A 60948-nucleotide genomic window follows, 5' to 3' on the forward strand; every position below is an offset into this window, starting at 1 on the left:
TTGATATTATCAATAAAATGGAATTTGTAGGGGAAAAATGTTCCTATAGAGACCATTCAAGGTTCAGGTAGTTTCAGCAGTGAATCCTACCACTTAAGGAATAAATAACACCAAGTCAACACAAACTCGTCTAGATAAAGAGGAGGGAAGATCACAAAACAATGAGAAAACAAATAACAAAATGGCAGGAGTAAGTCCTTATCAATAATAACTTTGAATGTAAATAGGCCGGGCACAGTGGTTCATCCCTATAATCCCAGTACTTTGGGAGGCTGAGGAGGGGGTGGATCACTTGAGGTCAGGAGTTCGAGACCAGCCTGGCCAACATGGCAAAACCCTATCTCTACTAAAAATACAAAGATTAGCTGGGCGTGGTGGCATGTGCCTGGAATCTCAGCTACTCAGGTGGCTGAGGCATGAGAATTGCTTGAACCCAGGAGATGGAGGTTGCATTGAGCCAAGATTGTGCCACTGCACTCCAGCCTGGGCATCAAAGTGAGACCTTGTCTCAAAAAAAAAAAAAAAAAAAAAAAAATTACAGCACCGTCAAATTGATGAATGATGGTGTGTGAGTTTGGTCAAAAACAGGCTTGGCACGGTGGCTCACACCTGTAATCCCAGCACTTTGGGAGGCTGAGGTGGGCGGATCACGAGGTCAGCAGATTGAGACCATCCTGGCTAACATGGTGAAACCCCGTCTCTACTAAAAAATATAAAAAATTAGCCGGGCGCGATGGCGGCACCTGCAGTCCCAGCTACTCGGGAGGCTGAGGCAGGAGAATGGCGGGAACCCGGGAGGCGGAGCTTGCAGTGAGCTGAGATCGCGGCCACTGCACTCCAGCCTGGGGGACAGAGCGAGACTCTGTCTGGGGGAAAAAAAAAAAACAAGAAACTGTGAATGTAAATAGACTAAACTCTCCAATCGAAAGACGCAGGAGTGGCTGAATGGATAAAAAAAAGACCCAACCATCTATTGCCTACAGGAAACACACTTTGCCTATAAAGACACACATAATAAAGGGACAGAAAAAGATATTCCATGCAAATGAGAACCAAAAAAGAGCAGTAGTAGCCATACTTCATCCAAGCGGATTTCAAGACAAAAACTATAAAAAGAGACAAAAAATGTCAAAATGATAAAGGGGTCAATTCAGCAAGTGGATATAACAGTTGTAAATATATATGCACCCAACACTGGAGCACCCAGATATGTAAAGCAAATATTACTAGAGCTAAAGCGAGAGACAGACCCCAATACAATAGTAACCAGAAACTTCAAGACCCATTTTCACCCTTGGCAGATCTTTAAGACAGAAAATCAAAGGAATATCAGACTTAATTGATACTATAGACCAAATGAACATAATAGATATTTACAGAACATTTCATCCAACAGGTGCAGAATACACATGCTTCTCGTAAGCACATGGATCATTCTCAAGGATAGACCATATGTTAGGCTACAAAACAAGTCTTTAAAAATCAAACAATTGGCTGGGCGCGGTGGCTCAAGCCTGTAATCCCAGCACTTTGGGAAGCCGAGATGGGCGGATCACGAGGTCAGGAGATCGAGACCATCCTGGCTAACATGGTAAAACCCCGTCTCTACTAAAAAATACAAAAAAACTAGCCGGGCGAGGTGGCGGACGCCTGTAGTCTCAGCTACTCAGGAGGCTGAGGCAGGAGAATGGTGTAAACCTGGGAGGCAGAGCTTGCAGTGAGCCGAGATCCGGCCACTGCACTCCAGCCTGGGCGACAGAGCGAGACTCCCTCTCAAAAAAAAAAAAAAAAAATCAAACAATTGAAATTATATCAAGCATCTTCTCTGACCACAATGGAATAAAATGAAATCAATAGCAAAAGGAATTCTGGAAACTATACCAACACATAGAAATTAAACAATACGGCCAGGCGCGGTGGCTCAAGCCTGTAATCCCAGCACTTTGGGAGGCCGAGACGGGTGGATCACGAGGTCAGGAGATCAAGACCATCCTGGCTAACACGGTGAAACCCCATCTCTACTAAAAAATACAAAAAAACTAGCCGGGCGAGGTGGCGGACGCCTGTAGTCTCAGCTACTCAGGAGGCTGAGGCAGGAGAATGGTGTAAACCTGGGAGGCAGAGCTTGCAGTGAGCCGAGATCCGGCCACTGCACTCCAGCCTGGGCGACAGAGCGAGACTCCCTCTCAAAAAAAAAAAAAAAAAAATCAAACAATTGAAATTATATCAAGCATCTTCTCTGACCACAATGGAATAAAATGAAATCAATAGCAAAAGGAATTCTGGAAACTATACCAACACATAGAAATTAAACAATACGGCCAGGCGCGGTGGCTCAAGCTGTAATCCCAGCACTTTGGGAGGCCGAGACGGGTGGATCACGAGGTCAGGAGATCAAGACCATCCTGGCTAACACGGTGAAACCCCATCTCTACTAAAAAATACAAAAAACTAGCTGGGCGAGGTGGCGGGCGCCTGTAGTCCCAGCTACTCGGGAGGCTGAGGCAGGAGAATGGCGTGAACCTGGGAGGCGGAGCTTGCAGTGAGCTGAGATCCGGCCACTGCACTCCAGCCTGGGTGGCAGAGCGAGACTCCGTCTCAAAAAAAAAAAAAAAAAAATCAAACAATTGAAATTATATCAAGCATCTTCTCTGACCACAATGGAATAAAATGAAATCAATAGCAAAAGGAATTCTGGAAACTATACCAACACATAGAAATTAAACAATACGGCCAGGCGCGGTGGCTCAAGCTGTAATCCCAGCACTTTGGGAGGCCGAGACGGGTGGATCACGAGGTCAGGAGATCAAGACCATCCTGGCTAACACGGTGAAACCCCATCTCTACTAAAAAATACAAAAAACTAGCTGGGCGAGGTGGCGGGCGCCTGTAGTCCCAGCTACTCGGGAGGCTGAGGCAGGAGAATGGCGTGAACCTGGGAGGCGGAGCTTGCAGTGAGCTGAGATCCGGCCACTGCACTCCAGCCTGGGTGGCAGAGCGAGACTCCGTCTCAAAAAAAAAAAAAAAAAAAAAAAAAGAAATTAAACAATACGCTCCTGAATGGCCAGTGCATCAATGAAGAAATTAAGAAGGAAATTTTAAAATGTCTTGAAACAAATGATAATGGAAACACAGCATAGCAAAACCTAGCATGTACTAGACACAGCAAAAGCCATACTGAGAGCTATCGCGATAAGTATTAAGAGTTTACAGCGATTAGTGCCTACATCAAAAAGTAGAAAAACTTCAAATAAACAAGCTAATGATTCATCTCACAGAGCTAGAAAAGCATGAGCAAACCAAATCCAAAATTAGAAGAAAAATAATTAAGATCAGAGCAGAAATAAATGAAATTTAAATGAAGAAAACAATACAAAAGATCAATGTAACAAAAAATCGGTTATTTGAAAAGATAAATAAAATTGACAGGCCAGGCATGATGGCTCATGCCTGTAATCCCAGCACTTTGGGAGGCTGAGGCAGGCGAATTACTTCACTCCAGGAGTTCAAGACCAGCCTAGGCATCGGAGCAAAATCCCATCTCTACAATAACAAAAACACAAAAAAGCAAAAAATTAGCCAGGCCTGGTGACATATACCTGTAGTCTCAGACACCGGGGAGGCTGAGGTGGGGGGTTAGCCTGAGCCTCAGGTGGATATCTACATGCAAACCTCACATGATATATGAAAATTATCTTGGAATTGATCAGAGACCTACACGTAAAACCTAAACTATAAAAGTTCTAGAACAACACATAGGAGAGAATCTGTGTGACCTTGGGCTTGGCAAAGGTTTCTTAAACTGAACATAAAAAGCATAAAATACAAAAGAAAAATCAATAAATTGGACATCATCAAATTAAACAGTTTTGCTCATCAAAAAACATTATTATGAAAGTGAAAAACCTTGGAGTGGGAGACCATATCTGCAAAACATACACCCAAAAAAGGACTCACATCCAGACACGTAAAGAACTCTTCCCAAGAAGACAAGCAATGCATTTTTTCTTGGCAAAAGACTAGGACAGACACAGCCTTGGACCCCAGCCTCCCAGCCTGGCTCTCCTCCCTCCACTCTGTGTGACGCGATGGAGAAACGGCCCTGCCTGACCATCCAGATGTGCCCTCCGCACAGCTACCAGCTGCACTGGGGGCCCACCCAGGCATCCCCGCACCTGGCCATACCGTTGAGGTAGTAGCTTCTCCTGGTCCTGTCCCCGGTGGGCAGGCTGCTCTCTGAGAAGCCCACCTTCTTAGGCCGGACCATCTCCCTGGGCTCCAGCAGGGTCTTGTCCACCAGTGAGTCTTGCAAGGGGCTCAGGAGCGGGGACAGCTTCCTGTCGGTGCCTCGGTGGCTGTGCAGCTCCGGGGAACTGAGGAAGGCCTTGAAGGGTGACTGGGAGGGGGCTGCACAGCCCGGGGAGGTGTCGTCCTCGCTGGACAGGGGGGCATGTGAGCACAGCAGGTCCTCCAGGGAGGATGTCTGCAGTTGGGAGGGCGTGTCGGCAACACTCGTGAACCTTCCGAAATCTGGCACTGAGGTGGGGAGGAAAGGGATGAGAAGTCAGGCGGATGCTCCTAAGACATTCCTGAGAAGTACAGAGAACATGGTAACAAACTGTATGCACCCCACCCCGAGCTTCCACACCTGCTGGGGTTTCCCTGGCTTCAGAGCATCCTCCTTCTCCTCAGGCCTCAGGTGTAAAAGGAGGAGTTGGATGTGGTGAAGTGGCCACAGGTGCCCATCCTGCCCGTGGGAGCACTGCGTCTATGGGCACAGCAAGTGGGCAGGCCTCCATGTGCCTCCTGCCTGTCTGTGCACCCATACACACTGGAGAATGACTTCTATATGCTTCTTAAATTGTACATAAATGGTACCACCCTACACATTTTATTCTGCAACAGAACTTTTTGCTGTTGCATTATCTCTGAGATGTATCCACGCTGAGCCGTCTGGTAGCTCCCTGGTTCATTTAACTGTTTCCTGGCACCTCTGTACACATGAGCACACACACATACACACACAGTGAATTTGTATCCCTTGCCCTATTGATGGACAGGGCCTGTTTCCATGTTTCCTTGCAAACACACAGCGGTAATCGGCCTCTCAGGAGGAGCTTCCCTGCTCTGTGAGCATCCTCTGTGGTCCAAGGCTGGGCTCAGGTGTGTGCATTTTCTTTGCTTTCCACACCAAGGGGGAGGGTCCATGCCCACCAACAGCTCCTGGCCCCACACCCTCATGAGGACTGAGTATTCCCCAACCAGGCTGATGAGGTCATGTGGCATTTCCCTAATCCCTGGTCAAATTTAGCTTATCTATGCCTTTATGGCTTATAAAATTCTATTCTACCTCCATGTCATGAGTACTCTCCTAGCCATAAAGCAAATACATATTAGAGAAAGTGTTCAGAGCCATATAAAAAAATTATACCTTAAAATGTGTCTACCGGAGCTTGCAGTGAGCCGAGATCACGCCACTGCAATCCAGCCTGGCCAACAGAGCAAGACTCCGTCTCAAAAAAAAAACCAAACAAACAAAAAAAAGTGCCTACAAAGGAACCAACTAATCTTCCATCTGAAATGTTTTCCAAGGAAAAAAAGTGTTCAAAAGAAGCAAAGTCATTAACGTGTGCCTGGCCTCCTGCCACATGGGAGGCCTGGAGTCCTCGGGCTTCATAGGCTCCCACCCCAGATACTTTTCAAATTATAAAAGAATATTATGGGCCGGGCGCGGTGGCTCAAGCCTGTAATCCCAGCACTTTGGGAGGCCGAGGCGGGCGGATCACGAGGTCAGGAGATCGAGACCATCCTGGCTAACACGGTGAAACCCCGTCTCTACTAAAAAATACAAAAAACTAGCCGGGCGAGGTGGCGGGCGCCTGTAGTCCCAGCTACTCGGGAGGCTGAGGCAGGAGAATGGCGTGAACCCGGGAGGCGGGGCTTGCAGTGAGCTGAGATCCGGCCACTGCACTCCAGCCTGGGCGACAGAGCGAGACTCCGTCTCAAAAAAAAAAAAAAAAAAAAAAAAAAGAATATTATGTACAATTGTGTATTAATTAAAGTTTCAATAAGAGGAGATAGCTTCTGGAAAATTACTTTCAAGTGACTCAATAAGAAGTATAAAACCTAAATGAACCAATACACAAGGAAAATCTAGAAGTTATGAAATGATTATTCCCCAAAGAGCTGCAGGCCTCGATGGTCTGTGGGTGAGTCTGCCAACTTCCCAAACAAGTCATAATCCCGACATCATACAAATGAGGCTGGAACCATAGAACAGGTTAAAAGATGCTCAATTAGCTTTCAAAATTTGTCACAACTCTGATGTCAAATTCCTACAAAGATAACCCCCAGAAAAAAAAAAAAAAGCCATGGCCAAGCCAAAAATTATTGCACAAAGTCTCATCCAAACATGATCAAGAACAGATAGCACGAGGCACAAGTGTACACAGACACGAGGTGGAGGTGCAGAGCGTGAGGCAGGAGATGCACAGAGCACGAGGCAGGGTGTGCAGAGCACGAGGCAGGAGTGTGCACAGAGCACAAGGCAGGGGTGTGCAGAGCATGAGGCAGGGGATACACAGAGCACGAGTCGGGAGGTGCACAGAGCACGAGGCGGGAGGTGCACAGAGCACGAGGTGGGAGGTGCGCAGAGCACGAGGCAGGGGTGTGCAGAGCATGAGGCGTGGGTACGCAAAGCACGAGGTGGGAGATGCACAGAGCACGAGGCGTGGGTATGCAAAGCACGAGGTGGGAGATGCACAGAGCACGAGGCGGGGGTATGCAGAGCACGAGGCGGGAGGTGCGCAGAGCACAAGGTGGGGGTGCGCAGAGCATGAGGTGGGGGTGTGCAGAGCACAAGGTGGGACGTGCACAGAGCACAAGGCAGGGGTGTGCGGCGCACAAGGCGGGGGATGCACAGAGCATGAGGTGGGGGTTGTGCAGAGCACAAAGCAGGGAGGTATGCAGAGAACAAGACGGGGTGGAAAGCAAGAGGCAGGGTGTGCAGAGCCCAGTGGCTGTGCAGCGTAGCAAGATCCCACATACAGTCCCTGGCAAGAAGCTGAGTTACCTCCACTGGTTCAGAGACAGGCTCATAAACACTGAACAAGATGAGCCATTTCTCAAATTTTCTGTTTTTCAAAAATAAGAACTGGAAGGACTCTTCCCCAGCATCCAGCCTGTGCAAACCTCCCTCCTCTGGGCAGAGGGGACCATTGGTCCCTCCCACAGCTGGTCAGGAGGACCAGGATGCAGCTGAACCCTCTCTCACCTTCCCTGGAGGAGACCCCATGAAAGTCGAGGCCAAGGCCAGAGTTCTGAGTAATAAGGACAAAAACAGAAATAAGAAGTTCATGTGGACTGGAGGGGCAGGATGGCCGGCCAGATGCAGCCAGGTGATACAGCCCCCACGGAGGGCCTGAGATGATTGGTGAGCTTTTAACACATCTTCAGAGGGAAGGTGCTGAGGGCAGATGGAGGGAGCACACCGAAGCTGGGCTGAAGGGGAGAAAGCTGGGAACCCTGCCTGAGACTACTGAGCACTGATACTCATTTTTGGACCCACAACAGCTCTGGGAAAATGGGGTAAACGGGCAAGGAGCAGCAACCCACTGTTGCCATGGCCCCCTGGACCCCCAGCTGGGAGAGACCCCTCGCCCACCATGGACCCTCCAGTTGGCAGGGAGAGCTGCTTAGAGAAGTGCTGGGGGCAGTAGTTAGCTGAAGCGGAGCCCAGAGGGTCTGGTACGGGAACACAGCCAGGAATGGCCACTTCCTCAGGCTTGACTTGCTCCCATAGGAGACTTTGGGCCTAGGGGAAGTGTCAGACCTGATCTCTGCAGGGTGGTCTTGCCCATCAGATGGGACCAGTCCGACTTGAGCACCCCTTGGTCTTCTGGCTTCTCCTGGGGCCCCAGCCTGGCCATGCCTGCTTACAGGGCAGTCTTGGGTGCCCTGGGGGCCTTCACCATAGCTTCTGTGCTGGCAAACTGTGTCTGACCAGTGGAGAGCTCCAGTGAGACAGCCCTAATGGCCACGCACCAGCCCGCCCACTCCCTCCTCCTACTGCAGCTTCCCCTGGGCCCAGGCAACTCACCACATCACTCAGCTGGTGTCTGCACAGGTGGGTTTTGATTTCCTTCCCCCACCAGCACACAGGAGTCCAGTCGGCCTCCCCTTTCCCCACAGACTTCCATTGCAGATGAAGCCTTGGCAGACACAGAGCCAGCAAACCCCATACCCGCCAGCACCCTGCCCTTGACCTAACACTGAGCAGAGAATGGTGGATCCTCCTGGACCCTGAGCGATGACTCCTGCTTGCAGGACACAGAAAAGGCACCTAGACCTGTGCCCACCAGCACCCCGCCCCATGCCTACAGTACCTCCAGAGTGACTGCACACAGTCTCCAGCCGGAGCCCCCCATGCCCACCCCAGCTGCTTTGCCACCACCACTGTGGTGAACCCCCACAGGAAGGCAGGCACCCTGCATCTGGCAGCCATTCTGCTGTAGCTGCAGTACCTCAGTCCCCCAGTGCAGTGGATTCCAAACCTCAAGGAGCCAGAGAACAAAGTTAGGGCCCAAAACAAGTGCCCCAGAGCTAAAGCATGCAGTCTAGGAGTTGGGAGCTGGGCAATGGCCCCTTAAATATTCTATAAATGAAGCCAGTTGGCTGAATCCACCTTATACCACAATCAAAACCTCAAGGTCATCAAACAGACCAGGTACAGTGACTCACGTCTGTAATCCCAGCACTTCGGGAGGCTAAAGCAGGCAAATCACTTGAGGCCAGGAGTTCACGACCAGCCTGGCCAACATGATGAAACCTCATCTCTCCTAAAAAATAACAAAAATGGCCGGGCGCGGTGGCTGAAGCCTGTAATCCCAGCACTTTGGGAGGCTGAGACGGGTGGATTACGAGGTCAGGAGATCGAGACCATCCTGGCCTACACGGTGAAACCCTGTCTCTACTAAAAAATACAAAAAACTAGCCGGGCGAGATGGCGGGCGCCTGTAGTCCCAGCTACTCAGGAGGCTGAGGCAGGAGAATGGCGTGAACCCAGGAGGCGGAGCTTGCAGTGAGCCGGGATTGCGCCACTGCACTCCAGCCTGGGCGACAGAGCGAGACTCCGTCTCAAAAAAAAAAAAAACAAAAACAAAAACAAAAATTAGCCAGGCATGGTGGGGGGTGCCTGTAATTCTACCTACTTGGGAGGCTGAGGCAGGAGAATCATTTGAACCCAGGCGGCGGAGGTTGCAGTGAGCCGAGTTTGCGCTACCATACTCCAGCCTAGGAGACAGAGCAAGACTCTGTCTCAAAAAAAAGACACAGGATGGCAAGTTAGATAAAGAACCAACACTCATTGGTATGCTGTCTTCAAGACACCCATCTCACATGCAATAACACAAATAGGCTCAAAATAAAGGCATGGAGAAAAATCTACCAAGCAAATGGAAAACTGCAGTTGCAGGGTTGCAGTCATAGTTTCTGACAAAACAGATTTTAAATCAATGAATATAAAAAAAGACAAAGAAGAGCATTACACAATGGTGAACTGTTCCATTTAACAAGCAGACCTAACTACACTAAATATATATGCACCCAACACAAGAGCACCAAGATTTATAAAGCAAGTTCTTAGAGATCTTCAAGGAGGCTTAGATTCCCTCATAATAATAGTGACACCACACTGACAGTATTAGACAGATAATTGAGACAGAAAATTAACAAAGATATTCAGGACATGAACTCAGCACTGGATCAAATGTACCTGATAGATATCTACAGAACTCTCCACCCCAAAACAATAGAATATACATTCTTCTCATTGCCACATGGCACACACTCTAAATTCAGTCACATAATTGGAGGTAAAATACTCCTCAGCAAATGCAAAAGAACTGGAATTATAACAATCTCTCAGACCACAATGGACCCAATTAGAAATCAAGCCTAAAAAATTCACTCAGAACCACACAATTACATGGAAATTGAATAACCTGCCCCTGAATGACTTTTGCATAAATAGTGAAATTAAAGCAGAAATCAAGCAGTTCCTTGAGGCTAATCAGAACAAAAATACAACATACCAGAACCTCTAGGACACAGCTAAGGCAGTGTTAAGAGGGAAATTATAGCATTAAATGTCCACATCAAAAAGTTGGAAAGATCTCAATCAATCAACCTAACATCACAGCTAAAAGAACTAGAGAATCAAGAGCCAACAAATCCCAAAGCTAGCAGAAAACAAGAAATAACCAAAATCAAAGCTGAACTGAAGGAGGCTGAGACACAAAAAGCCATTGGAAACATCAACAAATCCAGGAGCTGTTTTTTTTTGAAAAAAATAATAAAATACATATACCACCAGCTAGACTAATGAAGAAAAAAAGAGAGAAGATTCAAATAAACACAATCAGAAATAAGGGGTATATGACCACTGACCCCACAAAAATACAACCAACCATCAGAGAATATTATGAAAACCTCTATACACATAAACTAGAAAATCTAGAAAAAAATGGATAAGTTCCTGGACACATACACCCTCCCAAGACTGAACTAGGAATAAATGGAATCCCTGAACAGACCAATAACAAGCTCTAAAATTGAGTTAATAATAAATAGCCTACCAACCAAAAAAAGCCAGGACCAGATGGATTCACAGCTGAATTGTACCAGATGTACAAAGAAGAGCTGGTACCATTCCTGCTGAAACTATTCCAAAAAGTTGAGGAGAGTCTCCTCCCTAACTCATTCTATGAGGCCAGCATCATCCTGATACCAAAACATGGCAGAGATGCAACAAAAAAAGGTAACTTCAGGCCAATATCCTTGATGAACACTGATGCAAAAATTCTCAACAAAATACTGGCAAACCAAATCCAGCAGCACATCAAAAAGCTTATCCACCACTATCAAATAGGTTTTATCCCTGGGATGCAAGGTAGGTTCAACATAAACCAATAAATGTGATTCATTACATAAACAGAACTAAAGACAAAAACCACGATTATCTTAATAGAGCAGAAAAGGCTTTCAATAAAATTCAACACCCCTTCATGTCAAAAATGTTCAATAAACTAGGAATTGAAGGAACATACCTCAAAATAGTAAGAGCTATCTATGACAAACTTACAACCAACATCATACTGAATGGGAAAAAGCTGGAAGCATTCCCCTTGAAAACTGGCACAAGACAAGAATGCTCTCTCTCACCACTCCTATTCAGCATAGTACTGGAAGTCTTGATCAGAGCCATCAGGCAAAAGAAAGAAATAAAGCCCATCCAAATAGGAAGAGAGGAAGTCAAACTATCCCTGTTTGCAGACGACATGATCTTATATCAAGAAAACGCCATAGTCTCAAGCCAGCTTCTTAGCTGATAAACAACTTCAGCAAAGTCTCAGGATACAAAATCAATGTGCAAAAATCACTAACATTCCTGTATACCAACAATTAAGCCAAGAGCCAAATCAAATGGAATGAACTCCCATTCACAACTGCCACAGAAAGAATAAAATACCTAGGAATACAGCTAACTAGGGAGGTAGAGGATGTCTACAAGGAGAACTACAAAACACTGCTCAAAGAAATCAGAGACGACACAAATGGAAAAACATTCCACATTCATGTATAGGAAGAATCAATATCAAAAAATGGTCATACTGACCAAAGTAATTTATAGAGTCAATGGTGTTCTTATTAAAATACCATGAGATTAATCACAGAACTAGAAAAAAACTGTTTAAGAATTCATATGGAACCAAAAAAGAGACTGAATAGCCAAGGCAATCCTAAGCAAAAATAACAAAGCTTTAGGCATCACACTACCCAACTTCAAACTATACTACAGGGCTATGATAATCAAAACAGCATGGTACATAGATCAACAGAACAGAATACAGAACTCAGAAATAAGTTTGCACACCTATAACCATCTGATCTTCAACAAACCTGACAAAAACAAGCAATGAGGAAAGGATTCCCTATTCAATAAATGGTGCTGGGATAACTAGCTAGCCATATGCAGAAGATTGAAATTGGACCCTTTCCTTACACCATATACAAAAATCAACTCAAGACGGATTGTAAACTTAGATGTAAAACTCAAAACTATAAAAACCCTGGAAGACAACCTAGGCAATGCCATTCAGAACACAGGGATGGGCAAAGATTTCATGACAAAGATGCTAAAAGCAATTGCAACAAAAGCAAAAATTGACTAATGGCATCTAATTAAAGAGCTTCTGCACAGCAAAATAAACTATCAACAGAGTAAACAGCAAACCTACAGAATGGGAGAAAAATTTTGCAAACTCATGTATCTAACAAAGGTCTAATATTCAGCATCTATAAGGAACTTAAATAAATCTACAAGAAAAAAACAAACAACCCCATTCAAAAGTGGGCAAAGGACATGAACTGTTTTCTAAAGAGATACATACAGCCAATGAACTATGAAAAAAAGCTCAACATCACTGCTTATTAAATAAATGTAAATAAAAACCACAATGAGACACCATCTCACACCAGTCAGAATGGCTATAATTAAAAAGTCAAAAAACAACAGATATTGGCAACGTTGTAGAGAAAAAGAAATGCCTATACACTGTTAGTGGGAGTATAAATTAGTTCAGCCATTGTGGAAGACAGTGTGGCGATTCCTCGAACACCTAAAAACAGAAATACCATCCAACCCAGCAATTCCGTTACTGGGTACATACCCAAAGGAATATAAATCACTGTATTACAGAGACACATGCACGCATGTGTTCACTGCAGACTATTCACAATAGCAAAGACATGGAATCGACTTAAATGTCCATCAGTGGTAGACTGGATAAAGAAAATGTGGTACATAGACACCACGGAATATTATTCAGCCACAAAAAATAACGAGGTCAGCAGGGAGCAGTGGCTCACGCCTGTAATCCCAGCACTTTGGGAGGCCAAGGCAGGTGGATCACCTGAGGTCAGGAGTTCGAGACCAGCCTGACCAACATGGTGAAAACCCGTCTCTACTGAAAATACAAAATTAGCTGGGCATGGTGGTGAGTGCCTGTAATCCCAGCTACTTGGGAGGCTGAGACAGGAGAATCACTTGAATCCAGGAAGTGGAGGTTGCAGTGAGCCGAGATCGCACCGTTGCACTACAGCCTGAGCAACAAGAGTGAAACTCCATCTCAAAAAAAAAAAATGAGATCATGTCCTTTGCATGAACATGGATAGAGCTGGAGGCCATTATCCTTAGCAAACTAACAGAAAACCAAATGCCGCATGTTCTTACTTGTAAGTGGGAGCTAAACAATGAGAACGCGTAGACACATAGAGCGGAACAACAGATACTGAGGCCTACCAGATGGTGAAGGGTGAGAGGAGGGAGAGGATCAGGAAGAATAACTAATGTACTAGGCTTAATACTTGGGTGACAAAATAATGTGTACAACAAACCCCCATGACACAAGTTCACCTATGTAACAAGCCTGCACTAGTACCCCTGAACTTAAAAGTTTTTTAAAAAAGAAATACATGGTCAGGCACTGTGGTTCATGCCTGTAATCCCAGCACTTTGGGAGGCCGAGGTGGGTGGATCACTGAGGTCAGGAGTTCAAGATCAGCCTGGCCAACATGGCAAAAACCCGTCTCTACGAAAAATACAAAAAGTAGCCAGGCATGGTGGTGTGTGCCTTTAATTCCAACTACTGGGGAGGGTGAGGCAGGAGAATTGCTTGAACCCAGGAGGCAGAGGTTGCAGTGATCCAAGATGACACCACTGCACTCCAGCCTGGGCGACAGAGCCAGACTCTGTCTCAAAAACAAACAAACAAACAAACAAAAAACCATTTACTCCTGCCTTCTGAACCAATGATTCTATTTTTAAAAACATAAATCCTGCTGGACAGTGGCTGATACCTGTAATCCCAACGGTTTGGGAGGCCAAGATGGGAGGATCGCTTGAGCCCAGGAGTTTGGGACTGGCCTGGGAAACACAGGGAGAACCTCTCTCTACAAAAAAAAAAAAAAAAAAAAAAAAAAAAAAATTTAATTAGCCGCTCATGGTGGTAAGCACCTGTAGTCCCAGCTACTCAGTAGGCTGAGGTAGGAGGACGCTTGAGCCCCAGAGGAGGTCAAGGCTGCAGTGAGCCATGATCATGCCACTGCACTCCAGCCTGGGGAACAGAGACCCTGTCTCAAAAAGAAAATAAAAAATAACAGGCCAGGCACAGTGGCTCACACCTGTAATCCCAGCATTTTAGGAAGTCAAGACAGAAGGATCCCTTAAGCCCAGGAGTTCAAGACCAGCCTGAGCCACACAGAAGATCCCGTCTCCATAAAAGTAAAAAAATCACACGCACACCAAAAAAAGAAATCCAATGGAAATAACCCTAAATATAACAACTCTTAAAACCTTTTTTGTGGTGTTATTTACCTCAAGGGGAAGAAAAACTTTAATTTCAAACCGAAGGAGAATTCATTACATTGTGGTTCATCTGAATCTGCAATATTGCATGGCCATTTAAAAACACATCGAACAACACAGGAATGATCTTCTAGAGTCAGAGGGAAGGAGGGACCAGCAGTTGCACATAGAGAATCCTCACCACCGTTGGAAATCATCTGACAATCCACCACCAACAACCAGGGAGCGAGTGGGCAATCTGGGGGGGCCTGGCTGTCCTCAGGGGACACCTCTCCAGTGGAGACATGGCAAGTGGCATCGTGGCAGTGCTGGAGGGACCAGGACGATCCCGAGGGAAACGAGATGGGGCAGCCGGGAGGGGAGGCAGAGGACTGCTGCTTCCACTGGCACTTCGCGTCACTCACTTGGAAACCTGGGTGAGAAGACCTGGAGGCCTTGCTGCCCAGCTGACGGGGACAGATGAGCACTCCTGTGACGTTGGAACGATGCCGGCGTAGCGCTCTCCTCCTCCATTAGTGGGGTGTAGGGGCTTTCGGAGAGCGTTTGACCGTGTCTATTTCAACATTTCAAATGCACACAGCCTTTGACCCGAGGACCCCCGAGTGGGATATCCTACACAAAGAGACAGGGTGCCTGCACAGGCCACCCACGGCAGCAACGTCTGTGGTCACAAAGAACTGGGAATAGTGCTGCCTGCCTGGGGCCCCCACAGGAGGAGCCCAGTGTTCAAGTGTGCCAGGGAGATCTGCAGATGAGGACTGATGGGGAATGACAGTGAAATGGATGGTTAAGGGGCAAAAGTCAAGTTGCAGAACAGCACAAGCCTGTGTAGATGGACCAAAAATATACACAGACAAACACACGGATCTCCATCAAAGTTCCAGAGAAAACCCAAGGAAACGTTGATTGTGGCTGCCTTTGGGGAGGGGGCCAGAGGTGTGACCCTTAAACCTTGCATCCTCCATGGCGTTTGTAAGTTTACCATGAGCAATATTGTTGAATCCATAGGAAAAGCGGGTTTTTACTCATCCTGTTTTGAATACAGACACTGAAGAAGTCTTGGCAACATGCAAACATTGCTGGTGGTGGTTCCCTTGTTTATAAACTTCTCCTTTTATGCAGGAGCTCAGTGCTGGTTTTCCCAACCCCAGTCCCGCTGAGGGCTGGTCCTGAATGCAGTGTCCCACAGCCCCAGGTACATTCCCAAGCACATGCTGAGGCCCAGAGCATCAAGGGTGCACCACACGCTGCCACTGAAGTGGCAGAGTTTAGAGGGTGGCCTTGCCCTGGCCCCTCCCCACTGCCAGCCTGGGCCACACTGAGCCTGCCCCACACCCTGTGACGGGGGCTTCAAGGCCCTCTGTGGAAAGCCTGCTGGCCTCGGGTTGAGGCTCCTCCCAAGACCTGTATCCAGCAAGACCTGGGTTTGCCAAGGTGACCCAAGGGCAGGGGCACTAGCCATGGTCATGGAGACCCTGCCCTGACTCAGCCCCTGACAAGGGTCCCTCTGGGGACTGCACAGCCTGGGCAAGGGTCGAGGGTCTGCCCCTCTCCTGCCAGGGGAGGCCCCAGCACTCTGTCCAGCCCTGAGGTCTGGCCCAGGGTGATTCCTTCTTGGGGAGGAGGACGGCAACGCAGCCCGGGGCACGCAGCCTATGGTGGTCTGCACGCACCAAACAGATTAAGGGCCCTTTTGCAGCCACAGTGCCTGGGCCTCACAAGTGCTGGGAACGGGACCCTGCACGTGGCCCAGTGCCATAAGCGCAGGTCTGCCCAGCTAACGCCCTGTGGTGAGCGTGGGGCTCAGTGGCTGCTGATGGAGACGCAGAACCCAGGGCCTCCCACAGCATGGCCCCCAGGCGCCAGGTTCCCCAGCCACACTGTCCCTGCGCCTTCCGGTGAGGTGCTCTCCTCCCAGCTCCCTGCGAGGAGCCCCTGCCTGTTGCGGGAGACTGAAGGTGTGGGGATGCTGCCATGGATTCCCCCCTTTGCTTCCAGACACGCTCGCTCTCAGGCTTGTCCACGGAGCTCTGAGCAGGGCCTGGGACCTGGTTGCAGAGAGCACCTCCTGCACGCTGCGCCTGCTCAGAGTGCACATCTGAGGGTGGTGGCCCGCGTTTGGGAAGGACTCAGGGAGCGACCCGCCCAGCGCAGGTGCTGGAGCGTCCCCTTGGTGAGTGGCAGAGCTGGCCTCCCGGGCATGGCTCATGCTTGCAGACAGCAGCGTTCACAGGCACTGGTGAGGCTGCCTGCTCCATCGTCCAGGACCAGGCAGGCTGACTACGTCCTTTCCCGGCCCAGCTGGGTGGGAAGCTGAGGTTGGCCATGGGAGTCCCAGGAAATGCTGGGTCCTCTGTCTTCTGCCCACCATCCCAATGAAGAGTCAAGGGTACAACTGTCAGCCACACCCCAAATCACATGCAGGAACGGGGAATGTTTTTCCCAAAACTTTTAGAATAAAGCCTACTGCTTTGCAGAAAGTGATCAAACTCTATATATTTTTTTCAATAAAAAGCCACAGAAGGTTGGAGTCACTACTGTGTGGTGGGATCATGGCCCCACACTCCCACCCCAGGGACAAGTGCCCACTGGTCCCCACCCGCTCCGCTGGCCCGCTCTGGGGCCTCCCTGGGGTGGGACCTTCCTACCATGGGGCTGGCCTAGCTAGCTCTGGCCAGGGATGTGAGTGCACGGGACACAGCACCCATGGGACTCGTGTGGCTGGTCTGACACTCCCCTCGCCCCTGACCCAGGAGGAGAAGAGACACACGCAGCAGAGCAAACTGCCAGCCAGGCCCAGCCTGGAAGAGCTGCCTGGGGCCCTGGAGGCCCACAAGCCTACACGCCACCTGCTCTCCCCCGATGGCGGCACTTCCATGACTGCAGCTGACCACTCGCACTTCACTGGAGTGGGCCTGGAGGGGAGGGGCCTCACCTGAGCGCAACAGCAGAACCCACCACCTGGTCTTGCTTTACTCAGACCTGAGGGTGTGAAAGGTGCCTGTGACCTCCCACATCAGGGAGCTGCCCGCCCCCCTCAACTCCCGGGGAGCAGATGTCCGACGACCCCCCATCCACCAGGCTGGACCCTTGGGCCATGTGAGCCAGGTGGTGCCTCACCTCCATTCCCGGGGGAGCCGGCCTCGGGGTAGGCGGGCGCCCTGGGTGGGAGCAGGTCGTGGCCGCCGCCCTCCTGGCAGCTCTGGCTGAGCAGCCGCCGCAGCATCTGATTCTCCTTCAGGAGGCGCACCTGCTTCTTCAGGTCTGCGTTCTCACTCAGAAGCCGGCTCATCAGCTCGCCACCCTCAGCCATGGCAGGCGCGTCCCTCCTCGTCCCTCACAGCTCCTGCAGCCCCATGGAGGTGGGAGCCCAGAGCCTGCAGGCACCACAGAAACAGCCCGGGCACGGAGTTCCGTAGCCACCGCCGCCTTCTGCGCCTTGTGATGTCACTGCCCTAGTGATGAGGTGCCCGGCACCCCCGCCTGACCCGGCGATGGCTCATAGCCCCGTTGAGGCCGTGAAGCTGGAGGCCCGTGGTGTGCACAGGCAGCCACTCCCACACCACGACCGGGGCCCGAGAATGCCAAGGACATGAGGCAGGTACGGGATGTCGGGACTGCACTCCAAGGAGGCATCCAAGCCTCTCCCCAGTGAGCGGCCCAGCCAGGGTCGGGCGTCCACCCTGTGTGGAGTCCTCAGGCTGGGTGGGGATGCTGCCTTCACCTGAGTAACATGTGGGCTGCACTTCCCACAGGACCTGCCCAGGACACAGGGATCCCAGTGCAGTTTCCTGTGGGCCCCGGCACCCAGGGCGCCATCTGGTGTACAGGTGTTCATCAGGGCCCATCCTTGGCACCCACTTTTGAGAAAGGAGGGGCTGGTGAGGGCAGCTGGAGGAGACCAGTCTGGGGAGGAGACCAGCCTGGCAGGGGAGACCAGAGTGTGGTGGGGACCAGCCTGGTGCAGGGGACCAGCCTAGCGGGGAGACCAGCCTGTGGAGGAGACCAGTCTGCGGGGAGACCAGTCTTGGGGGGAGACCAGCCTGGAGGGGAGACCAGCCTGGGGAGGAGACCAGCCTGTGGGGGAGACCAGCCTGTGGAGGAGACCAGTCTTGGGGGGAGACCAGCCTGGAGGGGAGACCAGCCTGGAGAGGAGACCGGCCTGTGGGGGAGACCAGCCTGGGGGAGACCAGTCTTGTGGGGAGACCAGCCTCGGGGAGGAGACCAGCCTTAGGGGGAGACTGGCCTGGGAAGGAGACTGGCCTGGCGGGGCGACCAGTCTTGTGGGGAGACCACCCTGGGGAGGAGACCAGCCTGAGGGGAGACCAGCCTGGGGCAGCCCCACCATGAGCCCCACGATTGGCCCCACATGCTGAGGGGCGCTGGGTGGCCCTGAGGGCTGGGCTGGAGGCCACCTGCTGACCTCACTCCCCAATGAGAAGGGTCCAGCAGTGCCTGTCCACCCCTCGGACCACGAGCGCCCATGTCTAAGACACCAATTGTTCCTGACTGCACTGCTCCTGCCTGCACCTGAGGACGGCCCGAACCCATGGCCATGGCCCCTCGGGCCATCACGCAGGGCTGTGGCTCACAGGGTCCTACTAGAGCAGGCGTCTGTCCTCGGTCAGTGTGACCATCTTGAAACCCACCCTGACTCCCCGCTTCTCCAATTACTTGGGAAAGTAAATCACCTCAGTGTTGTTTCTTGGCTCCGAGGGTCTTGTTTTATCAGCAGCCGGGATGCAACAGAAGGGTCATCTCATCCTCGTGGGAGGGGACGTAGTCCAGAAAACATGACCCACTGGGCTGGCCACACCTCCAGCCCTGTGGCGGGCACCCACCACCACCAACCCAGTGGGCCGGCCACACCTCCAGCCCTGTGACGGGCACTCAGGACCACCAAGGGCACTCACGTGCAGACGCCCCCAAGGGGAACACCACCTTCATTCAGCCCGGGCGGCCACATTATGGGAACGTTGCTTCCAGGAGAGAGTCTCGAGTCAGACTTTGTGGGGAATGGAGGTTGCTATACCCCAAGCGTTCCTGACACAACCCAACCCGCCTGGCTGCACCACAGGGCTCACACCTCAGATCAAGACAACAAGGGCCCAGACACAGCCCACTGACGGGGGCATGCCCCTGCACGTCCAGGATGCAGGGCAGAGAGAGAAGTGAGGGGTGAGTCACAGATGCGCCCCCTACTCTGAGCCCGACGGGGCTCTGAATGGCTTTTCCTGCCCTGGCTCCTCCCATCGTATTTTAAATGCCATCTTCTTCCCGCTCCAAGGAAGCCTTCTCCTGACATCACATACTCTCCAGCCACGGACCTATCAACACTCTGACAGTTCTCTGATCTTGACACATTATCCTTTTAATATAGCACTGGATTCAATTTATTAATATCTAAAGTGTTTTTATGCTCACAGGGGAAATCGATCTGAATCTCCTTTTCTGGTGATGTCTTGGTCTGGCTTTGGAACACTGGCCTTTTAACATCAGCCGCAGGAGTTCCATGCCATTTTCTGGGTGTTCCTTCTTTTTGTTTTTTTTTTTTTTTTGAGACGGAGTCTCGCTCTGTTGCCAAGGCTGGAGTGCAGTGGCCGGATCTCAGCTCACTGCAAGCTCTGCCTCTCAGGTTTACACCATTCTCCTGCCTCAGCCTCCTGAGTAGCTGGAACTACAGGCGCCCGCCACCTCGCCCGGCTAGTTTTTTTTTTTTGCATTTTTTAGTAGAGACGGAGTTTCACCGTGTTAGCCAGGAGGGTCTCGATCTGCTTACCTCGTGATCCACCTGTCTCAGCCTCCCAAAGTGCTGGGATTACAGGCTTGAGCCACCGCACCCGGCCGGGTGTTCCTTCTTAAACATCAGATATAATTCACCTGTGAAGCTATCTAGAATTAGATTTCTTCTGGGAAGGCTCTAAATTTCTAAATCAATTTATTAAATAGACACAACGCTACTGACAGTTGCTATGTTTCCCTCATGTGCGTTTTGCTGACAATTGTGGCTGTCAGGTAGTTTGTCCGTTTCCTGTGGTTGTGGAGCCCGGGCATCAAGCTTTACACCCCACAAATTCTAATGTCATGTTTTTATTCTCATTCAACTTGAAATATTCTTTGGTTTCCTTTGTGCTTTTGTCTTTTTCAAGACTTTTTAGAGGAGTTTTAGGTTCTCAGCAACATTGAGAGGAAGGTACAGAGATTTCCCCACTCTCTGCCCCAACAAACGCACAGCCTCCCCTATTATCAACGTCCTGCACCACAGTGGTACCTTTTTGAGACAAGGTCTCGCTCTGCTGCCCAGGCTGAAGGGCAAGTGGTGTGATCACAGCTCACTGTAGCCTCGAATTCCTGGGCTCAAGAGATCCTCCTGCCTCAGCCTCCCAAGCAGCTGGGCCTACAGGCGCGCACACCCACACTCCGTCCCAGAGTCCATTTGTTACGGCTGATGAACCTACATGGACACATCACCACCACCCAAAGCCCACAGTTTACAGTGGGGCTCACTCTCCAGGCTGCACATTCTCTGGCTTTGGACAAACGTATGATGACCATATCCACCGTCGGTGTCAGGCTGGAGCAGTTTCACGGCCCTAAAAATCCTCTGTTCTCTGCCCGTTCACCCCTCCCCCAGCCCTGACCTCTGGCAACAGCTGACTTTTTACTGTTTCCACAGTTTTACCTTTGAGTGTGATCTAGTTGGAATCACAGTATGCAGCCTTTTCAAACTGCCTTTTCCACTTACTAATATGCACTTAAGGGTCCTCTGTGTCTCTTCATGGCTTGATAGCTCACTTCCTCTTAGTGCTGAGTAATATTCCACGGTCTGGCTGCACTGAAGTTTACTCACTCATTCACCTACGGAAGCACATTTTGGTTGCTTTCACATTTGGGCAGCTATGAATAAACAGCTATCAGCCTCTGCGTGCAGGTGCTTGTGTGGACATAATGCTTCCACTCCTTTGGGTAAACACCAAGCAGTGCAATTGCTGGATAGATGGCGAGAGTATGTTTAGTTTTGTCAGAAACCAAGCTGTCTTCCACCGCGGGCTGTGCCTACCAAAGTTATCAAAAGAGAAGGAAAAAAACGAAATTAAAACAAAACAAAGTGGCTGCACCATTTTGCATTCCCACCAACAATGAGTTCCTGTTACTCCACGTCCTCACCAGCATTTGGTGGTGGCAGTGTTCTGGATTGTGGCCACTGTAATAGGTATATTGGTCGTTTTAATTTGCATTCCCCTGATGACATATGATGTGGAACATCTGTTCATATGCTTATTTAACAACTGCGTATCTTCTTTGGTACGGCGACTGTTAGGGTCTCTGGCCCATTTTTTAACCAGGTTGTTTTATTGTTGGGTTTGAAGAGCTCTTTTGGATACTGATCCTTTGTGTTTTTCAAATATATTCTCTCAGTCTCTGACTTGTCTTTTCATTTTCTTGACATTCTTTGCAGAACAGAAACTTTAATTAATGTATTTTATTGAGACAGGGTCTCACTGTCACGCAAGTTAGAGTACAGCGGCGCAATCACAGTTCACTGCAGCCTCAACCTCCCAGGCTCAAGCAATCCTCCCACCTCAGTGTTCCAAGCAGCTAGGACAACAAAGAAAGTTCCTCCTATGTGGACATTGTATCATGTTTATTTATCTTCCTGGATATGCTTATGGCCTTTAAAAGATATTAAAATAGGCTGTGCTATTATCTCTTAAAATATCTATTTTCCCTTAGGTAACTGGAGATGCACCCTGCTACTACTCACATCACTCCTGTTCCCTGAACCAGGCTGGGCCTCCAACTCGCCCCACAGGCAGGTGAGGTACGACAGCCAGAAACCCCAGATCTGCAGTTCTCCCCAGCATGAAATGAAACACTGTGACAGGCTTCTGAAAAGGGAATCAATGTCTGTTTATTAAGGTAGTTGCTCATAAAAGTGACTTTCAATAACATTTTCACTATGAAAATGGATTTACATTTAATTTCTGGAAAACTGTTTTGTACAATGATCTGACCACGGCTAGGAGTCCCAGGGACAGCAGCCTCTGCTCAGGGCAGACTCTGTGATTCACTTCACTCTCTGTCCTGCTGCTGCCCCACGTGGGCTGAGGAAAAAAACGGCATGTGCAAACCTGACAGATGTCAAGGGTCCCACCACAGTTTCTTCGGCGAAAATAAACCCGAGTTTTAAGATGTGCAGAGAAGTGTTGACACTCAACAGGCAGCTGAACAGGCCCTGCAGGGCTCTGAGCAGGCAGGTGAGTCCCAAGGAGAGTCAGTGACAGCAGGTGGGGCAAGGGAGCTGGACAGGAGACCCCAGAGGGTGCAGCGCCTGGGTGAGAGCCCTGGACCCTGCACCAAGGCAGAGGGGTGGCCCTGAAGAACTCTGGGCGGGAAATGACAGGTTCCGAGGGTGTCCAGACGCAGACCTCCACTGCCCAAGGGAGGGCAATCAGCCAGGAGGCAGCAGGGAGGGGAGGGAGAGCAGATAAGGAGGCGTAGGGTGTGTTCTGGGCAAGGCAGCAAGGGTAACAAAGCTCTCAGTGACTCCTCCCAATAGCCAGGGGAGAAGAGTGACAGTCTCGGGTGGCCCTGAACACGTGAGCTGCTCATCCACATCACTCAAAGGCAAAGCCAGGACCTGAACTTCCTATCCCAAGCCCTACATCCATGCAAGCCAGACCAGACTGGGTCAGAGGCTAGAAGGGAGCTCATAGGATTGCCTGGGGAAGCCTCGACCCAAAACCTGGCCCTCGCTCCAGCCCAGAGCACCTGCCTGGGCGTGAGACTGGCAGCAGCTATAGGGGTGCCCTGGGCATATGCTGGGCTCCCAGGGTGCCATACCTGCCCAGTCAGCCCAGGGAGTGGTGATGGGCTGGGCGCTGGCTGTCCCTGCATATAGTAGTGCCTCGCGGCAGAGACCACGACTGCTGCCTGCCCCTCACCCCTGGTTAACCTCGGCCTCCCCTGTGCATTTCTGTGACCTTAAGACTACTATAAGCCCTGTAGGCACCTCACAAACCACATTCCACACAGGTGGGCTCACGTCTCAGGGGCATGGGACTCCCTGCTGCACAGACTTGGGACATTCCATGACAGCCCCCGCATACGCGGGTGAGCTCATGACTCAGGGATGTGGGGCTCCATGACACCCCCCACATATACAGGCGAGCTCAGGACCCGGGGCATGGGACTCCCTGCCGCACAGCCTCAGGATGCTCCATGAGCACCCCCACACTGGGCTGTTCACGGATGCACACCGTACATGCCATTGTCACAGGGCTGCCCTCGTGTCCCTCAGCGCAGCAGACAGAAGGTGCAGGAAAGCAGCCTGCCCAGGGCCGACCCCAGCCCAAAGCCCACTCGACACTCAGGAATCGCACAGGCACAGCTGCTCCTCTCCCAGGAACTCAGCGATTGGTCAGAAAAAACCCTCCTAGCCTCACTACCTCAAGGAGGCCCTGCCCAGAGGTGGCAAAAGGCGCTGTGCCCCCTTCCTCACCCAAGCCCGACAAGCGACTCTCAGAAATGAACCTACAGTGAAAATTAAGAGTCTAAGCCACCCACCCTGTCCCCATCCCTGCCTCCGGCCTGGTCCCCAGATTCACATCTGTGAGGCAGAGGTGAAGGGGCTGGAGCCCGAGACAGGGTTATGGGAGGGCTCCCCTACCCGGCCAGGACCCCTCAGCCTCACTGGAACACACAGATGGCACCCAGCAGGCAGGCATGTTCTCAGGGGTGGCCGGCAAGGGCTCTCTCAGGGTACAGCTGGGAGAAGCGGCCGAGGGCCCAGATGGGGAAGACGTTCCTGTAGCTCGTGTAGGAGATGGCACAGGACTTGTTGAAGACCCCAGAGATGTTTTCCTAAAAGAACACGGAGAAATAAACACAAAGGCTCCACCAGTCAGCTGAGGGCTGGTCCCTGAACTGGAGCCCTGGCTGTTGGCTTGGCTGACTTGTCGGTGAGTCAGCCTGGAAAGGGCTAATTAAGCAAGCGCACAGGAAAGCAGGCGTCCATCTCGCACCAGTCACGGCACCGTCAGTCCAGCTCAGACTCCCCACCCTGCAGCAAACCCTGAGCCGGGGACACCAGCCCCTCACGACCACATCAGCTTCCACCAACTCAGCCTCATCCCAGGGGAGGGCGGTCGGCCTCACATGACCTCATGACGCCCACAACACAGGGACTTCCAGCTTAGTGAGGGGCCACTAGGTCGTCTGGAGCCGGAGGGTCTGTCCTGGAGCAAAAGGGCTTCCCGCCCACTGGCTTCTCCCATCCAGCTCCTCCCCCAGCCACAGCATCACTTGAAAAAGCAGCAAGATCTGGACTTTAGGACCCAACCACCTGCCACAGACCTGCCACCAACTCTGGCATTCACTGGCAGAGTTGACGCCTCCCAAGTGTCCAAAATACCCCAAAAAGGACACAGAGCAGGGGGACGTGGAAACAGCTGCACACACTGGAGGTCGGTGCTGGGCCTTGTGCGCTCAGGTCCCTGGCGGCGTACCTGCGGCCAGTCGCCATTGGGGAGCTGTTTCTCAAGCAGACATCGGATTCCTCTCTCCTGTGCCTCGATGTCAGGATGCCTGGAGGAAGAGGAGGCTGAAACACACCCATTGTGCATGCCGTCCAAGCATCATCCTCACCCTCACACAGCTGATCATAAGGGCAAACCCCAGAACGCTGCAGTGAGAATGGATGCATCTAAATTGATGCCCACAGGCCCTGCCAGGTGCAATCAACACCTCGGGCTCTTGCCACACCTTCTTCCTAGGCTCCCTGAGAAGCGGAACCACAGTGATGACAGGCTGGGGACACAGGCCTCCTCGGGCCTGCCCTGGTGTTCCCCCAAGAAGAGGAGGCCAAGCCTTGTTCCCACCTGGGCCACTGGTCCTCATAGGCCTCTGGAGACCCACAAGAGCTCACGCTTGCTTGCTGACCAGGATAAGACACCAAGAAGGATCCAGGGCTCAGTAGGTCCAGCTCAACTGTGGGTCCATGACTGTCCTGCCCTCAGGGGTCCCCCAGACCCCACTGCTCCTGCTCAAGCAGACCTGCCCTAGCTTTCAGGGCTTTAGGAAGATTCCCCAAATGATCAAACCTAATAGGGCAGCATAGACAGGACGCTATGGGTGCATCTGTATGTACGTGTGCACAGGTGCCTGTGCATGCGTATGTAAGTGTATGCATACATACATGTCTGTGTGTGACCCAGATGGGACACTGCGGGTCCATCTGTATGCAGGTGGCTGGGCATGCGTACGTGTGTGCATAGACCTGTGTGTATGGCATCTGTCTCCATGTACCTATGTCTGTGTGTGGCACAGATGGGATACTGTGGGTGCATGTGTGTGTGTGTGGACACAGGTGCCTGTGTGCGCATGCGTACGTGTGTGTACAGACCTGTATGTGCATCTGTTTCCATGTACCTATGTCTGTGTGCGGCACAGACAGGATGCTGCAGGCACATCTGTACGTGTGTGCACACAGGTGCCTGTGCATGCATACGTGTGTGCATAGATCTGTGTGTGCATCTGTCTCCACGTACGTCTGTGTGTGCACATCAGTGTGTGCAGATGCATGCCAGCATGCACGTGCGTGTGTGTGCACCTGGCACATATGTGGTGCAGCCCCAGCTGTGGACACAGGAGGGCCACAGAGAGCAGCTGCTGTGACCGTCATCACTAGCATACCAGGAAGCAGCACTCTCATCGCAGCCCACCTCGCTGTTTCCATGGGTCCCCGATGCCCTTGCTCTTCCACTGACACTGCTAATGGTGGGTGGCTCACTTCTAAGAGGCGAGCCTCTCTGCAGGGCCCCACTTGGTGAGAGCAGCCCACGTCCTTGCCTGGGCACATGGCCCTTGTAGGTGTCTGTTCCCAGAGTGGCAGCTGAACAGCCCTTGGCCCACAGGCCTCCCCTCCTGTCTACATTCACTCAGCCCAGGCCACCTGCTCACAGCTGAGTGTCCCTCCTCCACCCAAACCCAAGGCTCAGGGACGGGTCCCGTCGTCCCCACCGAACGGCCATCAGCCCCATCAAGGCCCAGCATGTGTTATGGATCTGGGACTGGGCGCTCTGCACATAACGCCGCTCCTCGCAGGACTCAAAATCCTCCCCCCAGCCTCCGTCTGCCATCTGCCGGGACAGGAGGAAGTCACAGGCCCGGGAGACCTCTGCACAAGCAGTCCTGCAAAGACCAGAGACAGGAGACACATCACACCAAGGAAGGTCCCAGACCCCTGGCTTCTCACCCTAGCAGGCTGCCTTAGGGTGTGGGGAGGAGCCGCTCTACCTAAGGGCCATAGGCCACTACTGAAACCCCTGAGCTTGACTTCTGCAGATGTGAACTGGGAACAGATACTCCTGCCTCCCAGAGTCGCTGGGAAGACAAAGGGACATGCTAGTACTGCGGATGGCCTCACGGATGTGTCAGGCTGAGTGAAGTCTGCAGTGCTTAGGAGCAGCGTCTCATAAGCTGCACCTAGCCAAGCACGGTGCTCCACACCCCTAAACATCCACATGGCAAAGAGGGGGGCAGCTGGAGACAGGGCTGGGACCCAGCCAAGTACGGTGCTCCTCACCCCTAAACATCTATGCGGCAAAGAGTGGGACAGCTGGAGACGGGGTTGGGAGAGAGCGGGGCAGCTGGAGACAGGGCTGGGAGAGAGTGGGGCAGCTGGAGATCGGGTTAGGAGAAAGTGGGGTGGCTGGAGACAGGCTGGGAGAAAGTTGGGCGGCTGGAGACAGGGCTGGGAGAGAGTGGGGCAGCTGGAGACCGGGCTAGGAGAGAGTGGGGCGGCTGGAGACCTGGCTGGGAGAGAGTGGGGCAGCTGGAGACAAGGTTGCGACCAGAGGTCTCCTGCCTTCTAACCTGGTCCAGCGGGGCCCTGGACCCCAATCTTCCTACTCAGGGTTGGAAGGCATCTGTGTGCCTGGAAGGGCCAGAGGCCAGAAGCGTCCCTCCAGCATACATGTCGGGAAGCCCTGGAGCGCTGTGGACCAGGGAAACACCCTCATTTCAGCAGGGGGTCTTATCTCACGGTTTAAAACTGTGAGAAACAGGACAGGCACAGTGGCTTATGCCGGCAAGCCCAGCACTTCGGAAGGCCGAGGTAGGAAGACTGCTTGAGCCCACACCAGTGTGAGCAACATAGCAAGACCTCATCTCTACATAAAAGTTTTAAAAGATTAGCCTGGGGTGGTGGCATGCGCCTGTGGTCCCAGCTACTCAGGAGGATCGCTTGAGCCCAGGAGCTGGAGACTGCAGTGAGCCAGGATCATGCCACTAACTGCATGTTGACTAAGCCCAGTTGACAGAGCGAGACTCCATCTCAAAAAACAAACGAACAAAACACCCCTAAAATCAAATGTCAAAGCAAAAAACACTCATGACAGAGCATTGGGTTAGAACCCCCGCCCACCAGAGGACAGGCACTCACTCACCCATCTCGGTAGGTCTGCCCCATGCAGGCGAAGGCCTCCAGGCCAAACCAGGTGCCGTAGGTGAAGCAAACCCCCCAGGAGCTAGAGGGAAACAGGGAGAGCCTCAGCCCTTCCATCCTGTTCACAGCCGGTGTGTGAAACAAAGGCATTCTGCAACAATTACACGTGCCCCAGCCAGCCCACCAACTCCAGTGCCTCAGGCATTAAGGCCATGGAAGACAGCAGCTCTGTGTGCTGGACCCACCAGCCAGCCAGACACCTAAGAGCAAGCAGAAGGGGTGGAGGGGAACAGCCGCGCTCAGCCCACAGCGTGCTCCCAGCAGCCTAGCTGTGCCCAGCAACATACTGAGCAACTTTCACCAGGGCAAAGACCAGGCATGCCACAAAGGAACGAGGTCCCCCAGAAGTCACAGGCTGGCAGCTCACTTCCAGAAACTTCTGGTGCAGCACGAACATACAACCCAACATTTATGAATGCAGTGTTTGACAGCAGAAACCTCTAGATTCCATGCATGTCTGCACTCACGGGCAGAGGCTCACTCACCCTTCCCAGGAGCCATCGGCCCTCTGCTGCCGCCGACAGAACTCTAAGCCCTGCGTGAGGGTCTCCCTGGAACACATGAGATTGGTCCAGTGAACATTCCGGTAAAACGGCAGTTTACCTATCCCAATTCCACCCATTCCAGGGTCTCAAAAGAATGAGCATGGTCTCCCTTAAAAACCACATACAAATAAACAGTTTACACAGACCTATGAGGGTTTTAAAAAGAAGCAACCACAGGACACCAGAGTGGGAAGCAGATCGGCAGAGTCCGAGAAAGGGACGTGAGGGGAAAGCAAGGCCTCGGGAGGCCCCTGCAGGTGCCTCCCCTGCAAACAGGAGCAGCATCACTGAGATGCAGTGACCCAGGCTGGAGTAAACCCAACAAAGTGAACTAAATAAAAACAGGGAAAAATCAATTAGAGAGAAAACAATAGATTTAGAAGACAAAGAAGACCCATCCTAAATCTAACTGATATTTCCAAACAATAACTGGTTCTCTGAAAAGGCCGGAGTGCAGTGTCTACTCCAGTGTCACCCTGTGGGACTGAGACTTGTCTTTTTTTTTTTTTTTTTTTTTTGAGACGGAGTCTTGCTCTGCCACCCAGGCTGGAGTGCAGTGGCCGGATCTCAGCTCACTGCAAGCTCCGCCTCCTGGGTTTACGCCATTCTCCTGCCTCAGCCTCCCGAGTAGCTGGGACTACAGGCGCCCGCCTCGTCGCCCGGCTAGTTTTTTGTATTTTTAAGTAGAGACAGGGTTTCACCGTATTAGCCAGGATGGTCTCGATCTCCTGACCTCGTGATCCGCCCGTCTCGGCCTCCCAAAGTGCTGGGATTACAGGCTTGAGCCACCGCGCCCGGCCGAGACTTGTCTTTAACCAGCAGATCTCGGCAGGGTTGATGGGTGTCGGTCCTGGGACCGAGGTCTGTGTTACTGCACATGGTGCTAGCAGACTCCCTCCACCAACTCTCCCTTCTCGCTTTTCGGAAGATGCCATCCAGAGAGGTCCCTGCAGCAAACGGCCGTCGGCAGCTTCCAGCTGAGGAATGGGATCGTGCCGAGGACGCTGTGTGCTCAGAGGCAGATCTTTCCTCACTGGAAGCTCAGGAGAGACCCCAGTTCTGCCTAACACCCTGACTGAAGCCCGGAGAGACCGTGAGGCAGAGGACGACCCGCAAGGCCGCGCCTGGACTTCTGACCAACAGAAATGGTGAAGTAATCAACGTGTGCTGTTCTAAGCCACTAGGTTTGTACTAATATTGTTACTTGGCAACAGGTAACGAATACAAACAGTCAAAGTACCAATTAGAAATATTAGCGATAAAAGGATAGAACTACAGATACGGTGAGAAATGAGAAGCAAATTTTACGTATTACATTTGCAAACTTAGAGAAAAATCTACAAATCAGAAAAATTAACTTACCAAAACTGCCTCAATCAAGAAATAGAGAACCTAAACAGTCCTCAGACTACTAAAAGAATGAGTCAAAATGTAAACTTTTCCCAGAAAAAAACTCTAGGCCTAGGAATTTTATAAATGAATGCTACTAAATTATCAGATACCTCATTCTAATCTCACACAAACTCTTTCAGAGAACAGACATAGGAGGAACACTCTAGTTCATTCTAGGAACCCAGAGAAATAAGATACGGAAAAGGGAAAATTTCAGGCTCACGCATGAACACAGACGCAGAACTCTAAATTAAAACTGAGAAACTGCAGCCGGGCGTGGTGGCTCACGCCTGTAATCCCAGCACTTTGGGAGGCCGAGGCGGGCAGATCATGAGGTCAGGAGATCGAGACCATCCTGGCTAACATGGTGAAACCCCGTCTCTACTAAAAATACAGAAAATTAGCTGGGCGTGGTGGCAGCGCCTGTGGTCCCAGCTACTCGGGAGGCTAAGACAGGAGAATGGCGTGAACCTGGGAGGCGGAACTTGCAGTGAGCCAAGACTGTGCCCCTGCTCTCCAGCCTGGCGACAGAGCGAGACTCCATCTCAAAAAAAAAAAAAAAGAAAAAGAAAAAAAAAGATACACTGCCACATGACCCAGCCATCCCATCCCCAGGCATTTACTCGGGAGAAACAGAAGTGTGTGTTCATGAACTAGAAGTAACCTCCATCTCAAACAAAAACAAAAACAAAACTGAGAAACTGAATACTGTTTTAAATACAGACCAATACTAAGGTCTATCTCAGAAATACAAAGGTGTCTGAAGAAAAATCCATAATAATCCTCTACAAATTAACAAAGGACACAAATAGCAGACAGGGGAGTTTGAGACCAGCCTGGGCAACAGAGCAAGACCACATCTCTACAAAAAAGTTTAAAAATCAGCTGAGCGTGGTAGCACACGCCTGTGGTCCTAGCTTCTCAGGAGGCTGAGACGGGGATTCTTTAAGCGCAGGAGTTTGAGGCTGCAGTGAGCTACGATGGCACCACTGCACTCGCGCCTGGGCAAGACAGTGAGAACACATCTCTCAAAAAAAAAAAAAAAAAAAAGAAGAGTCAATTGTTTTCCCACCAGCAATGAACAATTAGATTTTGACATTTAAAACACAATGCCATTTACATGAGAATCAAAAAAATGAAATCCTTAGGTATAAACAACAAAATATATATGAGATCTATATGTGATGAAAACTACAAAATTCTGATGAAAGAAATAAAAGATCTTCCCAACTTGAGCTACAGATTCAGTGTAATCCCAACCAAAGTCTCAGCAAGTTATTTTGTAAACTATCGACAAACAGATTGTAAAATGTGCATGGAGAGGGGAAAAAACCCAGAATAGCCAAAACACTATTGAAAGAGAACACTAACGTGAGAACACTGACAGTGACTGACGTCAAGGCCTACTCCAGAGCTGCAGGAACCAAGACAGTGCGGGATTGCTGAGAAGAATAAACAGATCAATGGAACAGAACGGAGAGCTCAGAAATAGACCCATGCAAATGCAGTCAACTGATTTTTTACAAAGAAACAAAGGCAACAAAACGGTACAAAAATAGTCTTCTTGACAGACGGTGCCAAAACAACTGGACATGCACATGCAAAAAAAAAATCTAGACACGAACCATAAACCCTTCACAAAAGTTAACTCAAAATGAATTATGGACCTAGACGTAAAATGCAAAACTTAAAAACTCCTAGAATATAACACAGGAAAAAAATCTAGGTACCCTTGGGCTTGGCAGTAACTTTAGATATAACACCAAAAACATGATACATGAAAGAGAACACTGATAAGCTGTACTTCATTAAAGTGAAAACTGGCTCTGCAAAAGATACTACTAATAGAATGAAAAGACAAGACACAGGCAGAAAATACTTGCGCAAGACGTATCTGATAAAGGACTGGCAGCCAAAATATACAAAGAACTAAAACTCAACGATAAGAAGACCCAATTTAAAAATGAGCCAAAGACTTTAACGGACACGTCATTGAAAAAGGTATACAGATGGCAAATAACTATATGACAAGATTTTAACACAATGTCATTAGGGAATTATAAATTGAAACAAGGAGATACCACTACACACCTCTTAGAAAGGCTCAAACCCAAAACACAACAGTGAATGCTGGTGAGGATGTGGAGCGACAGGAACGCTCATCATTGCTGGTGGAAACACAAATGGTGCAGCCACTTTAGAATACAGTTTGGCAGCTTCTTCAAGAACTAAACACGCTCTTACCGCAGGACCCGGCAATCACGCTCCTTGGCATTTACCCAGATGAGCTGAAAACTTGTGTGCATGCCAACACTGATACCAACTTTATTCACAGTTGCCAAAACTTGGAAGCAAGCAAGACATTCACCTTAGTAGGTGAATGGATACACTGTGGTACATCCAGACAATGGGATATTATTCAGCACTAAAAAGAAATGTGCTATCGAGCCATGGAAAGAGACTCAGGAACCTTAAATGCTTATTACCAAGTGAAAGAGGTCAGTCTGGAAAGGCAAAACTATGGAGACAGTAAAAATATCAGTGTTTGCTACTAAAGGGTTCCGGAGGTGGGGACAGCGCAGAGGACCCTGGGGCAGTGAATTCCTGTAGGGGTTCGGAAGCAGGGACAGCGCAGAGAACCCTGGGGCAGTGAAATCCTGTGTGACACTGCAGTGGTGGGCACATGCATCACACATCTGTGAAACCACAGAATGAACAACATGAAGAGGAACTTGAATGTAAACAATGGACTCTGGACAATATTAATTTATGAATGTTGACTCATGAACTGTAGCAAATGCACCACGTTAATGCAAGACGTTAATATTAGGGGAAACTTGGTGGAAAATGTGAGGACTTAGTGGCTTTATGGGAACACTGCATCTTCCGCTCAAATTTTCTATAAATTTAAAGCTGCTATAAAAGATAAACTGCATACATTCTTTTTAAAGTTTAGCAAAATTATCTAGCTATGAGATCAGTATCAAAATCAACAGCATAAGAATCTAAGAGTCCACAGTGATAATAAATAAGTAAATAAACAGAGGCAAACGAAAGGCTTTTGGAAGAACACCCACTAATACATATGGAAGAAATGACAATTTGTAAGCGTTATGCAAATAACTGATTCAGGCAAGAATCATCATCAAATGCTCACACCAGCAGCTCCAAGTGTGACGAGAAACAGGACAGTTACATAGTCTAAAACTGTCTCCCCACAAAGAAACAGAAAGCAGCCTCATAGTGGAGAAACTAAGTACAGTGCTCGTCACCTCAATCACCTTAATCAAGGGATCAAAGCTGCTGTGTGCTTCCTGGTAAGGTGCAGGAGAAGGCCCCATTTCCTCTGCAATATTCCTGACAAAAATGTACAACTTCATAATCTGAATCTAATCACGAGACACCAAAAAACAAAACACGGAGGATATTCTACAAAATAACTTGCTGAACAATTCAAAAACGACAAAGTCAGCAAACACAAAGAAAGATTAAGGAATTATTCCAAGTTAAAAGGGTGTCAATGGGATAACTAAATGCAACCAACATGCACAGTGAGAAGGGTAAGGAAAACAGAAAAAGAAAACAAAAATAATTAAAAATAAACAAATGCAACCCATGATGTTGGATTAAAGCTCGAGGAAAAATTTTGCCACAAAGGACATCATTGGAACAATTAGGCCGGCAGATTAGTATTTCATCAACATTAACATTCTGACTTACACTTACACAAAAGAATACAACTGCTAAGAAATACTCAGGCAGTTAGGGGTACATCCTATCTGCAACTTCCTTGCAGTTAGGGGTACATCCTACCTGCAACTTCCTCGCAGTTAGGGGTACATCCTATCTGCAACTTCCTCTCCAATGGTTCAAGAAAGAATGTGCCTGGATCATGTGGCAGGACAGGTAATGAAGCCCTCAGGGCAGAGCCTGGATCATGTGGGAGGACAGGTAATGAAGCCCTCAGGGTAGAGCGCCACCCACTAAGGAATCCTAGTCAGAGTAAACAGGAGCACTTTTCACTATTTTTCTAACTTTTTTATAACTTTGTGAATTTAGGGGCGAATTTAAGTCTGCATAGTAAAATAGAATATTTCATATAAATAGTATTAAAGTAACTGGCAACTCCAAATTGTATCTCAAAAACTCTTCAAGTAAGTTTAAAATCTTTTTTTTTTTTTTGAGACGAAGTCTCGCACTCTCGCCCAGGCTGGAGTGCAGTGGCGCCATCTTGGCCTCCCGGGTTCATGCCATTCTCCCGCCTCAGCCTCCCGAGTAGCTGGGACTCCAGGTGCCTGCCATCATGCCCAGCTAATTTTTGTATTTTTAGTAGAGACGAGATTTCACCGTGTTAGCCAGGATGGTCTCGATCTTCTGACCTTGTGATCTGCCCTCCTCGGCCTCCCAAAGTGTTGGGATTACAGGCGTGAGCCACCAAGCCCAGCAAGTTTAAAATCTTAACATAAAAATCAGACTAATATAGTTAACCACTTAAAAGTTAAAAACGTATGTTCAAACTCCCTAAAGAGATAAAAAGAACAAAGAAATTGAGGGGAAAATATCTGTAACATAATACACAAATACTTATTGTGCTTAAAAATGAAAGAAAAATCATCCTGGTGAAAATTTTTTAAATGGCTGGATGTGGTGGCTCACTCTGTAATCCCAGCATTTGGGGAGGCCGAGGTGGGAGGATTGCTTGAGGCCAGAAGTTCGAGACCAGCCTGAGCAACACAGCTAGACCCCATCTCCACAAAACATTTTAAAAATTACCCAGGGGTGACAGTATGCACCTATAGTCCCAGCTACTCATGAGGCTGAGGTGGGAGGATTGCTTGAGCCCAGGAGTTTGAGGCTGTGGTGAGCCATGATTTCACCACTGCGCTCCAGCCTAGGTAAAAGAGTGAGACCCTGTTTCAAACAAATAAACAAAAAAAGAATGTTCTAGCTTGGAAGTCACCTAACAAATGCAGAGGAAGCCCGCGACGAAGTCACCATTGCTCCCCTGCGTGCCACATCCAGGACTCATTGTTCTACACAGTGACAACAGCTGACCTGCTTCCCTGCGGCATCTCACACAATCCCACCACTCTGCGAGGCTGTACTCTTGACAAACCCAGGCAGGGAGAGAGATGAGCAGAGAAGAGAAGTCACCAGGCCAGGTCAGACAGCCAGAAGAGGCAGGGATGGGGGCCGACCCAGACAGGTGGACCCCAAGCCATGTGGCTCTAGGGAATAATAATGGTCATGCATAAATATTTAACAAGAAAATACCAGTTAAGGTTAAAATTGGGAAAAGCTAAAAAAAAAACAATGAAAACTGAAAAATAAACCAGGGGCTACTGAGTAAAATGACCCAATACCTGTGTCATTACTGCTTCTGCTGGAGGAGCACGCTCAATGGTGGGGCTTTTAGAAACCTCACCAGGCACAAAGTGGGCCAGGCGTGAAAGAGGCAGCAAGCCACCACGGAAATGTGGAGACCAAACAGCAACAGCAGATTCTCCTTCAGGGGCGAGGAGGGGCGACTTAGCTGCTTCTTCGCACTTCTCTGTATTTTGCAAGTCTTGTTTGCAAAGAACCTGCTTTACTTTTATTACAGTGATTTTTTAAAGATGATCTGTTTTTTAAAAGGCCAATTTTCTAAATGTGGCTGAGGACAACTCGCGCCCACTTCACGCTGCACAGCAGACATGGCCAAGGGCCATGCCAGGCCAACAGAAGACCCTGAACACAGTGCCCTCCTAGCTGTACCTGTGAAGCACAAGAAAACCCCTGCTCCATCCACGGCTTCCAAAAAAACCACACCAGAACATTCTCAGATTGTACATGAGGCAGCATGCTCCCACATAACCCACGGGCCAGAGAAGAACAGTAGAAACAGAAAACACTTTGAGTATCTGTGCTACCGCAGCGAGCACCAGAAAACACTTTGAACTGAATGATATATAAAAACTCATCTATAGCCTTAAGTGCGTATTTCAATAAAAGCCTGAACATCAAATATCTAAGTATTCAAGAAAAATAAAGGAGAAAGAAAATAACAAAGGCCAGTGTGGTGGCCCACACCTATAATCCCAGCATTTTGTGAGGCCAAGGAAGGCGGATCACCTGAGGTCAGGAGTTCAAGACCAACTTGGCCAACATGATAAAACCCCGTCTCTAACAAAAATACTAAAATATTGGCCAGGCATCGTGGTGAGCACCTGTAGTCCCAGCTACTCGGGAGGCTGAGGCAGGAGAATCGCTTGAACCCAGGAGACGGAGGTTGCAGTGAACTGAGATCACACCACTGCTCTCCAACCTGAGCGACAGAGCAAGACTCCTTCTCAAAAAAATTAAGAAAGAAAATAACAACGAATAGAAACTGATGAAACCAAAAATAAAGTCTCTTTAAAAACAGAATCAAAGACTAACATGGTTTTTTTCAAAAGATCAGTATAAGATTCTCAGAAGGAAGAGGAGGATGTCAGCGTTGAGTTCAGAGCCATCCAAGAGGACACTGAACAACTTTGCGCGAATCAGTATAAAGCTGAGTGGAAATGGGAAGACTCCCCAGACTGATACAAAAATGGAAAATCTGTTCCGTCCTATAAACTATTAAAGAAATTACACTGTACTCCAGCCTGAGTGACAGAGTTAGACCCCATCTCAAAAAAAAAAAAAAGAAAAAAAGAAAGAAATTGAACTTCTAATTTAAAACCTTTCCTCAGGCCGGGCGCGGTGGCTCAAGCCTGTAATCCCAGCACTTTGGGAGGCCGAGATGGGCGGATCACGAGGTCAGGAGATCGAGACCATCCTGGCTAACACCGTGAAACCCCGTCTCTACTAAAAAGTACAAAAAACTAGCCGGGCGAGGTGGCGGGCGCCTGTAGTCCCAGCTACTCGGGAGGCTGAGGCAGGAGAATGGTGTAAACCTGGGAGGCGGAGCTTGCAGTGAGCTGAGATCCGGCCACTGCACTCCAGCCTGGATGACAGAGCAAGACTCCGTCTCAAAAAAAATAAATAAATAAATAAAAATAAATAAATAAAACCTTTCCTCAAAGAAAACTCCAGGCCCAACTGGCATTTCCAGTAGTTTTTCCCAAACATTTAAGGCAGAAATATTATGAATACTACACAAATTCTTCTAAAGAGTATTTTAAAAAACACTTTCCAACTGCTTTTCTGAGTCCAGCATCATCTTAACAGGAAAACCTGACAAAAACATTATAAAGAAAAAAAAATTATAGACCAGTGTCTCTTGTAACCAGAGTTATTAAAATCCTAACAAAATATTCTTCAAATTGAATCTAGACAAAGATATAAAAAGGACAATGCATCATGACCAAGGTGAGTCTACACCAGGTTTAACAAAAGTAAAACAAGGAATCATAATAGGATAAAAAAAGAACCTACAAAAACCACATACCCTATAACGTACCCTCTAACACAGCAATGCCACTCCTAGGTATGTGACCATGAGAAATGGGTACCAGGTGCCCCCAAAAGATAAGTACAAGAGTGTTCACAGTAGACGCTTCATCGTAACCCAGACTGAAATCCTCCTGGGTGGTGACAACAGGCAGCTGCATAGCGCAGCATCGGCGTTCAACTGAAGGCCCGAGGGAGAGAGTGCTGCTGTTACCTGAGCCACCTGGCTAACCACACGCAGGAGGGCAGGAGAAGGCAACATGAGTTCCGCACCTCAGGAGTCCACCTACACAAGGTTCAAAGTGAGCAACAGAAGCCCACGACCTGGCAGGCTTGTGGGTACCCCTCATGGGGAGGGCTGAGGGAGCCGGTGGCGTCACTATGTCTAATGTTGGCACCAGCGCCTGTTCACTTCAGGAAGATCAACCTGTACACTTTTCTGAATACTGGCTACCCTCCAACAGGAAAGGTTACTTAAAAACTGCTACTGGGACACAGGTGGAGTAAGGTATGTAATGCCTTTTTAACATTATTAAAAGAGAGAGAGAAAATCCATTTGTGTGTTATAATTGTGCTATTCTGAGCCCCTAACAGATATTTTCCTGCTTCAGGGCATATGACTAGATTCTACTACATCCGAAGTCTCTTGCATGTTTCCATGAGTTTTGTTTCTGAGATGGGCCGCCAGGGCCCTGTGTTAGAGAATGATGCGTCTGGGTCGTGGCCCCCGACTTGGCAGCCCCCACACTGAGTGGCAGAGCATCTTGGGCTGAGGCCCTCCTTACCTGATCTCTGCTGCCCTGTGGTCCGGGAAATGCTTGTGGAAATACTTAAGCGCCTGCATCACGGCGGAGGTGCACTCCACATATGTGTAGTCAATCATGATGTCCCCTGGGAAGGGGAGGGAACAACCAAGGTGCTGAGTTTCACCCTGGCTGCCCAGGCCAAATCACAACAAACAAGAGTGTTGCAGTGAGCTCCGGCCTGGACACTGCCTCCCTGACCAACCTCCAGAGCAAACACTGGCCAGCCCAGGACACACACCTGTGCTACGTGACAGTGAAGATGAGGGGAACACAGCAGAAAGCTGCGACCCTACCCCAAAAAGCCATGTGTGATGGGGAGGGGACCAGAAACAGGAGTATATGTGAGGTGCTCAGAAGTGGACCAGGGGTGAGATCCTCCCCCAAGACCAGTACAGTGGCAACCACGCACACACAGCAGCCTACCGCCCATGGCATGGGTCCCCTCAGTCCCCACAGACACCTCCCTGCAGGCGCTCTGGACACACAGCAACCCCCACAGAACACAAGCCCTGTGGACTGAGCAGGAACCAGCCCAGGCTGTGGATCTCAACTGGAACCCTCCACCGTCCCCTAAGTCTGACCTAATGCCCTCCTATCCACAACACAAGGATCCTGTCACCCCCGGGGATGGAGGAGCGCAGAACGGCCTGGGCTGAGGGAGGGTTCCAGACAGATCTGCTGGTGAACCTGGGCCCTTGCAGCCTTGGGCAAGGGGGAAAAGCTGGTCCCCGGGTTTGTGCACCACAGCGCTGGCCGACCCCGGGTTTGTGTGCCACAGTGCTGGCTGGCCTTGGGTTTGTATGCCACAGCGCTGGCCGACCACTCACCGAAGACCTCCGAGGGGTTCAGCAGCTCCAGCAAGTGCCCCCCACGCTTGGTCTCGTAGGTGGCGAACCCTCCGTCGTGATTCCTCATGTTCAGCAGCTGAAATCACACAGAGCACCCGAGAACGCACCCACGTGCTGAGACACACAGGCGCCCAGGCCACAGTGGAACTCTCTAGAAGCAACACTAGGGCTGACAACCAATGGGCACGAACAGAGGGTGGAGACCCGATTTCCATGTTAACCGAGCCCTTGGGTGCCCCAAGCAACAGCTGCAACCTCAGCCATCAGGGCTTCCGTGCACACCCACCAGGGAATATGCCCACAAGTGCCATGACTTAGAAACCAAGTGTGTGCTGCCAGATTAGGGCAGGGTCTCCACTGGGAAACACACACAAAAGCCAGATGTGCTGAAAGGATGTGGCATCAGAACCAACAAATTCCTTCTTCAGACACCCAATGGAAACCACCAGACAGAAACCTTGTGGCCACACCGGCTCCTGCAAGCATCGGTGGCTGGGCTGGACACCAGCTCTGCAATGCAGGGCCCTGTGCACACAGCCCAGCAAGGCCCCTAGTCCAGCCAGAGCTCACAGTTCTCCACACATAAACGCTGTCCAAGGACAAGCTCCTATGGCCCGGCCGGAGTGTGTGCTGGGCCGGAGCCCACGGGAGTGGAAGTGAGCATGCAGCTCTCCGTGGGACACGATGTATGGACAGGGCTGCTGGGACCACAGCCTTACCACAGCCACAGCATCGCAGAGCCGCTCTCGGGGGATGTGCTCGGTAACATAGGGACACTTCTCCTGCAGGAGGAGCACAGCCTTCAAGGCCTCAGCTGTACAGTCAGCAACGATCCAGCCGCAGTCCAGCGTGCTGAAGGAGAAGCCACCCTGCAGAACACAAGCCGTGACCCCAGGTTGGGGATGTCCACACCCCAGTTCTCAGACCCACTCCACAGCCGCACGCATCCCTCCCCGCCACAGAGCACCCGGTCAGGGCAGGGGCCCATCCACCAAAGGTGTGTGTATAGCCAGGGCCCCAAGCTGGGTACATCCAGACAGACCTCCAGCTTCCAGCATAGGGACCCTCAGGGGTGCAGCTCACACCCTCAACACCTTCAGATCTCACGACGGACAGGATGGGGCCCAGGTGCCCCCCACCCGCATTGTAAACACGCAGCAGCAGCTGTGTCCATGCCTAACTTCATAGCCTGCACCTGTGGTCACAGCTCACACCGGCTCTGAGGTCTGCTTCTTCCCTCTGCCTTCCCCGGACGCCCTGGCTACACTTCGGCTGTCCTTCCGAAGCCTGTGTGTACCGTGACCACCTGAACCGCTCTGAGGCACAGCCACGTGTGCAAGCCAACTGTGCCCCCATGTGCCAGGCAGCTCAGCAACATGAGGCATGGGCCCCTACGCCAGGCGTCTACCACAGCAGGACACCCAAAGACGCCAAGGGAAGAGTCCCCCTTCAGACAGAATGACCCACTCTGCTGAGGGCAGCCTCCCCTTGGGGACGGGGCAGGGATGGGGCTGGCTTCCGCATACCTTGCGCATCTGGCGGTAGTACTTCTGGTAGTCGGGAGGGTTATCTGGGACCTGGGCAGCACCGAGGGTAAATGTGGAAGCAGAGAACATGTCACCACGGGACATCCCCATCCAGGACATCACTGAGACAGACTGGGCAGGACCGGAGAGGCAGGACGTGCCCGGGAGCTTACTCTGCCGGCCATAGCCATCATGGTGCTGCGAGACACCCGAGGGCCCGCACCTGTTCAGCTCACCACCCACGGCTGCTGGGAAACGTGACTGGCCATCGAGGGCTGAAACCAGCCCAGACGGGAGGCACCTGACTCCCCTGTGATCTCCCCACTGGCCAGAAGGCAGGGAGGGGGCCCAGGTCTCTGCGGGTGTGCTCTGTGCCAGGGGCCCCCGCTGCCTCCTGAACAACCCCAGCTCCGTGGACCTCAGCTCCTGGGCTGCCTCTCACTTCAGTGAGAAGGAAAGAGGCCTGGAGTGCAGTAGGGTTCAGTCAGCCTCCCCAAGTCCCCATCACCCAGAGCAAGTCCTCGGCAGGAGGCAGGAGCAGGAGCAGGAGCAGGCTGCCATAGGGGCAGGCACAGCAGGACCATGCCCCTCCTCTGCTTGAGCCCAAGATGGGTGCCAGCCTCGGCCACACGGAGGCCAGGAAGACCCAGAAGCCCTGCAGAAGCAATGTCCTGGTGAGAGGTGAAGGGTGGGAGATGGCGCTGGGGGGCAGTGCTTCCAGGCAGAGGGACACTGGCTGAGGCATGGGAGACATGGGAGGTTGGGTTGCATGTATGGGATGATGATGGCTGAAGACTGGGGTGCAGGCATGTGTGAGAGACACCGAGGTCAAACTATGGGTGCGGGCAGGGAATGTGGGCAGCTGATCTGGCAGGATGGACTGGGGCTTTCGCTGCCGTCTCAGGAGGAAAAGTCCACAGGCTGGCATCACCTCCGTGGGCAGAGGTGCTTCAGAGACACGAAGGTGCCGTGTAGGCTGTGCAGCTCAGGGTACACAGCCTCTGCCCATGCCTGGCCCCTGCACACAGTGGCTCCAACATGAGCAGGACGCAGAAACTGCCAGCACCTCCAGCACCCTGCAGGCCTCAGAGAGCTGCCCCAGGTGAGGCCAGTCCGAGGAGGACTGGTGGATGGAGCATGGACTAGGGAGGGGAGGGGAGGGGAGGGTGGGGGTGACCTGAAAAACCAGTGCAGGAAATAGGGCAGGGTGGAGGTGAGGTGGGCACTGCCGCCTGCAGGAGCTCCCGGCCCTGATCCCCCTCTTCAGCCCCCTCAGAGCCCCAGGCACTAGCCTCACCTGCGAGAGTCGCAGGAACTCATGTGCTTTCTGCAGGCAGGACGAAAACTCAGGCCTGTGGTGCCCGCCTGCCTGGAAGAGACAGCAGGACACAGAGGCTGAACTGCCTTTGCATGGCCAGCATGGCTGGGCTGGTTTCCCGATGGTCCTGGCCACATCCTGCCCTCACTGGGAACCAGAATCAAACTGGCAGACATCTCTAGAGAGTGCCAGGGTTTCTTGTTGCACTTACCTTTAAAGACAAAAAAGCACAAGTCCATGAGATATGACTGAAGATGGAAGGGCACAGAAGAGACCATTTATGGATGCTGGTACCCACCTGCCTGGCCAGCAACTACGCCCAGAGGGTCTCCAGCACCCTGCATGGGCAGGCCCCTTGCGTGGCCCAGCCCTCAGGACTCTCCAGAAACACTTTCAGAATCCCACTGACCTCATTCCCACCAGCGTAAAAATCCACTCTTGTTTTTCTCCAGTACTGGCTGGAGAATGCCCATAACAAGCACAAGCAGTTCCAGTTCTTTTTTTTTTTTGAGACGGAGTCTCACTCTGTCACCCAGGCTGGAGTGCAGTGGTACAATCTTGGCTCACTGCAACCTCCACCTCCTGGGTTCAAGCAATTCTCTCCCTCAGCCTCCCAACTAGCTGGGATTATAGGTGCCCACCATCACGCTCGGCTAATTTTTGTGTATTTTTAGTAGAGACGGGGTTTCACCATCTTGGCCAGGCTGGTCTTGAACTCCTGACCTTGTGATCCACCCGCCTCGGCCTCCCAAAAGTGCTGGGATCACAGGCGTGAGCCACCGTGCCTGGCCTGAGCAGTTCCAGTTCTAAGAAGAGCGTGGAGTCCCACTCCTGCCTGCACTCTCAGAAACAGCCCTCACCAGGCTCCCCTTCTCCCAAGGGCCCCGACCCAGCCTAACACCCAGGGCTGCTGGTCAAGGCCGCCCCCTCCACAGCACAACCATCTGAAGCCAGAGGCCAGAGCCCAGGTCACTGGAAATACCAAGGAGTGGCAATCGTGTGGCCAGCAGTGCTGCCCTCAGGTGGACGCGTGGGCTCACGTGCACAGGAAGGTCAGCTGAGGCTGAGAAAAGAGGAGCCACGAACCTCAAGCAGAGCTTGGATGGCGAAGGCGGTGTCCCAGATCTGTGAGCCGTTGGTGCCCTACACACAAAGGACGGTGTTACAGCAGCGGGTGCAGACCCTCCCACTCCCAGCCACTGCCTCCAGGATCCAATGGGTACCTGAGGGCCAGGTGTGGGGGCTCCCACCCAGCCAACGCTCAGCCTCAGGCTCTGAGCCCTGGGCACCCCTCATGGCTGACAAGGGCCTCAGAGAAGGCTGAGCCCTGCAGGCAGACACAGGTCGGGGAGCCTCGTGGAGCCCCCCCTTTCTTCATGGGCCACCAGGCAGGACAGCGTCTCTCTGAGGACACTTCTAGGACTGGACGATCCCTCAGAGGCTCCAGTACCCACACAGAGCATCCAGCTGCTCTCACCCAGTGACAGCAGCGTACCTCAGTCATGGTGACGCTTGGAAATGACCCCCATTTCTTTTTTTTTTTTTTGAGATGAAGTCTCACTCTATCACCCAGGTTGGAGTGCAGTGGCGCGATCTCAGCTCACTGCAACCTCCGCCTCCTAGGTTCACACCATTTTCCTGCCTCAGCCTCCGGAGTAGCTGGGACCACAGGCGCCCGCCAGCACGCCCAGCTAATTTCTTTTGTATTTTTTAGTAGAGTTGGGGTTTCACCATGTTGGCCAGGATGGTCTCAATCTCCTGACCTCGTGATCTGCCCTCCTCGGCCTCTCAAAGTGTAGGGATTACAGGCGTGAGCCACCGTGCCTGGCCAACAAGTACACCTGGAGGTGATGGGAATTCTGCACAGGGCTGGGAAGGCCCCACCTCATATCTCACCCCGAGCTGGGCTCACAGGTACACACTCTGGTCTCAGTTCAAAGGGCCGGTGACCAAACCCTAGTGAGACAGAGCCGGGCACTGACCAAGACAGACATGGGGACTGGGCGGAGGGTGGTGTGTGGCAGAGGCATCCAGACACCACGCACTGGAGGGACAAGGCAGGGACCACCAGAAAAGCATTCTCGCCAAAGAAACACAATGGGATCAAGCCTCAGGGCCTGGCCAGTTTACAAAAACTCAGGGAACAGCAGGAGCAACCAGTCAGATCTGGAATGTGCAGCCCTTCAGGGACAAATCTTCCAGGAGGAGAAAAGAGACCACAGAGACTGCTGGACTAACAGGAGCTCAAAGACCAACAACCAAAGGCCTGTGTGAATGGCCTGAATCCTGATTCACACACACCAGCCACAACGTGAGGACTACACTCAGGAACCGTCACGAAGTTTGTTGGGTGTGACAACCTCAGAGCAATTTTGTAAAAACACAGACGCCCTCATCAGCTTGAGGTACACTGAGGAGTCGGAGATGTGGGACAGAGAGGGTCAGGGAGGAGGGTCAGGGAGGGACAGGGAGGACCAGGGAGGGAGGGTGAGGGAGGGCTGGACAGGGAGGGCCGGACAGGGAGAGAGGGACAGGGACGACCAGGGAGGAAGGGTGAGGGAGGGCTGGACAAGGAGGGAGGGACAGTGAGGGCCGGACAGGGAGGGTGGGACAGGAAGGGTTGGACAGGGAGGGCCAGGGAGGCCAGGGCCTGCTCTAGGGCTTGTTACTCACCTCTACTTTGCATGTGTTTTGAAAACCTTTTCACAAAACACGGACAGTGTCCAGGGAACCTCTGGAGATCTCAAGGCCAGCTGGGTAAAAGTTCGTGGCTGGGGGCACCTGGCACCAAGGGTAGCCCTGGGGCGGGCAGTGCTGGGCCCACGTGTGTCTATCCCAAATGTGACACCCAGGACACCTCCGGAGACTCCATATTCCCACACTGAATCAGTGTGGGGGACAGAAGACAGGCCCCGCAGGGCGTAACCCTCCTTAGACCACAAGGCATAGGGCAATGCTTTCTGGGTTTCTGACACACCCACTGTGTCAATGCACAAAGGGGTGCAGGCTCAGCCCAGTCAGACAGGACTGGGGTCTACAGGGCCCCCAGAGCCAGGACAGGACCAGGGTCAGCCAGGATCCCACACCGGCCTCCCCACTCTCTTGTGCTTGGTGCCCCTCATGACTGGGTTCCAGCCCACTCAGGCCAAGTCCTCGGGGAGCATCCAGGCGGCCCGGCCACAGGCCACCACGGTCCTCCAAGCTCCTGTCCTGTCCACCCAGGACCTGAAGAAGGAGCCTCTTAAATTAAGAGTGCACGGAGGAGAAGCCCCCACGAAGCAGAGGCACCTCCTGCCACAGTAACAAGATGAGTGCTTCTGCAGCTCTGGGTCTGTCGTTACACAGTGGAGCCCACTCGGACCATCAGGGCAAAAAGCAAACAGGACAGCTGCAGACATTTGAGAACCGTGGGCACCCACAGGGACACAGCCAGAGGCCTCAACCGACGCAGCCTCTGGTCACACGCTGCCGGGACCTGGTCCAGGAGGAGTTATTACTGAACCCCAAAGGAAAACTAATAAAGCGTAGAAGTGACTGCAAAGGAAGCAGGCAGCCGCAGTCCTGCAGCCCTTACCTGCATTTTCATGCCGTCAAGACCCATCCTGTGAGGACAAAAAAAGCCCAAGTCAGGTGCAAGGAGAAAGCTGGAAGCCCAGCTGGTTACCCAGACCCTGCACCCAGGAGGGTGCCAGAGAGGGGTTCTGTCCCCTCCCCCGAGGCCTGGCACTGGCCTGGATACCACTCCAGCTGGGCTGCTGGGCTGCTGGGCATGAGGGCCACACTCTATGGAAGACAGGACACACTCACCCAGGAGGGGCACAGCCAAGGCAAGGGGCAGCGGGAAGCTCCCTGACCCCAGGCTGCGCCATCCCTGCTGCCCTCGTGCAGTGCCGAGGGACCAGAGGAAGAGGACTGCACAGCGGAGGCTTCCCACTGTGGGACAGCTCTGTGCCCTCCATGACAGGGGCCCCACCTCCAGGGCACAGTCCATGGCTGACAAGCTCCCCTTGTCCACAGGCCTCCCTGACGCCAACCTGAAGCTGCCCTGCTACCTACCACCCCCTTCCTCACTTTACCTTCTGGGACCACCCCACGCTTCCACTGGGTGACAAATCTTCCGATTCAAAGACAACCCTCAGTGGCTTCCACAAGCCCTGACACTGCTGGTTCCTGGTGGTATTCCCTGGCAGCATTCCCAGATGGCACCGTGGGGGCCCCCTCACTGGGACGCAGCCGGGGCTCAGACCCAGCCTTCGTGAGAGGCCTCACCAGCACATCCCAGCCACACTCACCAGAGATAGTCCGGGATTCTGGAGACGTGCTCCTGGAAGGCAGTGGAGGCGGGCCCGTCCACATACCAGCGCACAAGCATGTTGATGGTTTTCGAGATCTGCAGGAGATGCAGCCCTGTCACGGCTCTGCTCCAGACCCACAGCAGCCCCCAGGGACAAGGTCCTGTCCAGAACCAGAGCAGCCCCCAGGGACAAGGTCCTGTGCAGCTCACTCAGGGCCAGGACAGGGGCCTTTTGCTCTAACAGGCGTTTCCTGAGTGAGGATGGGCAACAACTGTGTCTGTCCCCAGGACCCGACTCAGAGACAGTGTTGGCCGAGGCCACAGCCTGGCTTATCATGTGAGGACTGACGGGCACTCATCAGGGAGAAGCAAGGGGTTCCAGGAGGAGCCAGAGGGGCGTGGGCTACCAGGTGCCTTAGAGACAACACAGGGGACAGAGGACAGGGCCTGAGGGGCCCAGGAAGAGATGTGAAGACAGGACTGTAGCAGTAGGGACCGATTGCCCCCCTTCTTCCTCAGAACAGAACGTTCCAGAGGCCCCCAACTTTTTACTTATGGATCACACAAGTCAAGATCCAATTGTAAGCGTGTTTCTAATGCGTTTAGTACATATGTGCTCTATGTGGGATTAAACCAAAACCCACAAAGAACCACATCACTGCTGAGCAGCAAACAAGGGACCCGCTGCAGGGTCAGTCAGAATTGGTGATTCACTGAGGTGGCAAGAGGCCCCGAAAACCCGAGATGCAGTGTCAGGGTGGGACTCAGTGGCCAGTGCCACCTGGGTATGTCTAGAGAATGCCCAGGCCGACCCACTACGCCGCAGCAGCTATGGCACAGCCCAGGGGCTGCTGACTCTGTCAGGAGGCGGCCCTGCACCAGCAGCCCGGGGACTGCACCCTCCAAGGTCATTGAAGTGGCCCACACCTGGCCCCTGCAGGCCCCGCAGAGGCCAGCGCTCCAAGTCCCTAGCTAGGCAGGAGGAATCAGGAGTGAACCCAAGGACCCTGCTACCCCCACCCACCCTGGGCATATCTAAACCGGATGGGAGAATGGCGAATGATGAACTATTTAGGGAGAGGAATTCGGAGGGAACCCAGTGAGGAAACAGCACCCCTCCCAGCTAGCCAGCAAGATCTCAGGAAGGGGCCTCCAGGAGAGTGTCCAGGCACACTGAGGACAAGAGCTGGTGGGGGACGGAAGGGAGGGTCAAGTGTGGTGGGCGGCTTCACTGAGCTGGGCGTGCAGGGGACCAGGACAGAAGCCCTCAAACATTTGTGGGATCAGAGGGCCACCTCCCAAATGGAGGTGCTCCAGGAGACCCCACTCCCAGCTCATAGCCCGGCCTCCAGGACTTCACTTTCGGACCTTAACCCTCAGGGGCTGCAGTCAGAAGCCAGGCAGGGGCACTGACCGGGCCAATGCTGATGCTCTTGGTGAATCGGTCGTCAGCCACAATGTGTTCATACAGCTTCTGCACGGCCCGCTGCCGCAGGTGGGCACTGTGGTGGCGCTCATACAGGTTGAGGAGTGCTGCAGGGGATGCGGGTCAGCGGATGCCAGACACTATGACACTGGCCTTGGCCTGGAGCCCCGTGCACTGCAGCACCCGGACTTGCCCTTCCCCAGGGTTCCCCCACAACCCACCCCAAGGCCTGGTCTCCGAGCTCCTCCTTCCCTGCCCAGGAGGGGCTGCCGCACACCTCCTACCACACACCCTTGCACAGGGTGGGCTCCTGAGAGTGGAAGACCAGCTGGTTCTCGGCGGGGAGGGGCAGGGCGATGAGATCCTGCCCCTGGGGCCTGGCACAGAGGAGGTGGCCCAGTGCTGCTGGCAGGGGATGAGTGCGTGAATGAAAGGGCAACACCCTGACGCCGGGCTGCCCTGCCAGCCCCTCAGGAGGTGCTCACCATACACCACGCGGAGCAGCCAACTGTGCGGCGTGTACAGCTCGTCGGGGGCCACATTGTTCCTCTGCGCCAGCCAGTCGATGCTGGCGAAGTCCTCCACATAGAGCTCCTGGTGGGGGCAGTGTCTGAGCCTTGGGGCCTGGGGGCACCCGGCAGGCCTGGCTCAAACCAGGAGGGGTGGCCTCCCACCACACGCCCCAGGGCCCCGGGCCAGTCCCTTCCTGGGTGGGGGTCCCTCCAGCAACTGACCCCAAGGGCACACGAAGGCCCCTATGTGAGGACTGCTCTGAGGAGCTCCCCAGCTCCGGGAGCCCCAGGTCTGCCCAGAAGCTCATTTCCTCCCTCTGCCCCTCCTCCTTCCCCAGGGCAGGCCTGGTAAACATCCTGCACCTCAAACCCCGCCTCAGGCCTGCTTCCAGAGGACACAGAGTGCATCTGCCTCTTGCATCCCTTGAGTCCTGGAAGTTCCCCCAGGAACCCTGGGCTACAGCTGCTGCCTGTCCCATAGCACAAGTCCCCTCTGGGCAGAGCTTGCTCACTATTCATTATAGAATGGAGGAAGGTGGAGGCTCTGCTCTGATCACACGGCTCTCAGCGGTGAGTGGACAGGTGTGGTTGGATTCCAGAAGCCCCAGGCCCTGTGGGTCCCAGCCCCAGAGGCCCTCGCTTTGTTCCAGATGAGGTCCTACCTGGCGGAGGCTCTGGACCAGCGGGTCCTCCGCGGCACTCAGCCGAATGGCATAGCAGTAGCTCATGGGCAGGTACACCTGCCGGCAGTGGCACCAGAGTGTGGAGGGGTGTGCCGGTGCCCAGTCAGGAAACAGCCTGGGGCGACAGCAGGAGTCAGTGGGAGACCCCAAGACTCAAACCTGCCCCCTCCGCCAGCACCCATACCTTGGGGCCTTCCAAGCATGAACACTGGTGGATGGCTATTCCCCACCACGTCAGTGCATCTGCAGGCACTTCCCAACCGTGCTCCTGAGGGGGACAGTTGAATGGCAGGTGCACCCTCCAAGGAGCCACACCTCCTAGTTTGGTCAGCATTTTGCATCCTAAAGCCAGGTGGAGCTCCTAAAGGCTTAGGATTGTCTGTGGGTTTCTTAGCTACAACATACCTTGGTAACATAAAACATCAGCAATGGGGATATGGTGTGAGGGCCCCAGGAAACACACTCGGCTGTCTTTGCAACTTTTCCAGAAATTGAAAACTACTCCAAAATTTAAAGTTTACTTTTAAAAGTTTAAGAAACTTTGGGCATGGTGGCTCACGCCTATAACCCCAGCACTTTGAGAGGCCGAGGCTGGTGAATCACTTGAGGTCAGGAGTTTGAGACCAGCCTAGCCAACATGGTGAAACCCTGTCTCTACTAAAAATACAAAAATTAGCCAGGTATGGTGGTATGTGACTCTAGTCTCAGCTACTCGCGAGGCTGAGGCAGGAGAATCGCTTGAACCTAGGAGGAGGAGGTTGCAGTGAGCCGAGATTGTGCCACTGCACACAGCCTGGTGACAGAGCGAGACTCCGTCTCAAAAAAAAAGAAAAAAGAAAAAAGAAATTGTAGGTCTGTAGAATCTCCCTAAGGCCTGGGTCTTGGATCACTGTCTGCTGACGTTAGCACAGTTCCACCAGCTTCCCAGGGTCTGTGCGTGCCTCCTGTTTTCTCTACCCTTTCCCTGCTAGCCCCCATCCTGATGTGATGCCACAGGAGGGTGAGCAATGATGAGCCTTCCCTGCTCCCTGACTGTGGCATCATGTCTTGGCCACTTCCACATCCACTTACTTAAAAGCGTGTTTTTTTTTTTACATTTTGGTTTATACTTCCAGCATTTCTGCAGCTGGAGTGGTTCAGGTCTGTGGTCCTCCTTTCACCTCCCAACTCACCCTCCAAGCAACTCCAGCAAAGACAAGCAGCACCCTAGTGTGCTCCTGCAGCAGCACTGACTGACAGCCCCACCAAGTGGGGCAGATGAGACGCCCTCACCAGCACCAGCGTGTGGACTCCATACCCCTCCTGCCCTGGCAGCTGTGCCGACTGCCGTCTCAGTCCTTCCTCTGCTGCTCATTACACATGGGTGAGGTGCAGAGTCCAGCTGGCACCTGAATGGCCCCAGGACACCTCCCAACCTATGTGCTCTACGGCCCACCTCAGGTAGCAGCACCCTACCCTGCCCCCTACTCTGGCAGCTCTGTCTACCCTCCACGGGTGATCTCACCATCCCCGTGCCTCCCCCTCACCACCCAAACTGGCTTCCGGGGTGAAACCCCCGGACTTTGCATCAGGACACTGCTGTCCTCTCTTGAGCAGCCCCTTCACTTCCTGCCAACTTGATCCCCCCTCCACCAAAGTCATCTAACACAAGGGACCCCCAGCCCTGCTGACAGCTCTCTAGGGGAGATCCCCACCAGGGTTCCCACAGCACTCCAGGAAGCCAGCAGGGGCTGTGTGTGGTTCCAGGGTCTCACTTCCCAAAATGTATAATGGGGTAAACGCATATGCATGAGTGTTTTCTGGGGAGATGTTCACTGCTTTCAATAGATAGCCACAAAATGTTACAAGACACTGGTTAAAGACACCAGATAAGGCCGGGTGCAGTGGCTCATGGCTCCCAGCACTTTGGGAGGCCAAGGCAGGCGGATCACCTGAGGTCAGGAGTTTGAGACCAGCCTGGCCAACATAGTGAAACCCTGTCTCTACTAAAAATACAAAAATTAGCTGGGTGTGGTGGCCTGAGACTGTAATCCCAGCTCCTCGGGAGGCAGAGGCAGGAGAATTGCTTGAATCTGGGAGGTGGGGGTTGCAGTGAGCCAAGATCATGCCACTGCACTCCAGCCTGAGCGAGACTCTGTTTCAAAACAAAACAGAACAAAAAAACACGAGATAATAAGAAATTAACGTTGATTTTGCTGGGTATTTAAACAGTATGTGGTTCTGTTTAAAACACTGATCCTTTTTTTTTTTTTTTTTTTTTTGAGACAGAGTCTCGCTCTGTTGCCAGGATGGAGTGCAGTGGCACAATCTTGGCTCACTGCAACCTCTGCCTCCCGGGTTCAAATGATTCTCCTGCCTCAGCCTCCCGAGTAGCTGGAAACTACAGGCGTGGGCCGCCATGCCCAGCTAATTTTTGTATTTTTAGTAGAGACGGATTTCACCATGTTGGCCAGGATGGTCTCGATCTCTTGACCCCGTGATCTGCCTGCCTCGGCCTCCCGAAGCACTGGGATTACAGGCGTTAGCCACCGCACCTGGCCGCAAACACTGATCTTTTAAAGGCACACACACTGAGTCCACAGGTGAGGTGTCCCATTGGGACGCACTTCACATTCAGCAGCAAAAGAGAGAAGCGTAGCAGTAGCAGCAGCAGCAGCAGCACAGGACGCCCCTGCGCTGGCTGGGGGAGCGGCAGCCTCCCCCTACTCCTACAGACGCTCAGTCTTCCATAGCAAGATGGAAGCCACCCAGCCCTGCCTGCAGCCTGACTCGGGGGACCTCCATCCACTGCACAGCCTCCTTCCTGCCCAGTTGGGAACCTCCCCCTTTCTGTATCCCCGTAGGACTCAAGCTCAATCAGGGCCTCTGCCAGGAGCCTAACTCCACCCACCCACAGAATGACCACCCCTCTCTGTGTCACAGCCTGCGCCTGACCCACAGTCCCTGTCACTCTACTCCTCGGGACAGCAGCAGCGACCCAACAACCAAATCAACAGCAGACGTACCACATCTCTGGGAACAGGGTATTGAGGCCTTCCCAGCTGTAAACATTCAGGACAGCCAGCCAGAACTTCCCCCAGGAGGGGATGGCCACAGCACCACCTGAGGGGGGAGAAAACAGGCCCATGTCATCTGCTTCCTGTCAGCAAAGCCAGCACTGATCTAGCTGGGAAGCTTTACCCTCTGGGAGTCACGTGTGCCCCTCTCCATGAGCCAAGGGCAGCCGCATGTGGATCTTGCAACCCCCATGTGCGAAGCAGATTCCAGAGTGCTCAGAACTGCCCTGGATACACGGCTCCTAGGTGGAACCAGTGGCTTTCCTGGGAGTGTCCAGCCCCAGGAGAGGTGTTTGCAACCCCTGGCCCTAGGAAGGAGCACATGAAGACAGCTACCTGGGAAGGTCCAGGGACACCTCAGTGCTCAGGTGAGCGAGGGGCCCAGGTGCACATGCGCCTGGAGAAGGCAATGCGGGGAAGTGACAGCGCACACTCGGCCTCGCCCTCGGAGCCAAGCCTGAGCTGCCCCGTCTGTGTCAGCTCCACTTGGCAGACCGGTCCCATACGGGAACAAGGACGACCCCAGACTCCAGAGTAGCTCCAGCACACTGGCCCCATGCCAGAGCCACTTCGGCAGCATGCAGTTCTGGCACAGCCACGCCATCTACACACACTTCTGAGGAGTCCCTGCTCCAAACCCCAAAAGGTATGCAAAAGTCAAAGACACACAAAGCTACTAGGCAAAGTGCAGCCTAAACACATTCCTTCACCAGGCAGGTGCCAGGAGTGTGGTGGGAACCAGACAGCGGCCTTGGAGACGCAGCATCAATGACACCAAAGGCTGACAGTGAACTGATGACAACAGTGACAAGCCCATGAAGAAAGAGGGCAGGATCTCTTGAGAATGCGTAACAGGACACTCCACCTGGCATGGTAGGTCAGGAAGAGGTCCTCAAAGAAGGAACACGTAAAGTGTGAGCCAGCGGGGCAGGAGTGGAAGGTAAGAGGCTCTAGGTTAAGGAAGCAGTGCACAGCGAGCCCTGGGATAGCAAGGGCCTTTGAGGAGCTGACAGGATGCCCCTGTGCATGGAGCAGAGAGCAGGGCAGGTGGGACTGGCTACGGAAGGTCCATGAAAGGCAGAAGACAAGACCAGGCCAGGCTCTGCAGAGCCATATCATGAACTAGGTTTTCTTGGAGAAGCAGGAGCCATGGATTCCCTTGGGCTGGAATTGCCCTCAGTGCCTATAGGCAAGAGGAGAGGTAGCCAGGCCGGGGCTTGGAGAGGTAGCCAAGGGCTTGGAGAGGTGGACAGCCAGGGCTTGGAGAGGTAGCCAAGCCGGTGCTTGGAGAGGTAGCCAGGCTGTGGCCTGGACAGGTGGACAGTCAGGGCTTGGAGAGGTAGCCAGACCGGGGCTTGGAGAGGTAGACAGTTGGGTCTTGGAGAGGTGGACAGCCCAGGGCTTGGAGAGGTAGCCAGGCCGGGGCTTGGAGAGGTGGACAACTCAAGGCTGGGAGAGGTAGACAGTTGGGGCTTGGAGAGGTGGACAGCCAGGGCTTGGAGAGGTAGATGGCCAGCTTGGAAGGTGCAAGCTCCAGGCCTGCTCTCGCCTGTGGTCAGGCTGCCCCCAGAAGGTGGACATATTAACATGCTTCGTTTAAGTCTTTGCCAGTTCAGGAAACAAACAGAATTACCTAGTTGTCTTAATTTGCTTCGCTTTTTTATTTTTTTGGAGACAGGGTCTCACTCTGTCACCCAGGCTGGAGTGCAGTGGTACAATCAGCTCACTGCAACCCAGAACTCCTGGGCTCAAGTGATCCTCCTGCCTTACTAGCCTCCAAGCAGCTAGGACTACAGGTGCATATCATCACACCTGGCTAATATTTTATTGTTTTTGTAGAGACCAGGTCTCACTATGTTGCCCAGGCTGGCCTCAAACTCCTAGGTTCAAGTGGTCCTTCCACCTCAGTCTCCCAAAGTGCTGGAACTGCAGGTGTGAGCCACTGTGCCTGGCTCTTAATTTGCTTTTTTAAAAAAACGATGCCTAGGTTAAACAGTTTCTGCCTACTTCTGTTTTGACAAATTCCCTGCTCATGGGCTTTGCCCATTGTTTCAGCTGGAAGTGCATCTTTCTGTATCTCGTATGCGAGAGCTCATTATCAAGATGACACAAACCCCTGGCCGAGGACATGCTGCACAGGGCGTACCTTTCTTGTGAAGAATGTTACGGGCTCGTACCAGGTCAGGATCGTCAGGCCCAACACCCAGAATTCTGAGAGACACATAGTTGAGCGCAGTCCCAAACACGGTGGACTTATCCTCAATGTGCCTAGAGGGGCAGAGGACAGGTGAGAAACTGGTATCTGTCCTTACTTTTAAGAAATAAAGTAAAACTTTCTGTGGAGTTTCCTCAGAAAACTAAGAATGCTAAAATACCTTACCCCGACATCACATGCCACCACAGGAGACCCCCGAGCAGCCACTCTGCAGTAGAGATTCACACACCTCCCATGACAACCGAGCCCCCCGCACCTTCCTCACCCTGACCCGCCTGCTCTACACCTTCCCACGCCTGAGTCAACACTTCTAGCGCAAGGGCGGTTCACTTTGGGCTACAGCTCTGCTCCCAAAGCATGTGCCACACGGCAAGAAAGCTGTCAGGCCCTGCCTCCACCTGCTGCCAGCCCAGAGTCAAAGGCAATTTTCTTCTGCTTTAAGTGATAACAGACTGACAGTTTTCACATGTGGGTCTCAAGAGTGTCCTGACAGTCACAAAACCCATTTAACAAAAGATGTGAAGTCGAGGCCCCACCTGCACAGCCTCTAGCCCACTGCCCTCCTGCTAGTCTCTCCCCAACCCACCCCGGGCCCACAGCTGCAATCACTCCTAATCCTTGGCAGCTGCCTGGAAACCCAAGCATCTCCTACATCATGAGAACACACACATGCACATGTGCAGTGACACAGGGGAGGCACACTCACAGGCCCCATCCACCGTCGGGCAGCTGCACTGACCGCAGGTACCGCACAATCTCTTCTCTGTATCCAGCTGGCAGAGGGATGCGTGCCACGTGGCAAGTGATCAGGAGGCCTGTGTGGCAGGAGAGATGTTCCTCGCTGGGGGCAGATGGTCATCACTGCTAAGACCAGGCCCCTTTCCTCCTGAGCACCTCACTCCAACAGCGAGCTACCTCCTTCTCATAAAAACACCCCCCTGGAAAGGCCATTCCTCCCAGGCCCCCATGGGGGACTTTGGGAACAGGGCCAGAGGGAACGTCAGCCACAGCACAGGCGATGCTCCCTGCCTAGGGCCTGCAGAGTCCACTCAGCCATGTATGGCTCCCATGACCATCTCGGTCGGAGAAACACCAGACCCTGCACAGCACCTCAAGAAGGCCTCCCCCAAGTGCCCTGAAGGTCCAAAAGGAACCAACATTTTAGATCAGTGGGCCTTCCATGAGGGGAGGCTGTTGATATTGCTTTAACATCTGCTAGGAAGAAAAATACAAAATTGGTCCCCCTTGCATGTGGTAATACCTATTTGCTTATTTATATTTTTCTGTTTCTTAAATTTTTTACAAGCATATGCCGCTTTGCAAATGTTGCGGGGAGAGAGAGACAACAATAAATATTATCCACTAAGAACCTTCCGTCCCCAGCCTGGTCCTCTCAGGCATGGTGCTCACAGGCCACCCTCTACCCCCCATGCCTGGTTCCATCAGCCATGTGCCCCCAGAGCCTGGCACGGGAAAGGTCTCAGGGCAGACCCCAGCCACATGTGCCGTGGAATGAATACCTGACTGTGGCTTAGAGTGTCAGAAGCCCTAGTGTTCAAACCATCCAGACATGCCCTGGAAGAAGAGCAGATGGACTCAGAGACAGCGCACGGGGTCCCATAAAATGAGCCATCCCAAAACAAGCCCATCTCTTCCCTAACAGTGATAATGCTGTTAAGACGGGGAAACGTGCAGACAGGAGCAGAGGCAAGGAAACTGAGGCACAGCCAGTAAATGGTGGGGCTAGGTCAGACTCCACTCAGTGCTCACCACAGTGCTGCCCAATGCTGCACAGGCCACACTCGATGGGAGTTGTCTACATAGCATCATGGACCAGGAGCATTTTCCAAAGTTCAGAAAGAGGGAAGAAAAGCTCCAACTCAGCCAGGTGTGGTGGCTCACACCTGTAATCCCAGCACTTTGGGAGCCTGAGGGGGGCAGATCATGAGGTCAGGAGTTTGAGACCAGCCTGACCAACATAGTGAAACCCCGTCTCTACTGAAAACACAAAAATTAGCCAGGAATGGTGGTGCATGCCTGTAATCCCAGCTACTCAGAAGGCTGAGGCAAGAGAATCGTTTGAACCCAGAAGGCGGAGGCTACAATGAGCCAAAATTGCACCATTGCACTCCAGCCTGGGGAACAAGAGCGAAATGCTGTCTCAAAAACAAAAAACAAAAAAACTCCAACTCACAGCCAGCCCACAGGAAGGGTCCCAGCAAGCTAAGCCCAGAGCCAAAGCAGCAAGAACAAACAACACAGTAGTCCCCACTGACCAAGCACCACTGTGTGCCTGACACTGTGCACATAACCAAACCTGATTCCAATCCTGTCACAGATGAGGCTACAGAGGCAAAGTGAGGCTGACCCATCTCCTGACCAACTCTATGTCATTGCCTTACCATGAGCCCTGGAACAGTCTCAACATTCCCTGATGGGGCCAAGGGAAGAAAGAGCACCTTGACTTCCCTAAGGACAAGCTCTCAAATCCCAGGACAGGAAAACTCAAAGCTGTACAGTGCAGGTGGCAGCAGGGCTAGAAGTCAAAGCAGAGATGGGGATCCCAGTGCTCCTCCTGCTAGTCTAGTGACCTGGAATAAATGTGCCTCAGCTTCCTGATGTATCTCATTAGGCTTATTCTAAGGACAAAAAGAAGAACAGGCCTTGAGCAGGGCTTGGCCTACAGTAAACACCATGGAACTGTTTGTAACATTAAAGGCCAACTCTTCCCAAACTAACATATAAACCTAATGCAACTTCATTTCAAGTCCCAACAGGTTTTATTCTGGGACAGAATCAGGATAAAGGCAATTTGGATGAGTAAATAAATAGACACAGGTAAGAAATGTTTTAAAAAAAAAAGGCAACAAAAGTATATAAGGACTTTCTATCTACTACAAAGTCAGCGTAGTAAACGAAAATGACATATCAATAAAAGTCATTACAGAAACAAAACCTATTTACGTAGGAATTCACATCATTGAAACACTGTGATCCCAAGTCACTAGGGAAAAAAGTCCTATTGCATAAATTCATAGGAGGGAATTTCCCATTTTACAAGGCTGAGGATTTCTGTACAGAAACACTCCCAGTATGCAAAATAGTCTTGTGTAGCCAAATCAATTCAATACCCAGGCAGTCCAACTGCTACGCTCCTCCTACTCACCAGCCTGAACCTGAAGTTCCCCTGCAGTAGCTCAGAGTAAGTTCACAGCAGGTAACAGCTCCCCACCCACCACTCTGCCCACCTACAGCCCCTTGGCATAGGCTAGGTCTTCCACCTGGAATGCCCACCCCACCCTGTACTGAGACTTCAAAGCCCGTCTTCCTCCTCCCTCAAGGCAACACAGACCCCTAGAGAAACACCTGCTTCTCTTATCAGAGCCTGTCACCCTACACTGGCAAGGCTAGCTGATCCCCTAGGCCAACAGCAGGACGATTCCGACACAGAGCAGAGTTTGCCAGCCCTTTTCTATGTGAGCCCCTGGATTTTCACCTGCTTCATCAAAATCCTAGACCAGGCTGGGCCAGGATCCCAAAGGTGATCCAGGGTGGCCATACCCTCAGGCTGGGGCAGCATACTCCTACCTGGCAGGAGGAAAAGTGGGCCACCGTAGTCACCCGTCCAGTGCCCATCCTCAGCCTGCAGCCCCACGTAAAACGTCATCCCGTTCAGAGCCCCCTCACAGGTGGTGTGGGCTTTGGGCAAGTCCTTAAAGTAATTCTTCTGCAAAGAGACCGAAAAAAAAAAAAAAAAGGGGGGGGGCTGACGGGACTGTTGCCTGGCCAGAGGAGCCCTCTTCATATACAGCCCAAGTCAAAACAGTAAATCTAAATTACTTTAAAAGTTTCAGCTGTTTCCATTAAATGTCTGAAACTCTTCGATGAGAGTATCACACCTCAGCAAAGTAAAAGAACAGTTGCACATTTTCACTGCTTTACTTTCCAGTCACGTATTCTTCACAACTTCCTCCAAGATGTCTGGAATAAACCAGGCACCGAGTGTGGGGTGGGGCACGGGTGCCCACCTGGGCCTGGGACTCGGGCCTCTCAAAAAGGGCACAGCCTTTCCCACGGTGGCAGGGGCTTGGCAGGAGACCCTGTTTACACTGCAGACTCTGACGAGGAACATCTCTTACAATGCACACAACGAAGACACTGGATCCAAACACTTTTTGTGAATAAAAACAAAGTTACAACTATCTTTGCAACTCTTCTATAAGTCAAAAATTACCTCAAAATAAGGTGCTAAAAAATACAACATTAGGAGTCTCCTATGCGTGGTTTAGAGGTGAAGGGGCTGAAGCGGAGGGGCCCGCTCACGCAGTTCCCGTGGGCGCTCGCCTTGGGGAAGGGGGTCGCTGGCCGGGTCGGACCACCCGCCTGAGAGAGAAAGTGCTCCTCACGGCTCACCCCTCAGGGCCCCGCGGGGTCCCCGCGCTCGCGGACGCTCCGCGGAAGCCACTTACGGTGTCCAGCCCCAGGGCGTGGGCTTCCAGACCGGTCTGCTCGCGGCCGGCGCGCTCGTCCTGCAGGTAGGTCCACGTCTGCCGGCCCCTCTCGCAGGTAAGTCGCCAGCGGCCGAGGTCGGTGGCGGGCTCGGTCTTGTAGGGGCCCCCTCGGCGCCGCAAACACCTGAGGGCCACCGGCCGTCAGCGACCCAGGCCTCGCCCCGACCCCCGGCCCACTGCCCGCGTCGCGCTCTCCTCAGCACCCCGACCACCCCGCCTTCGCCGGGAGCCCGGGACGAGGGGACTCACGTGCCCTCAGTCATTGCAGCAGCAGTGCTCTACGCCGCCCACTACCAGCCGCCCGCTCCGGGCACCCGGGACAAGCCGTCCAGCCCCGCCCCTCCCGCGCGTACTACGCAGGCGCGGGCCTCGGCCGACGCGAAGGCCCAGGTGGGACGATGCCCACGCAACCAATCAGAGCGCCGTGAGCGTGAGCCCGGGGTGTGTCAGGCGACCACAGTGGTGGAGCGCGAGGAGCGCCAGGCGGCGCGGGGCGGGGCCTGAGGGGGCGGGGCTGCGACGGGGCGGGGAAGGCGGGTGGGGACTTATGGGCGGGGCATGAGGGGCAGGGCTGGTCGGTGGGTCGGTGGGTCGGTAGGCGGGGATGGTGGGTGGGGCCGGCGGGAGGGGGCGGGGCCTCTTGCGCGCCCTTTAGAGGCTTGCGTCCCAGGAACTTAGGAACTTGGCCTCGTGCGCAGCGCTCTCGAGTGAGCGTGTCTGAGTCGCCGGTGAGGAGGGTCCCGCTGCAGGTCGGAAGGAAGGACATGGGGAGCGAGGCTCGAGCGAGGGACAGCGAGTGCGAAGGTTGGGTGGCAGGGAATTGCTGTCGCATGGCAGGATTTGTCCGGACGCCGGGGCCGGGGGTGGGGGCAGGAGGCCGCCCTGAGGTGAGGTGGGCGCGGGCGGTCGGGGCCAGTGGAAGACCAGGGGGAGGGCGCCACCGGGCGTCCCTGGGAAGCTGAGCGCCGCGTAGACTTCGCCGGGGATTAGGAATGGGGTAGACGCGGTGAGGCCGAGGCCCCCAGGCCTGGCGGACCACAGGGGCCAGAAGCCCTGCAGCCCGGGGCAGGGAAGGGCTGCGTTGCAGGCCAGGACCGAGCGCGGTAGAGCCTCAGCTGCTCACGGGGTCGCTGGAATTCGGGGTGGGCGCCCTCAGGAGAAATTAAAGGTGAAGAGCCTTACCAGCAGTGGGAAGAGGAAGACGGAGGCAGAGCGAGTGACCGAACTTGGAAGGGACAGCCGGGCGCAGCAGGGCAGGAGGCGTCTGACTGTTGGAAACATGGCTGACGTCTGGAGACTGCAGCCCGTGTTCCCCAAGGTCAAGGACCCAGCATGTCTTCATCTGGCCCACAGAAGCCCTAACATCCAATTACAACTGCCCCAGCCTAATGAGCGTTTCTGCACCCACTCCTCAATTCCTGCCCCCAGCCTAACTTCGAAGGGGGCGTGAGCCACAGCAAGCCGGAGAAGAAAGTTGGAAGAGAGAGTGGACAAAAGAATACCCACAGGCGGCCGGGCGCGGTGGCTCAAGCCTGTAATCCCAGCACTTTGGGAGGCCGAGACGGGCGGATCACGAGGTCAGGAGATCGAGACCATCCTGACTAACACGGTGAAACCCCGTCTCTACTAAAAAAATACAAAAATCTAGCCGGGCGAGGTGGCGGGCGCCTGTAGTCCCAGCTACTTGGGAGGCTGAGGCAGGAGAATGGCGGAAACCCGGGAGGCGGAGCTTGCAGTGAGCTGAGATCCGGCCACTGCATTCCAGCCCGGGCGACAGAGCGATACTCCGTCTCAAAAAAAAAAAAAAAAAGAATACCCACAGGCATCTTCCCCCTAGTGGAATAGCGGGGTTTTAGACAATCAGGGATATTCACCTTTTCTTATCCCAGTCCAGAAACGAATGAAAAAGACACAGCATTAAGATGGGTGGATATTAACATATCAGCCTTGCCACAAATTAAAAAGCTAGCTTGAAGGCTCAAACCTGCAAGCAAGAGGGCAAGCTACTAAATCACCCATAAGTCAAACATATCCCCCAGCCTCTGGGCCATGGAACCGCCTCACCGAGCACTATGCAATTGAGTGCCGACCAGAAGACACCCCTCCAGTTAACCCACAGACCCCAGAAAGAGTACCCAGAGGAGCTTGAGCACTCCACCCTATTTGGTTGAAATTCAACCAAATGAGTCACTCTACTTCTCTGGAAGCAGAAAGAGGCTGGAAGTTTTTCTCTAGATAAGTTTCTCCATGTAGAAACATGAAGAATAGGAATAAGGGGCTTCAGCCTGGATGGAATCTCACATTGAACCTGGCAAATCTAGGTGAGGGAAGAGGTTTCAATTGGAGAAGAGTTTGAGTTTTGATATTTTAATGGACTGGACTTTTTATGAGTAAAATAACCCGCTCTTTTTAATGTCTGAAAAAGAAAACTAAACTACGTCTGGGAATTGACGCAGTTAAGCTTCTAGGGG

General features: G+C 52.4%; 2 protein-coding genes across 5 annotated transcripts in view; both read right to left on the bottom strand.

Moving 5' to 3' along the window:
• SPATC1L (spermatogenesis and centriole associated 1 like) overlaps positions 1 to 19974 on the bottom strand; it is a 25609-nt gene extending 5635 nt beyond the window's left edge. The window contains exons 1-4 of one of the 2 annotated variants that reach the window (XM_033232674.1): positions 19117 to 19974; positions 18402 to 18755; positions 17546 to 18348; positions 4186 to 4536 (exon numbers count right to left, since the gene is read on the bottom strand). In XM_033232674.1, the coding sequence (XP_033088565.1) occupies positions 4186 to 4536; positions 17546 to 17738 (544 nt within the window). In that variant the 5' untranslated portion in view covers positions 17739 to 18348; positions 18402 to 18755; positions 19117 to 19974. Of the gene's footprint in view, positions 1 to 4185; positions 4537 to 17545; positions 18349 to 18401; positions 18756 to 19116 lie in introns of those variants that run through there. The other variant, XM_033232675.1, reaches the window with a different exon arrangement.
• Positions 19975 to 22315: 2341 nt separating this feature from the next.
• On the bottom strand, positions 22316 to 58825 carry LSS (lanosterol synthase). Of its 3 annotated transcripts, none has more exons than XM_033232670.1 (22): positions 58727 to 58825; positions 58436 to 58601; positions 57555 to 57693; positions 54673 to 54781; positions 53898 to 54019; positions 51701 to 51797; positions 48675 to 48810; positions 47986 to 48094; positions 47489 to 47607; positions 46073 to 46170; positions 45355 to 45382; positions 42867 to 42923; positions 41760 to 41831; positions 40463 to 40513; positions 39656 to 39805; positions 38916 to 39012; positions 38068 to 38173; positions 28418 to 28483; positions 27874 to 27954; positions 26447 to 26617; positions 24934 to 25012; positions 22316 to 24289 (listed from the first exon to the last, which is right to left on the bottom strand). In XM_033232670.1, exons 1-22 carry the CDS (start codon positions 58738 to 58740, stop codon positions 24158 to 24160), a joined length of 2199 nt encoding a protein of 732 aa, XP_033088561.1. In that variant the 5' UTR covers positions 58741 to 58825; the 3' UTR covers positions 22316 to 24157. The 3 variants fall into 3 exon arrangements, with proteins under 3 accessions (XP_033088561.1, XP_033088562.1, XP_033088563.1); XM_033232672.1 differs by having other exon boundaries at positions 24152 to 24289; positions 58731 to 58769; XM_033232671.1 differs by lacking the exon at positions 27874 to 27954.
• Positions 58826 to 60948: the final 2123 nt, after the last annotated feature.

The sequence above is a fragment of the Trachypithecus francoisi genome, unplaced genomic scaffold (genome assembly GCF_009764315.1).
Source record: "Trachypithecus francoisi isolate TF-2019V2 unplaced genomic scaffold, Tfra_2.0 Lachesis_group14, whole genome shotgun sequence".
NCBI classification, from domain to species: domain Eukaryota; kingdom Metazoa; phylum Chordata; class Mammalia; order Primates; family Cercopithecidae; genus Trachypithecus; species Trachypithecus francoisi.

Coding starts and splice junctions, on each gene's coding strand:
- LSS (XM_033232670.1), bottom strand. Junction 40,514..41,759: donor AGTTCCTGCGACTCTCGCAG/GTGAGGCTAGTG, acceptor GGTGCTGCCCAG/GTCCCAGATAACCCTCCCGA. Junction 39,806..40,462: donor ACTACCGCCAGATGCGCAAG/GTATGCGGAAGC, acceptor TGTGTTCTGCAG/GGTGGCTTCTCCTTCAGCAC.